At 32.2% G+C, this 63,020-nt stretch overlaps 1 protein-coding gene across 1 annotated transcript; it reads left to right on the top strand.

The window, feature by feature from the left end:
* The first annotated feature begins 27,421 nt into the window (after window positions 1-27,421).
* On the top strand, window positions 27,422-55,105 carry LOC120349700. The gene is made up of 11 exons (XM_039420223.1): window positions 27,422-27,434; window positions 27,973-28,161; window positions 28,496-28,510; window positions 28,943-29,084; window positions 29,563-29,773; window positions 32,268-32,700; window positions 32,901-33,399; window positions 34,217-34,479; window positions 53,601-53,666; window positions 54,189-54,605; window positions 55,028-55,105. The coding sequence occupies exons 1-11, from the start codon at window positions 27,432-27,434 to the stop codon at window positions 55,103-55,105; spliced, it is 2,316 nt and encodes a 771-aa protein (XP_039276157.1). The 5' UTR covers window positions 27,422-27,431.
* Window positions 55,106-63,020: the final 7,915 nt, after the last annotated feature.

Raw genomic sequence — 63,020 nt, 5'->3', positions numbered from 1 at the left:
CTACTTACGTTTTGCTAGAAACCTTGACGTTTGCTAGAAACCAAACTACTTCGAGACTCAACTTGGGTAAAGAGTCGTCATGGAAGAGGTAAAGAGTCGTGAACTGTGAAGGGGTACACGCAAAATAATATTGTTTTAATTGTATGAAAAATATAATTTAAATCTATATACAGAGTGTCCCACCAATGCTGTAAACACCCGGAGAGCATATTATATTTTACATGAAATTTGTAACAAAATAGTACAGTAAAACTTTCTTATATCGACCCTAGTTTTCGAGATATATCGATTTTTCGATATATTTGAAAAACGTCAATAACTGGAAAATTATCAGTCAAAATCAATAAATTCTAAGTATATGGTTGGAAATGGGAAGAAATTCCTAATAAGATTCATATATGTTTCATTTGTTTCTTCGTTTGATGTTTTCTAACTTTTCATGAACTGGTGGAAATTTGGCTTTGAAACCGACGATGCAATTTTTTCAACTTCGAGTGCTCATAGAAAGTTCATAAACGACAAAGGAACAAATTATATTAATTTTATTGGAAATTTCTTCCTCTTTCCAACCAGATCCTTAGAATTAAATTTTACTCAGATTACGTTTCAAGTAATACAAGTTTTTCAAAAATATCCAAATATCGATATATCTCGTAAACTAAGGTCGATATCAGAAAATCTTACTGAACATTTTTTGTGTGCAAATTCCATGCAACATTCTGCATAGCATAACAAGCCATAACATTAAAACTGCTTTCCATTAAAACCACCATTAGCAACGTCCTGTCATTGACACCAACAAACCCATCTTATTTAGAATCATTTTCTGTCTTACTATCGTCTGTGAGACGATTCATCGTGTCTAAATTGCCTTCTGCGTATTCCATTTTCCGTCAGTTGACCAATATCTTATAATTATTAATATTATTAAAAATCTGGTGTGGTATACTCACACAACTTTCCTTGCTCATTGATCTATAAGACTCATTCTTAAACGAGAATAATTTAGGGGAATAACATAAACATACTGCCGATAAATATTTAAAACTACGATTATACTATTGTATAATATATTGTTTTTAGAGTACATTTTGTGTAAATTATTATGAAATTTGATGATTTTTTCAAAATTTGTCAAAACAGCTGTTCTACAAATAAATTATCGGCTATGTGTTCTTTTGAATAAACCTACCTACCTCACGCACGAGAAGGAGGTTACAAAGTCGATTTCTCAAGGATGGGGTGGACGCGTGGACCCCCAGTAAGTTTCTCAGGAAAGAGACTCATGCCAGTTAATAGAGCTGGTGAATAAACTATACAGGGTATGAATTTGAAAAAAATCGTTCAAGTCATTTTTGAGAAAATCGTGATAGAAATTTAACGAATTCATTCTTCTCGAGAATATTCTCGAGAGAGCTCCTGCAATTTTCCCAGAAATGAGACTCATGTCAGTTGATAGGGCTTGTAAATAGCTATTTAGGGTATAAATTTGAAGAGAATCGTTAGAGCCGTTTTCGAGAAAACAGTGAAAAACATGATTTTTTAGCCATTATCCGCCATTTGAATTGAATTTTATTGAATTTCTTATAGTCAGATCCTCATGGTATAAGGACATTAAGTTTAAAATTTCAAGTCAATCAGTTAATTAGGAATGGAGTTAACGTGTTCACAGACACACACCCACACAGACCAACACCCAAAAATCATGTTTTTGAACTCAGGGGACCTTGAAACGTATAGAAAAGATGAAATTAGGGTCCTTAATTTTTTTGGAAAGCAATACTTTCCTTGCCTATGGTAATAGGGCAAGGAAAGTGAAAAAGGTTAATATTGTAAATATGGGAACGATGTGAAGGTACTTCCTCGAAAGACATTCATAAGTCTTCACAATATACTGTACTTTCATAATGGCCCTTCTCATCAATTATAAAGTTGTATTCATGAGCGAGGTCTACTGTTCGCAGAACTACTAGTTATATATTTTTTAATGAATCAACTAGGCTAGCGCTCTTTTATTAGTATTTTCATAAACACATTCTAGTTTATTCATTCCAAAAATATTGAGTAGCCCTACAAGATGCGTACTACATTATGATATAAATATTATTAATATCATAAAGATGAATATAACGTTATATAAATCGGAGTACCAATCAAATAAAGGATAAAGGACAAAGTGTTCATTATTACAAGACCAGCTCAATAGAGACTTTATTGGAAAAGCAGTTAGCAGCCTTTATTGAGATTCAAGTGTACATTGAAAGTCACAGGGTTTTCCCGTAGTTCATACACCATTGTAGCCACTGATGAAATTTGATAACAATAATTGATATTTTATTAATTGATTTAATTAATCGATGATGAAGAAATTTAATAACGTTTGTTTGCATAACAAGTTGAGACTTGGCCCTCCATCCGAGGTTAGAAGCCTTGACAAATTACATCTAATAGAACTTCATCCCTCCCCCATTCATGTAAAAACATGGAATTTTCAACATGCAAGAGACTTTTTTGTTTCAAAAGATAACTGATGGTGAAAGCGAGAAAGTTTTCAAAAATAAATGAAATGATATTTCCAATTGTAAAAAGTATTCTGAAGATCGGATTTTGGTCTCTAATAAATTTTAAATCAAGGAGAGTTGACAATGTGATGAGTAACCGTTTCCTATTTGTGATTCTCACAACCACTTATTTATTGAAAATTGTGTACCTACCTAATTACTTTCGGTTGCTACACCATTATAAATATCTAGTAAATCACTCAAAAACGGTTCCTTGTATGTTGCATAAATCATGTATCATACAGTATGATACACATTAAACCTCCAATGGCAATGCAAAAATTGTACCGTAACATAATTTGCCAAAATAATTGTCTTATATATCGTACGGTGTATTATCTTTCTCAGCCCCGAGAGTATAATACATCTACAACCACGGGTGTTTGGGAGAGATTGATAATAGTGTATCAGCTAAGACCAACTTAGATTCTAGATATTTCAATGAATAAGTCATTGTGACACTGTTATTCCATTTATATCGATATCTACCAATCTATATACTATACCATCACTACGATGCTGTATTTGGAAAATACACAATAGCTATTTTTCTACTATGACATAATGTGCATCTAAAATGGAAACAATAGATCTAATAATAAATTATTCATCGGTAATGTCCATTATTGTCATCTAAGATCTACTGCATCGAGGTGAGGAAAATCATAGCACGATCGGCATTTTTAGAAATACAGCAGTACCTTGAACCTTGTCTGTATACCTGTAGCCATTCATAGCACGGCTGTCATCACTTTCAGATGAGTATTTTGAGAAAAGAGTGTACATCAATGAGCAATACGTATTTGAACAATAAAACCAGAAGAATATTTGTAACATGTATGAATGAATTAAAGTTGTATTTCAGCCTCATGAGTGGAGAGAGGACGGTATATTTATCGTTAAAAACTAGATGAGCGAGAGAGAAGTGAGCAAGTAGTGAGAATAACAAACTAACCAGTCAACAACACCTTCTCAGCTCAGGTGCGAGATGGACAAAGGAATGCCTTCGAGTCCCAGTGACCGAAAGAAAACAACAAAACTTCACTACCAAGCCTCCATTGTTTATGATGCTCTACTGATCTACAAATGATCACTGTTGGATGAAGATGTATCTTCTATTCTCTGTTGTAGTAGTCTGGTTTTTAGAAAAGCATGTGAAAAAATGTTAAGTTGGAGTAAGCAACTTACCTCTTCGGCGAATTCGAAGTCTCCTTCGAACTTGTGCTTCCTCTTAGCCTCGCTGAATACAACCAGCAAGGCCACGGACAAAATAATCCAGGCAAACTTCATCGGAATAGTCCTAGGACTCACTGATTAGTTGATGAAATAAAATGTTCAATACAAGTAAACAGAATCCAAGAGCTCAGGCCAACTTGATTCGCACAGTCCCGGGTCAACACTGTACACTGACAAGTCTGCTTCTTTTGCACCCGCAGTGCTGCCACTCCAGCCACCCCAACTATCGTACGCCGCTCAAACCTTTACAACCTGCACTTCCCTCTGCATGGGGACTGACAGACTGGAGCGCCCTTATCACGCGTTTATCTGTTGCCATAATCACCGCTCCGCTTTCCGTACTCTCTATTATGTATAGAGAGTATAATTATTCTCCTTTAATTTGTACCTACTCACATCCATAAGCTTGATCATTGGTCATTAGTAATACGGTATCTATGAATAATTATGACCATGGATGTATGCGAAGGGTGTTAATATCTGAAGTCAATGAGCAAGATAAAAACATAGATACCATTAGGATGATTGTAAATTCTAGTACTTTTTTTTGTTGATAATCAAACAAAGTTATTAGCCATTTCATAATAGTATATTTCGCACCTAGAGCAGAAAATGAGTTTTTTTCCGGCTCGAAATCGGTTTTCAAGTCCGAGGCCGTAGGCCGAGGACTAGAAAAGATTGTGAGCCGGAAAACATCGTTTGCCCGTGGTGCGAACGCTATTTTTCGCTACACACACAAAAATAACAATATATATATATGAGAATAGTTGTTTACTAAGCACTTCCGAAAGCAGAAGTGGAAGGTGATAGCTCTAGCAAATCTGAGGTAATCTGAATATCAGGAAATTGTCCAAGTATTTTTATTTTTTATTCTGATTTGTCTAAATAACCTAAAAGATGTTCAATTATGTGGGAGGTTGAGTTTATACTTTTTTATTCTTTCAAATGACAATAAGATGATATATTATAAATGTTTTAATTATTGAATAATGAACATAAATAATGAACGTTTTTTGATCACCTTTCTTAGTTCCATGTTAGCGGCTGGAAAGGGTACTCTTTCCGGCCAAGGCCGGAAAGAAACCTGTTCTGACGTCAGACGAGAGTCTCTGCAAACAATGTCTTTCAGATCTATGTAGGGACTGGAAAACAGCTGCTTTCTATGCAGTGTGGTAAAAAAACACTTTACTTATATAGGCTACTTTTGTTTGAATTAATAAAAACAATATAAAAACGTGGTAGTACCCTTTATAATTGAAAACTTTAAAATATTTCAATGACTAGTTTCATTTTCAAGTAGTCATTTACTACCTATTTTATCAGATTACCTCAGATTTGCTAGAGCTATCACCTTCCACTTCTGCTTTCGGAAGTGCTTAGTAAACAACTATTCTCATATATATATATATAGAAATATATATATAACTAGATATATATATCTATATATATATATATATATATATATATATATATATATATATATATTATATATATATATATATATATATATATTACAACTATATTATATATATATATATATTATTGTTTATTTTTGTGTGTAGCGAATGACCTATGGTCGAAACTAGTCGTTAAAATATTTTAAAGTTTTTAATTATAAAGCTTACTACAAGTTTTTATATTGTTTTATTAATTCAAACAAAGTTGTATTTCGTATAACCATAGAGATAGAGAAACAGAATACTATCAATTGCATATTCTATTATCTCGAGCTATCTAAAACCGTATTCCCCTAGTCACTACACAAAACATAATTGTGATTGAGAAATAACTATAACTATAAAGAAATAGCTATAAAGAAAATGAAAGAATGAGATAGCCAAAAACCATACCTACAAGAAGTGTATTAATTTCTAGCTTTAATTAGATTGATTGATGGTAGAGAATAATTTGGCTCTCAGTTCTATCATGGAAAAATAGAAAATAATACCATGGGCCAAGCTATATGGCGTTTTACAGGCGAGTCCGCAGAGCAAATAGCTCTCTGATTAGCTGATTACCAGTTGATTACCGAACGCTGACCCAATTAGCCAATCAGTAAGTTTCCTGCTCTGCCGACTCGTCTGAAAAACGCCTCATGTGACTTGGCCCTAAGAATATCATATCAGAGAAAAGAATACTATTAGAAATTGTATTGAATTCGTTTGTCTCTGGTTCTATGGTCATGACTCAGGAGAAAGCCTGAAAGTAAAATCTAACTTGAAAAGGAACTTAAATTTATTAACTTTGTTGTAGTTCGTACACTGTGTTACTTGTAAATATTTGAAAAAACACTTACTTTTGTTGGAGTATTGAGGAATGTATTTCACTCCTGAAGAGGAGCTTCATCAGCCTGACACCAGGGGGCGCTTGCTCTTATGGGTTGGATGGACTGTACGGCCAAAATGTGGGAAAATATTACATTTGATTTTAAGTTTATTCGATTATTTATTAAAAATTGGATTTGTCATTATTGAGGTGTTTAAAAATTTCGTATTGTTCTAGTGTGTTGAGTCTCTGGCTTTTTTGAAGAATGTATAGGATTTCAATATCTTCAAAAAAGATCCTTGTTGGATCTTTGTTGGGATGTCACAACAAAAGTAAGTGTTTTTTTCAAATATTTACAATTAACACAGTGTCTGAACTACAAAAAAGTTATTATAGTGTTTCGTCATGGAAAGCAACTTCAATTAAATTTATTCTCTCGTATCGTTTATTCCTTGAGGTTTTGACAGTATTACATATTTTTATAGAGGAAACATAGCAAATGAGAAACATAATTCTAACAAGTACAATGTTTTACTCTCATAATAACAACAACAAGAATGTAATAATATATAATCACAAATATCAAAAAGCCTTCATAATTGACCAGTCTTATATTTGTACATAGTACAATACTTATATACATAAACAAAATTTATGGACATATTACAAATGTGTATGGACGCATTTTATTTGTTAATATAGTTTTTATAAAATATAATTATAGTACCCTTTAGAATTAATAAAATATTAAAAAACAAGAATACAAATTGTATTAGTTTTGTAAAAGTTACGTTACAATTTGTATTCTTGTTTTTTAATATTTTATTAATTCTAAAGGGTACTATAATTATATTTCATAAATACAAGAAAGTAGCCCTGAATTCATACATTTTAAAGAATTTGTTGATATAGTTTTACATGCAGCATCAATCTGGTAGTAACAATTAAAATATTACAATTCTGTATAATTATAACAAATAACAATTAATTAGACAATCTGTACAATATTTGAACAAAAGATATGATTCGAATCGTCCAGAGGACGAATAAAAATCATAATATGAAAAAATAAAAGTAAAAAATTCAACAGAAATCGAATTAGATAATAATAAGAATGATCCTTATTTTAGGATCAGTGTTTACAAGTTTGTTTCTTCAATGGTTCCAAATTTTCTCAAATAACTCAATATTATTTGTTACAAGTGGTAATTGAGTGGAATATTTCTAATCAATTTATTAATTCAAGCCTTTTAAATTCAAAATTTATAGTTTTCATGTTCATTTTGGACTAGAATTTTGTGAAAATTGACACGTGAAATTCTAACCTCATCTTGGACTGTGTCACCTACAAATTTGGAAGGAAAATAGCACAAGGACTACCTTATTATTTTATCTACCAATGTTATTACATTAGTCTTATTTGTAATAAATGAAATCCTTTCCAAAGCTTCGAAGTAAAATGCTAATTCACACCACATCATAAAAACAATTGAAAAGGCGTCTGGAAGAGGGCATATTTATGTTACATTTTCCAAAAATCTGGATTCCAGTGGAAAAATGTCATTTGTGACTCCATACACCATCTGTACTGGTTTTAGTATCTCAAACAACCACCAGATATCAGATAAAGCACATTTATCTTGACGGAGTTGAGCAGATGTGTGGAAGAAGGGCATATGTGAACTAGCTATTCTAGGAAATCGCATTGCCAGACCTACCACACACAGCTCTACAACTCATTGCTTGCAATTTCTAAAGAAAAAAACAGATTTGATGCACATGACTCGTTTCTTGGCTGAAGAGGAGCATCAAGAGTTCTATCAAAGTTTACCTTCAAACTGAAGGTTTGTATTACAATCATTGAGTAATTAATAAATAGAATAATTGAATAATTTTAAACCAGTCTTTAAATTAGAAGCCTACTTTTCACTGTATGAAATTCACAGCATTGGAAAGTTTACATACGATGACTGTATAATTCTCTATAATTTGTTTTTATTGAATGGTGGCGAGTGGCATTGGTGGCGGTGTCGCATAGTCTAGCACGATAGTCAGAGCCCTTATATCTGTCTACATCTACTGCTCCATAGAATTCTAAAGAAGCTTTAAAAACAAGAGTGGTTCAATAAATGACAGAATTATAAAATCATAGTAAGCTGAAATCGTCACCAGTAATGGTATTTGTGGAGAGTTGTTAGTGGAATAAAGGCATAATATGTGACTTTCAAACCTGTTGCACCGGCTGAGAAAACTGCCCTACCTTTTTTCATTCTACTGCAAAATATTGAAAATGTAACATATGCCCTTCTTCCAGACGCCTATTCAATTATAGATGGTCAGTTACTGAATTTGGAAGTTACAAAGATTCGAAATGCAATAAAACATTACTTCATACATGAAGTAGATAAGACACAAATACAAAAACCAGAATTATTGAAAAAGAAAAGAACTCATGAGTAATATCACCTCCAATTAATAAGAGAACAAGCTACGATAACGAAAACAATAGTTTATCAGTGCTATCAACTTTATAATTAATCTTGGAATAATTTTACACATAATTATAGTAATTATAAAAACACAGTCTTTTCAGAATGTGGAACAATTTCAAAACTTGAATAAATATAAAATAAGAATGATAACCCCTCTATGGATTAATTGAATACATTATATAATTATATTATATAATATAAATAATTATTAGCCTGTATGAATATTCAGAAAACAACTCTAATGTCACAAAATAGGTCCTTTAACCTGTACAAAAATTGTAAATTAAATCAAATCAATATACAAATTCAATTTGATATCATACAGTTTCAAATTCTCACCAATTAATTGAAAAAAAAACAAAGATATAACAATACCAGACAATGCAGTTTTCTATCTTCTGATGTCATCAATATTACTAGTGGGCTATTCCAAAAGAAGAAGCTATAAACATTTCAAATGAAAATGTAAGTAATACTAATATGAATACAAATAATGAAATTTGAGATTGAGTATTACTCAACTCCACCAAAGAATACAAAAACCAAAATTATTCTACATTTGATGGAAAATGTTTTCTACAATAAGAAGGTTTGGTTCCCCTTTATCAGGATATTCAGCAAACATATTAAAATTTATGAATAACTTGAAAACATCCATGATAAATAATATACACAATCCAACTTTCCCCCTCTTTTTTCAGCAAACCACATCATTTTAGTAATAAAATTATTTTATCTCATTTTTGTGTTAGGCTATCTATTGTTAATCAAATCAAATTTATTCACCAATTAACAACAGTGTTACAAGAAAATAAATAATTTTTTATTAAATAATTGACGTGGCTAGAAAAAGAAATCTTGTGCTCTACCCACGAGTTCAACATTCCTTACTATATTTAACATGATTTTAGAATTAATACAGCTAGCTCTTTATAATATAATCAAGACCAGTGCAATATAGATAGATAAATCAAATAAACAATCATATAATGTAATTGTAATATTGTTCTATTGTATATTGTTTTTCTCATTGTACTTTTGTGTGTTGTGAATAAAATTGAATTGAACATTATTTTATAATATACATTTGTATAAATATGTTGATGATATCTATCTTCTATCTTCTATCTCTATATCTATAAAAGGCTAGGCCCCGACAGACTGAAATCACACCACAGCCCAAACTACTGAGCCTAAAAACTTGAAATTTTGCACGATTGTTTATGGTAGTCTCGAAACATCCACTAAGAAAGGATTTTCAGAAATTTGCCCCCCTGAGGGAGCTGGGGCCCCCAAAAATGTTGTACTTTTTAACTGCTCATTGCACAGCAAAGTCATGAGGAACTTTTTTTCAGCTACGAAAAAAAAATTATATCCATGCAGAAAAATTCCGATCAGGAGCACAGGGGGTTAAGGAGAGGACATTTTTCGAAAATTTTGATGTAAAATCACACCACAGCTCAAACTAATTGGCCTACAGACTTGAAACTTTGCACAAATATTCTTCAAACATGCTAGACGCGCACAAAGAATGGATTTTGAGATATTTTGCCTCTAAGGGTTTCAAAGGATCCTATTAAGTAAGGTTATGAACATGGTAAGGTGAACGCCATATGGAACAGAGATAATTGACACATGATATTTTTTAACATATGTTGTAATCATTGGAAAGCTTAAAATAATCTTATCAATCAGCTGATTGAATTAATTTTGCATTTATCGAGAGCGCGAGCTTACCACGTGTTTGTTCCATTGTTGTATGCTTGGCCAGTTCGGTTTGCGCCTTCTATAAGCTGTATATATTATGGAGTCTCATACATTCCGATTAGAACAGAGCACAGAGATTTTCTTTGGTTAGGAGTTTGTTGATAATTCTTTTTTCAAATTCAAATTTTATTGCCTTATAAAATCACATTGAAAACTTTCTTAATAGACAACAAGATTACAAAAACAAAATGTCAAACATATACCTACATTTATTTGTAGCACGGCCATAAAAAGACAAACTTGAGTACTAGCCGTGAATCCATTCAATATAACTTATTTTATATTTTTTGTTAATATTTTGTGAATAAAAAGTACGAGTTGATGAGACATGTGAGTAGTTCCTTATATTTGAACCAAATGGTTATTCATATTGTAGTAGTCGGGTCACTGCAATCAGAAGTTTTTTATTCTGTAGCTAATAAATTTCATACGTATTTATTGTTCATAATGTATCCAGTGTCCATAATGAAAGTGATTGAACTACTCAAATATAATGGCTTACTGGTCCCTCAGAATTTAAAGTATTTCTGGTGATTGAGCCTGTCTTTTTTCATTGTTGACTATTAATAATAAAGCTTCATTTAAAACTAGCTAACCCGGCGAACTTCGTATCACCAAAAAGTTAATGTATCTCATGTTACACTTGACTTTATTTGGTGAATCATGAAATTTATCTGACAATCAATATTTTCATTTACATTTCAATATGGTCTTCCTATGTGCTTAGTCATGCAGCATTCATTATTCCGAAAACATATTCTTCTCAATCAATTGGTAGTAATATCTATCAGTATAGTGTTGAATTGAAAAAAAAATAGGTTAAATCAGTGTTTAAACGATTAATTCAATGTTTTCATAGTTGTAGACTGTCAATAGATGGTCCAGGAAATATGCGATGTACGATGAATCACACAGAATTCCATATTCTTTTTATCTTCCATTTTAGGATGAATTAGCTAAGCTAAAATTAAAAAAATTGTAAATTATTCTGTCATTCTTCAGTAATTAATAAATGCAATATGAACAACTCTCTTTCATGAGGTGGATTATGAACAACTCTCTTTCACAGGCGAATAATTTTTTTTCAACATTTTCCAGTTTTTCATGATAGGGGAGTGATAATTATCTGTATAGGTCGTCTAAGGAACCATTATCTACAGCTGGTATCAATCAATTACACTTCAACTCCAAACTACCGTTTTAATACCAGTATACAATTTATCACAGGGTGACGTGTTCATTACAGCTGGTAACTCTTAGATGCTAAATCATATTATCACAATATGATCTTGAATCATGATCATCTTTCCGTTCTTCGGTAGCCGCTCGGCCGACAATTTTGAAAACCTGGGTCTTTGAACTTTTTTCAACTTGTATCTCAATAACAATTGCAGATACGAACTCCTCACCAGTTTCATTGAATTTCTCAGCCAAATTTCCTATAGAAAAAGTATTTTTACGCCCTCAATCACTCGATACAAAGCTATCAAATTATAGACAATTATTCACACTCAAACAAGATAAGTCTCGTTTTTAATTAAAAAATCGAATTTAAACTGAAATTCTGATTCGAGGATTTGAGCTAGACACCTGTATTTGGTCTCATTCGAAAGATAATCAAAAAAGGAAGTTTTTGCGCTATAATAGTATATTTCGCACCTAGGGCCGAAAATGAGACTTTTCTGGCTCGAAATCGGTTTTCAATTCGGCCTACGGCCTCGGACTAGAAAAGATTGAGAGCCGGAAAAACATTTTTGCCCATGGTGAGAACGTTATTTTTCGCCACACAGAAAAATAAACAATATATATATGAAAATAATTTATTGTCTATTATAAGCACTTCCAAAAGCAAAAGTGGAAGGTCATAGCTCTAGCAATTCTGAGGTAATCTGAATATCAGGAAATTGTCCAAGTATTTTTATTTTTTATTCTGATTTGTCTAAATAACCTAAAAGATTATGTTCAATTATGTAAGAGGTTGAGTTTAAACTTTTTATTCTTCCAAATGACAATAAGATGATATTATTATAAATGTTTTAATTATTGAATGATAAACACAAATAATGAAAAGTTTTTGATCAGCTGTTTTAGCACACTTGAAATTTGGCCAATCTCAATGTCAATGGAAATTTAGGTTAGAAGTTCTATCCTACTCTGAAAATCGAATTATTTGAATAGTTTATAATAATATATATCTTATCTGTATTTTATTCATCCAAATAGAATGATAGTATATTATGCAGAATACTTTATTGAATTCTAGAAGCATAAAATGATTCTGTTTATCCACTATGTTCCGTGATAAACGCAGTACTAGGAGGTTTGAGGTTAGATTCTATTATACTCTGAAAATTGAATTTGAATAGTTTATAATATCTCATTTGTATTTCATTCATCCAAATAAAATGATAGTATCTTATTGCAAAATACTTTATTCAATTCTAGAAGCATAAACTTATTCCGTTTCATAAACTATTTTGTAAATACGTTCACATCAAATCAGAATCAGCTGACTTCAAGGTTATTTTACAGCCCTAGGGCCGTAAAAATTTTACCGGCCTGGCCAGAAAACAATCACTTTCGGCCTCCATATGACGCACGTAAACCAGCTCATTACATCCAAGTGGGGCGAAAAAATTATTTCATACCCTGGAAAAAAAATCGAGAAAAATGTGTCTGAAGTTTTCAAAAAAACTTCAAATCACTCTTTTTCAACTTTGACCGCTAAAAAATACTACTCAATAATCGACTTTGGCATGTTTTATACCTCAAATCAATGTGAAATTTTGTCCTCTTTTCAACGATGTCCTTAAAATTCAATTAAGACCAATGGTTCTTGAGATATTGACGATTTAATGACTGGAAGTATGCCTACTTGAAAAATATCGAAAAATCGATATATCTCGAAAACGAAGGTCGATAGGAGAAATTTTACTGAAAATTTTTTGTTGCAAATTGCATGTAGAATCTATAGGTGCGTACAGACTTTCGTTCCGCTCCAAGACCGAACGTCACTCCAGCAGAGCGATTGATGATCGACCGGCGAGCAACAATGGTTCGACGGGGAACGCGAGAAGATTCTACCATCTTCCGTAACGTTCATGATCGGTGCGAGTAGAGAGCGGAGGCGGAGCGATTGCTGTGCGATGGTGGTACGTGGGCGGTACGAGGGAGGAGCGTGCTCGGTGCGGGTGGAAGCACGAGTATGTGTACGCAGCTTAAGTCTCATGGAGTAAAATCTACTAGTGAGTGCTGTGAAAAAAATTTTTTCAATTGAATAATTTTTTAAGGATAATTTTTATGATTGAGTGTCCTTCTACTTGCTTTGCCACCCAGGAACACTAAGGACTATGATTCGAATAATTTTTGTAAGTTTTATTGATTATTTCTTGGAATATTTGCAAAATATTGACATTTTTTTCAATTAGCCTAGATCACCATAGCAACCTATACTAATAATAAACTTATAAGATTTTTGTTTCTATTTTATTTTGTTTTTTTTCTCAATATTAATTATTATTTCACTGTTTTCTGTTAATCCTCTTATCCTTCATCCTTTTTTTGATAATTTTAAGGATTTGGAGTGGAATTATTGACAAAACTGTTGAAAAAAAAAATTTTTTTTATTTACCCAGTCTACCATAGTAACCTGGGTAAATGAAGTTTTGAGATTTTTTTTTTTCTGATACTATTGTTTTTTCTTTTAAATTTTTACATCATTAATCATTATTCCGGTCCTTTTCATGTAATCCCTCCAGTTTCTAATCTTATAGATAATTTATTGGATTTATAAGCTATTTATTGTCAATTCTGTACAATAATATCTGAGAAATCTCGAGATTGTCTTTTTTTACCCATCAATTGTTTTACCAGCATTAAATAATTCTTAGAACTATTTCTTAATTACTTTTGTACAATATTATCTGCATTTAAAGATCTCTTTCAATTACATTGAGAATTATTATTTTATTGTTTATTTTATGGAATTACTCAGTATTGTTCATATCTTGTTCTTTTCTAATTTTCTTTTATGTTTAAACAGTTTGATTTTACTCTGTGTTCTATTTCACTCTAACCCTGATTGGGTGGGCAAAGCAAGACCTTTTGACGCTTTAGGGGAAAAAGGAGAGGAAGAAGGTTTCGGTAACATAAATTATCATTTGCTTATCTCAGTTGCAACTTTTATTGTTCTTTTATTGTTTCAAGTTTTTTTTTTCACAATGTCTGATGTTGAAATGGCAGATACATCTAATAGTATTGACAATATTGCCTACCTCTCAACAATTGCTAAGGAGGAATTGAAAGCATTAACATCTAATGACCTTGAAAAGAGTGTGACTTTAAATACCGACACTATCGAGAGAATATTCAATTGGTGGTCGAGAATGCTCTATTGCACTTGACTAAAGGCACAAAAACTCTGTCAAACAGTCAAGGTCTGACATTGATGAATCACTCAGAATATTGAAGAATACAACGAATGTACTATGTTCTACAATAAAGAGGCAAAATTCACTTTTGATTGGTAAAGAGAACAATGGGGATGTTAATAAAACGATGCTTAAACTTGCAACAGAAATGCATGATTTCAAACAATGTTGTCTGCAGCAAATGCAATCACAGTTAGTTGAATATACAGATAAGTTAGTGAGGAATAAAAGAATTCTCTGTAGCAGTTCGTGGTGATATCATAAATATCAAAGAATCGAGTAAAATGGAGTTAAAAAATTACTATGAAAATCTGATGAGCAATTCTGGTGGAGTATTTGTACCCTGATGAGCGATCTTGTGGTTGGTGTAAGAGAAAATGTACGTGAAATTGTCAAAAGTGAGCTGAATACTAAAATGGATAATAATTTGGAAAAAGAAACAAGAAAAATTAAAGACTTCATTGCATCCAAAAATAAGATTTGCAAGAAAAATGAATGAGAAAATAAGTAATCATTTGGAATCTGAAATCTTGAAATTGGACGACAAAATATGCAAAAAAGCGGGTTCTGTTGAATCAAATATAGTGAAGAATATCTCTGCTTTGGTTAACAATGAGAAGTCATCCCAACAAAAAGTTATTCGACTGTGGTTCGTCAAGTCAATGGGAAGAAGTTGAGGGAATTGAAGTCAACACTGACGATCTGTCTAAAGTAGTCCTAGTACACCAAATATTTCTATTGAGAATGACTGGTCTAGTGTTCAGACAGAAGACACTTTACAAAAATGATTAAACCATCCGATGATGGTTTCCAAAATTCGTAAAAAAAGATTGGTTTCAAAGAAGGGACTTGCATTGACCTTTCATTCCAAAGAACAGGCGGAGAAATTCTTTCGGACAAGCGTTTAGAGGAGGTTGCCTTCAGGCCAGTAGGCCTGTTGGTCTCCAACCTCGTATAAAAATTTTGATGTCCCACTTGAGGTTAAAGAGGATAATTTGGCCAATTTAATCTTCAGCCAAAATTTCGACGATACGGAAAAAGAACAATTTCAAGGACCATCCTCGCTGAAAGTTATCAGAAAATTTGAAAATTTTAGTAAAAATGGATTCCACTATAAATCGAATGTAACGGCAAAATAGAGATAATATTATAAATAAAGGCCGTCTGTTCTTGGAATGGAAGGCATGCAAGGTCTCCGACTGGCTTGAACCAGCTCGCTGTCTAAAGTGTTTGGCATTTGGCCATACTATCAAATCTTGTAGATTAACAAAATCTGTCTGCAAAAAGTGTGGAAAGGAAGGTCATATTGCTAAGGATTGCTCCTCTTCTACAATCTCTTGCGCGAATTGTATTAGCGGGAAGGTCATCGTCCCATCATGTAATGTCTAGGGAATGTCCGAGTTTTAAATTCGCAGTACAGTCCCTAGCTTCAAGGACTAAATATTAATTTAGTATTTTGTTGTTCTATTTCATTCCTTTTTATTATGGCCCTTACAAAATCGGTCTCATATTCGATCCCTCTGATCGAAAATGTTTGTAGTCTTTGTAATAATTTTTTCCAAAAAGCTAATGCACTTTTTCTTCACCATAAAATATGCACTCTGATATTGATGTTTATTTTGAGTGTAATAAATGCAATAAAAATTTCCTAAGCCACATGCGGCCTTTTGTCATATACCCAAGTGCAATCCTTCCACTCCAAATGTTTTATTAAATTTCAATTGTACTATTTGTAACAATTCTTTTGCAACGAAAATGGTTTATCCCAACACAAGCGGCAAACATCCCAGTGAACGAATTTTAGAACGTACAAGTTTAGCTGCCACTAATAACCCTTCCAACCGGGGTGCTAAATTATCTGTTTGGTCTGCTTCAGAAATTAAAGTCTTAATAAATTTTTTTCAAACAAGAACAACTATGATGGATTATGTAAACGATCTTTCGCCACTCCTCCCGACGAAATCAAAAATTCAATTGCGTGAAAAAGTGAGACAACTAAAAAATCAGAATAAACTGATTCTTGCAAACTCTACACCGTCTATTCATGAAATTTCTGATGATGAACCTATTTCCCCTACTTCTGAACAAGCTACTATTAATGTTTTAACTCAACCTCAGATCTCTTGGTGTGATTCAGTTAGGGGCAGCTGGCTTGACATTGAACATAAATCTGACATTTGCAAATGGTTATTTAGCAAGTGGAATAATAATGATTTTTATCTGAGGAAACAATTTCTGAATTAGTCAACAAAGTAACTGATGAAATTTTAAATAGTACTAATGAAACTTCAAAGAAAAAATCACAAAATTTTTATAGTAAAAATTCCTTTCGTCATAATAAAAGCTCCAAAAGAAAACGGTATGCCAATACCCAGGAAATGTTTCGGAAATGTCCTAACCGTCTTGCTGACCTGTGTAGGAAAAACCAAATGGAAAATCTTCTTAATATCCCCAATGAGCTACCGCCGCGTCTTGAAATTTGTAAAATTTATAATGATCTGTGGAATAAAGAAAGTAAATCGTCCTTTGATTTCCAAATTGGTCCTAGTCCACCAATTAGTATTAATTTCATTTCAAATAGGGAAATTAGAAATTTCTAAAGCGAATGAAACCAAATGGTGCTGCTGGCCCTGATGGTATTAAGCGGGAATAATCCTCAAAAATCCCACTAATTATGAAAATATTTCGGCCCTTTTTAATGTTCTTGTTTTTCACCAGTTTTATCCTGATCAATGGTCCCTCACTATACAACCTTTATCCCTAAAGAGGGTAAAGATTTAACTAAAGGAACAAATTGGAGACCTATCACTGTTGGCAACCTTCTGAGTAGGCTTTACAGTGGTTGTTTGGATCGCCGGTTACACAAAATGGTAAATTTAGATAAAGCCCAGAAAGTTTTCATGAAAGGGAATGGCCGTTTTGAAAACATTGCCGCTTTCAATAGCATAATCAAATTAGGGAAAAAGACAAATTTGAATTTTGGAATAGTAGATATTTCGAAAGCCTTTGATAGCGTCTCACACGACGCCATCATAGCTGTGCTGTCTTTCACGCTTAGGGATAGATAACAAACTAGGTCAATAATTAAAGTATGTATCAAAATTCAAAAACTGTCCTTAAAAACTGTGGGAATGAAACCGTTCCGATTAAGAGGGGGGTGAAACAGGGTGATCCTCTTTCCCCCTTCTTATTCAATTGTATATTAGACCATTGATCGAAATTTTAAATAAGTCTGATATAGGTTTTTCAACAACTAATGGTAACAAAATTCCAGTGCTTGCCTTTGCAGATGATCTCATCCTGCTAGGCAATGACAATAACGAATTGCAAAAACTTTTCGATCTCAGTATTAATTATTTGGAAAAAGTAGGCCTTCCCTATCCCTAATAAATGTGGTTCTCTTGGCTTTAAAGCCTGGAGGGATACGTGGATCCAAAGTGACTCGAAAATCAAAGTTTATGATACACTCATCAAGGAATATAAAATTGATGAACCCTTTCGGTACTTAGGAGCCTATTTTACAGGCAACCTCGGATTGAATAACGAGAATAATTATAATGAAATTTTGAGTTCAGTAGATAGAGCTTCCAAACTCTGCTTGAAGCCTATGCAGAAGGTTGCCCTCATTTCAAAGTTTATACTTCCCGGATATTACCACCTTATGATTGATGACCTTCCCAGCGGGAATATTTTCTCTCGACTCGATTGTGAATTGAGGGGCAAAATTAAAAAAATTTTACATTGCCATCTAATACATCGGATGGTTTAATTTACTCTAGGAAAAGAGATGGGGGTCTGGGATTCCTAGATTGGAAAGAATAGCTATTCCAGCCCATTAAAGCTATGAGCAGTTTAATTTTCTAATTTCAGCTGTAAATAACAAATAGTGAGTAGGTTTTTGATTCTGTATTCAAATTTTTTAAATAAGTGCAATATTTCTTAAGTTTTAATTATTGTGAAACATTCTGTGGATTTAGAGTATAAAATCAATTCAAAATCAAAATTTTAAATCATCATCCTGGACCGGAAATCAAGTGACAAAGCAGTGTGAGATTACATAACCTTATCTTTGGACAACATCTTTTATCAAATTTTTGGAGAGAAATAGTACAGGCTCAGCCTAGTTTTCCTCCAATGTCATAATTTTATTATTATTAAGTATTTATACAAAATGAATAAATAAAATAAATGAACTGACCAACGTTGGGAAAATTTGATTGAAGAAAAGATTCGAATAAAATGCAGAAACATGGCCAACAATTTAAATATTGATTGGCCTGTTTCTTTAGATAAATAAACTTGGCGAAAGAAAATTAAAAAAATAAAGAGCATTCTTCTTGGGAATCCCAGACTACCCAGGGTAAGGGTGTTAAATGTTTTAAAAATAATAAACTTAGCATTGTTGGCTGTTGGATAATATTTTGTATCCGGGAGAAGAAATAGACCTGTTAAAAATGAGGTCAAATGTATTTCGCTTAATGAATGTATGTCCAGAGTTGATGCTACAGTTGATCCTTTATGCAGACATTGTCACCATAAAATTGAATCACTCGGTCATGTTTTAGGAGAGTGCCCCTTTGGAAAAGGAGCCAGGTTATCAAGGCACAACTTCATAGTTGATGAAGTTGAAGAATTAATGTTAAACTCTGGATTTGTAGTGGCAAAAGAAGAACTGTTCAAGTCTGATAGTGGCCTCTTGAGACCTGACCTGGTCATCAAAACACCAGGCAAGAGCCTCATTATAGATGTCACAGTCAGATTTGAACAAGATAACTCCCTAATAGAGGCCTTTCAAGAAAAAAAAGGAAAATATCTACAAATTTCTGAATCTGTTAAATCAAAATTTGAAGTGAAAGTGTGGAAGTTTTACCTCTTGTTTTTGGCGCTAGAGGAGGTCTTCCAAATAAGACTGTAAAAATCTATCATTATTAGGGATCACCGATATAAACATTATTAAAAATAGGATTATTCAAATTTTGCATAGGTCTATTTCTATCTGCCGGATGCATCTTGATGGAGGATAGTCCTCATTATTTCAAGTTATTACATCGTTTTATATTAATAATATTGTTGTTTTATATCTCATTTTAGATTATTCAAATAATGTTCAATGTTTTTTTTTCTCATATTTTTATTTTATTTTTTTATGATTGTCTTCTTTTAATTTCAGAGACCCCTTTCTTCATTTTGATTCAAAATTATCAAGTTATCACTTAACTTAATCTTTCTCTGATTCATAATTCAATTTTCAAAATTACTATTGGAATTGACAAAGTCTTGGCTTTATTTTGATTCAAATTATTAATTACTTAACTTAACTTTTATTCTGATCCGTAATTCTACTTCCAATTTCTATTGGAATTGGCAATGTTTTGACTATTAAATTAACCCCAAGCCTATTTTCAGGCAACAGGGCAGGAACCCGGCCGACCTAGCCGTGACAATAACTAGGTACCACGGGTGTTGGGAAGCCCACCACTGGTTATGCCCTATCCAGTGGTCCCAACATGAAAGAGGTTGGCTCGTGGTGGCAGTGGTTGCCCTTCTTTTTTTATTATTTTTTTATATATATTTTTTTTTATGTTGAAAAAAGGCGCAGATAGTAGATTGGTTTTCATTGAGAGTCTCGTTATCCAAAATTATATTACTAATTTATCTATTAATGCTTATTAGATTAATTAGCTGTATTATCACTGTATTTTCATCCTTAATTCAAAATTTTCTGTTAAACTCATTATGGTCTTTTATAGCGCGTCACTAATTGGATGATGGGATAGAAATAAAAAAAAAAAAAAAATAAAAAAAATAATAATAAAATTAAAAAAAATAATAAATAAAAAAAATTAAATAAATAATTTTACCATTCTAAGGGCCACTCCTTTAAGGAGGAATAATGCCCAATAATACAATAACAAAAACTCAACCATTCAGGGGCATTGCGGCTCGCTTAAAAAAATAGCCGGGGGTTACACCTGGGACACCCTGTATATTCCTATATTTAATTTTTCTTCTGATGCAACTTACAGCTTCAACCAGATGTCATTTGACCAGCACCTTTTGAACAGCTGTGGCAACTTTCCATTGATATTAGTCACTGACATATTTTTTGTGAATTTTAGATGCTGGAAACAATGCAGTTTTTGCAAGGCTAGGAAGCCAGCCGTTTATGCCAGCATTGATTCAGGCATGTCCAATTGAAGGTATGAGCAGAGACAATGTAAGTAGCTTCCAGAAGGCTGAATTGATCATATCCTCGACATTATTAGAATTACAGACATTTTTGGAAATTCACATATTTTTTCCGCCATCTTTTTTCCTATGATGACAAACATTTTTGAGATTGCCATCATGGATAATCTCTTTCCACACATCATTACAAAGATATCGATATCATTCCAAGTCTGAAACTTCGAGGAGTCATGAGTTACACGGTTATCTAATTGTTGGGATTGGCATTGGTAGAAAAGCGTGTTTTCTGATGCAAACAGTACTTTTCTCTCTTTTTCCGATGACTTTCCAGCCGTGGAATATGGACTTACAGCCTCCTACCAGATGTCATTTGACCAGTTATCTAATTGACACGGTATCTAATTGTTGGGATTGGCATTTGGTAGAAAAGCGTGTTTTCTGATGCAAACAGTACTTTTCTCTCTTTTCCGATGACTTTCCAGCCGTAGAATATGGACTTACAGCCTCCACACACAATGTCATTTGACCAGCACCCTTTGAACAGCTGTGGCAACTTAGGTCTGTTGTTATTCGATTCCATTTGTTTATCTAGTTATTTCGACAACTGTTATTATATTTAATTTATGTTATTTTAAAATTAAATTGTGATAGTAGGTTTACAAAATGCCCCGAGTGTATAAAACCTGTTCTTGGAACAAAACTGTGTAAAAAATATGATGGAAATGTGATGTTAGCTGCAATAAAGACATCGACATCCTACAAACAGAAACTCATTATTATTATTATAAAAGTAGGCGAAAGCTACAGAGAAGGAGGGAAGAAATTTAATCTGGATCATACGTGGTTTATAAATATAATAAAAAAAATTAAAATAAAGAAACAATTAAACAAAAAGGAGAACAAACATGCTGACTGCTGCAGAAGAAGAGACAATTATTGACATCTTATCTCAAATTAATTTTTTTCATGTTTAGTATTATTATGAATGAACATTTTACATTCAATCAAATCTTTAATTGATGTTTTGAATCTTGAAATAGAATCTTTAACATTCTACACCTTTATTCTATTTGAATTTAATTCGAACTAGTTTTAATAAATCCAAATTGAATCAATATTATCAGATTAATCAAAATAATTGATGATAAATATTTCTATAAAGCGAAATATTCTTTCTATTCACCCAGAAATGGTTTTAAAGCAACAGAATCTATATTATCAAGGTAAGACATATATGGTGTTGCTACTATTCACACCAACTGGCAGGTGAACAGCAACAGGCATGTTTTCATGATTTTTTAATAATGGTATTTATTATCAATTATTAATGCTGATATTGAATCTACAGCTAAAGTATAAATATTTGGGCGTTATAGTTGACGATAAATTAAAATAGTCAGAACACATAAACCACTTGAAAAACAAAATCCGGAGATCTATTTACATATTCCTAAACCTACGCCAATTTCTAACAATAGATGATTTGAGAAAAGTTTATTTTGCTTACGTCCAATCTGTGATAACTGCCGGAATTTTAGCCTATGGAGGGGCGTACAAATCCATACTCAATCCTCTACTCATTACACAGAAACGAATTATTAAAACAGCTCTGAATAAAACCATTCGAACGCCAACAAATGAAATATAATTATGATGAGTTCAATGTTCTAGATATTCGACGATTGTATGTCAAGTGTTTACTTCTTTACATTCGCTTAAATAGTAACAATATGTTCAAAAAAATAACTCTTAATCGCAAACACGCTCAGCATACTCATTAGGCATTGAAATTCCGAGACTTATAGAAATCATTCAACAACAAAACCCATTACATTGCACATATTTTATACAGAAACATGCCAACCATCCTCCGTAATGTTCATAACTGTACACCCTATATGTACAAAAATACATTAAAATATGGTTGAGGGAGATAGGAAGGGAAAAATAGAGCTCATGATCCATTCCAGCTATCAACAATAATTATATAAACTCGTGATCAGCTGTATGTTCTAGTTATTCATATCAAACATTTTCAATAATTTCAATGGTTGTTCAATGTTTTAACTGACTATATATATGAACTGATTTTCTACTTCAACTATTATCATATTATTCTCCTTGAATATCATATTTCATCTAGAATGATTGGGGCACTTTTTCAAGCTATTCTTCATTAGTATATTTTCTAAATTTATCTAAACATAAATTTATACTACTCTAGTTTATTTACTGCATGTATGTACCAATTTGTTATTAAATTGAATTATTTGTTTTTTTTAAAGCAATTATTCATCTACTTATATTATTTTTTTCTCTAAAAATAGACTCCTAGCTTAACTATCTAGTACAATACCGCAGGTAACTAACAGATATTACAATATTATTCATCTATAAAAAATATCCTTACCTTATGCCACAATTATTATACTTTTTTTAAAAACCAGACTCTTTCCACACAAGGCTACAGCCTTCGTGGAGGAGAAGCATGATATTTCTTTTTTCTTCACAATTTTTGTATGACTGTATTTTAATTTTGTGAATATTGCTAATATCTACTCTAGTTGTTAGTGTCTAAGATTAGTAAGTAGGTATATAATAAAATCATTACAAATGTGATGTGTACACCATTGTTTGTAATTTTTCAAAGCAATAAAAATAATTGATTGATTTGAGATTAAACTTTAATCATGATAGAAACATTTTCAATTGTGCTGAATAGTGAGCAGTTGTGTTTTTCTGGCTCTAATTTTGTAAAATTACTCAAAAAATTTCCAATTAATGGTGATTTGAGTCTGATATTTTTGTTTTTTATTCTGTTTTCATCAGTCAAAATTTGAAAATCTTAGTTTTCGTTGTTTTTTGAGTGAAAATGAACTAAATTTTAGTAAAGTGAAATCATAACCCTATTTTGGACTTTTAAAATGTTATCTAAATTTAGGAGAGAAATGGTACAAGGAGTATCCTTATTTTCTCCCCCAATCAGTGCTCTTTGTGAAAAATATAAATAGATATAAATTATCAGTATTCTTCAGTTATTAACATGAAAACGTAAAAAACTGTTGCTATTCACACCCCATTTTACGCTACCTAGTCTAATTTTTTGCACTAATTGACTCTTCTTTAACAATCATGCTCCATTTTGCAGTTGGAGGAGGATGTCAGTGAACATCTGGTGCATTGATAATGATAACTTCTCAACAACAAACCAATGAAGAGCATCTGTGTGATAGTTACAATGAATAAATCGGCTGCAAGAAATTATGGCTCTATTCGAAGAATATATGCCATTGGATTTGGTGGTAGTGGATCTGATTGTCAGCATCCTCGCCGCTGACGATGTCTGAGAGATTTTCGTGATATAAAATAGAAACAATCTGGTGTGGCGCACTCACACAACTTCCCTTCCGTTATGAGAAATTAACACCTGACGCCAGTGTGCACGCGCATCTCAAGTCTACTTATAAACAAAGATCTGAGCAGTGGTGACAGGACCATAAACGCTGGAGACATACGAGGTCTGCGATCTCTTCATAGTGAATTCATTTAATAGAATCAACAGTTGCCAACAGTTTGCAATTGAAATAATAACATTTTATCGAATTTCGAGCTTATTTTCAATTTTAGGTGAAAATATTACTGAACATTAATTGTAGAGATTTTCATGCTTAATCTTTTCCACTCAATTTTTTTTGTTTAAATTTTATCTGAAGCCTGATAATTGGGAATCTAAATCGAACTTTGCATAGATGGGGCGGAGCTCTAAATTTTTTACAGATACCGGTATGAGACTTGTGGCAGTTGATAGAGCTTATCAATTACTATTTTTGGTATAAATTAAATCGAAATCGTTGGAGCCGTTTTTGAGAAAATCGCGAAAACCCCTGTTTTTGACAACATTTTTGCCATTCAGCCGCCATCTTGAATTGCATTTGATCGAAATTGTTCGTGTCGGATCCTTATATTTAAGGACCTAAGTTCCAAATTTCAAGTCATTCCGTTAATTGGGAGATGAGAATCGTGTACACAGACGCACATACAATCACTATATACACACACACACACACACCAACAGACCAATACCCAAAAACAACTTTTTTGGACTCAGGGGACCTTGAAACGTATAGAAATTTGGAAATTGGTGTACCTTAATTTTTTTCGGAAAGCAATACTTTCCTTATCTATGGTAATAGGGCAAGGAAGGTAAAATTAATTACGAAAAGCACTCGAATGGTGAGCATAAAACAATGTTATACATCAAATACTGAATACTGAATACTGACACTGATACTGAAGCAGGTGAGGAGACCTGCTGCCCACCCATCACAGGGCTAGCACCGCCAATGATAGGTGGAGTATGTGGTCGGATATATATATTTTTATATATGTATATATATATATTTTGGACGAAAATTGAACTTGAACGTTTTACAGTAGAAACATTACGTATTTTTTGGACATTTTATTAATTTATCAAAATTTGGGAATATGATAGGTTTGGGCCAAGCCTGTTGTTCCTTCCTAATCATATTTATATGATTCTTGATTCTGTCCACGAATCAATAAATAAATAAATGATACAATAAGCTGGACTAATTTACAAAATTAAGATTGACCACTTATTTTCTACATCAACTGTTTGATTTAACTTAAAAAAAGCAGATGATAAATAAAAAAAGTTTCTTGTTTGAAAAAATTAGAAAAAGGTTTTCAATTTGGACTTTGATGAAAACGAAGTGAGATCTGAATATTGAACAATCAAATTACAATTTAAAAAAAAGGTATTCACAGTTGTTTGAGTTGTGATGTATTGAAGAGGTATAAACTCAGAGATTCGGGATGATGGAAGGTTCGTTAATTTTATTGTGAATCATTGTAGCTTTGTTTCATTTTATTAGAATTTTAAAAGGAGCCGATGCCTGTCCAAGACACAGAAAAACATATTCGTTGATGGCCACATTTTTTTTTAATGTAGGCTAAATCCAAAATGTAGGCACAATCCAAAATGAAGAAGGCATCTGTGATTGGAAAGGGGACAAAATGAACAGGCCTATGAGGATTCTTCCAAGTCTTGGTAGTATGCATCAGAGTTAAACACTGATAAAAATTGATCAAATAATGTACCTCAGCTGTGATGCTTGGAGAGTATATGGGGAGAGTAAATATGTATCGATCTGAGTGTTTAAAAACACAATCGATGATGGTAAGACTGAATTATTCCTTCATTTCTCTACATCATGTCCGAATTATCATCACCTGAAAACTGATTTGCCGCTTAAAGGTGACCGGAACAGCAGCAACATGTCTGGATTCCTGTCCAGAATTATTTGAACCAGCAGTTGGCAGGCATTGCTGAAGTTGAGCGGATCCTGAGGGAACGATTTGGCTGGACTCAAGAGAGCAATATCTCCTAGAATTGATGACAACAACTCAGAGACCAGATGAGACAGTAAGAGCCTTTGCAGATAGGTGCAGAATCCTGGGACAACGAGCCATGCCAACACAAACTGCTCCTGGTCAACGGGATTGGGAACGAGCATAAATAATCCTGACATCTTTCATTTGAGGATTGAAGAGCCAAGCTGCGACAATGCTCAAGTTGTATCCACCAGCCAACCTGGAGGCAGCTATTAAGATCGGAGAGTGGATGGAGGGGATTGCTTGCAGACCCTCTCAATCAAATAATGCCAACATCTTTGTAGTGACGGATCTATGAAAATGTGTATTGTGTGTTTTCTAATATTGCAATTAAAGTTTTTAAAAAATTGAATTTACCCATTAAAAACCTTTTTGTAATACAAAAATTCATCATAAAGACAATTTTAAAGAAACCTAGAACTTATGATAGTAAGATTTTGTTCAGTGAATTTGATGTTAAAACTATACGACAGTTATATCTTAGTTGCATAACAAATTCCAGTTTTAAAAACGAGCATAATTTCCCTCTAGCCGATGACATACATTATAATCTTAGACCTAATACAATAAGAAAATATGAAATATATAACACCAACTCAGCTCTTCTTAGAAGGCAACTTTACTACATTAGCAGTAAATTCATAAATAAAATAAATTTTATTTTTCATGAACATCACACTCTTTCTGGTTTAAAACAATAATTTATTCGAGTGATCATAGTAACCAGCTTAGCAACATAGTTAAACGTTTTTGGGTGTAAATTTCAAATTTCATATTTGGATTGTTTTTATGCGATAAATAACAATTTGAAGCAATTTTGGACATTGTATTGATGAAGATGACTTTGAAAATGTTTTTTTTTTTTCTGTGAAAATTGAGTTTCCTCAGAATTGTTCCAGCAATCAGATTTTCTACTTAATTGTGAGTGTAACGCTAGTTCGCCTCTATGGTGCACATTGGGTAACGCTAAATAGACTAGCAAATAATGGTGGTCAGACAACTTATGTTCTCCTGACCGAAAACTACACAACTTCTCAAAGAATTTGGAAATATACTTCATGAAGAATTCAACAATGGTAAGTCGTTCTTCTTTTCTAAATACTCAGTCCTTGGTTTGCAAAATAATAATCATTATTGTTTGATCAAAGTTTGAACTCGATCAATTTATTTGTAGAAATTCAAGATTCATGCATTCATTCAAATCAATGGTTGCATTAATGATGTACAGCTTTTTTAGTACTTATTGTTGCAGTACATAGGTTGTTATTTAAATTGTTGAATGTCAGTATCATTGCATTAATGTTGTACAGCTTTTTTAGTACTTATTGTTGCAGTACATCGGTTGTTATTTAAATTGTTGAATGTCAGTACTGTATGGACATGCTTTTTTATAGGCTGAAAATTAATCTGGTTTGGAAAATCAAGTCTCATGTTTTTGTAAATATTATTAGTGGCAATTTCACTGTCAGTAGACTACTAACATTTTGATAATACAGATTAGACACCGTATAATGTAGGCTACACATTGAGAAATCATGGTTCCTATACACATGAATACTAATTGGCCTACAGTAGACATTTAAAGCAAAGTTTTTTCTTCTTTTCTTATTCCAGGATGATTCAAACATTTGTAATCCAGTGGATTTACCAGAAGGAATGTTTATTATTAATCCTGGAAGTGAACTTGTACTCTTAAACAATGATAATGATGATACTGCAAACATAGATCCAAATTCTGTCCTTCTTCATACCAGTGAATCAAGTAATTGTGAAATAGAAGGAAACAACGTTGAACATGGAGTGAACAACATAGTTGCAGTGATAGTAGTTTTAATTTTTCTGCTCAAAATTTTCAAGTTTATTTCAATATTATTGAAACTTTCGGATTGTTTTGTGTTATTTCCGGCTCTTATCAACCCTTCGAAATTCAAAATTCATCAGTCATATCTCGAATACGTATTCTCTGAGTGTTAATCTTTGGTGAAAACAGAAATTTTAAACTTAACCTCACTTTGGACTATTTATGTGCCAAAATCAAGGAATTGAAGAAGTTTTGGGCAATTGCCTGTTTCTCTTTCCAAATATCGTGTTTGTGACTGTTCTAATAAATAAATAAATATGGGAGTCAGATTGAAATAACAATTCAACAATGGTAAGTTGCTCTTCTTTTCTAAATACTCAGTGAATGGTTTGCAAAATAAAAATCATTATTGTTTGATCAAAGATTGAACTTGATAAATTACAAAAATTTCAGTTTCAGTACATTAATTCCAAATTATTGCATTAATTTTTCACTTTTTGAGTAGTGAAGGTGATATTGTGGTAATTATTCATATTGAATAATACGACTAGAAATTATCAGAACCACAGATTTATTAATTAAAGAGCTACTGGAGTTTCGGTTGTTACACCATTGTCAATCTATGAAAGTTCACCAGAGATTTAAAATGGTATAACAACTGAAATTGCAGTATCTCTTTATTTAATAAATCTGTGGTTTTGATAATTTCTAGTCTTATTATTCAATTTCGCATTAATGTTGTAGAGATTAGTTTTTACAGAAGTGTTTTACTTATTGTTGCAGGAAATAGATTTTTCTACAACAGATCCTGATTGGGCTCCACCTGAAAGTAGTGATTCAGATGACAAATCTACTGATAATGGAGATAATATTAAAACCGAGATCCAAAGAGAAGAAGAAAGACAAGTCGAAAATGAGATCGAAGGTAATCAATCGTAAAAAAATACTTATTACAGTACTACTACAAAACTGTAGCCTACTTCATTCATATCAAGCGACCCATGTACTATAATACTTTTATGCAATATTAGAGCACGTGAAACAGTTGGGCGTTTTTCACAAATGACACTGCATTATTATCAAAGCTATGTAAAGAAATAAAGAGATAGTTTTAAAAAAATACCCACCTATTATTTTGAACAGGGTTTAAATGTGAGCCAAAATGTTTGTTTGAAGCATGACAAGGTATGATTGCAAAGTTATGTTGCCCTCAAAAACGTATGCTTATCATAAATCTCAAGTAAAGTAAAGTATCTTATTGTATCAGTTTGCCATATGAATACTGAAACATTCACTCTATATTATTTTTACATTCATTATACTAATTACAATCCACTCATCAAATTAATTACATTTTTTAACTACTCTGTATCACTGGAATTTGTTTCAATATTTTGTTTCAGATCCAGCAGATGATGACATTCCCATAAAGAAACGATGCAGATGGCAAAAGGCAGATCCTTCAACCTGGGCCCGAAATAAAACCAAAGACAGAAGGAACCTGGGTGACAGTTACAAAGTTAAAGGGAAATTGTTTCCAGAAAAAAGACCTGTACAAATTGATTGTTCCCAATGCATGTATAAATGTACAGTAAACTTCACTGAAGATGACAGGTTAGCAATCTGTTCATCTTATTGGAAATTGGAAGAATACAATAGAAAGAAAGATTTCATTTTGTCTAATGTCACAGCAAATAACATTCAACGTCGAAAAGTGAATGATAACAATAATATTAAAAAACAACGAAGTAATGCAAAAGTGTATTCCTTCAAAATAAAAGACAAACAAATCAGAGTATGTAAGAACTTTTTCATGAAGACACTCAATAAAAACAATGGTCCAATAAACACAGCATTTAAGAACATGTCAGAAGTAGCAACATTATTTGCAGGAAGTGATAACAGAGGAAGACACACTCCTTCAAATAAAATTTCTGAAGAGGAAATAAAAAAAATTAAAGAGCATATTGAGAAATTTCCTGTAACAGAATCACATTATGTTCGAAAAAGTTCTAAGAGAAAATATCTTGACAGCAAGCTATCAATTTCTATAATGTACTCATTGTACAAAGATGAATGCTTGAATGCACAACAAACGCCGCCAGTTAGCCTGACATCATACAAGCGTGTATTCTGCTTGAATTATAATTATTCTTTTTTCAGGCCAAAAAAGGATTTATGTCAAATTTGTGTAAAATATGACCAAATAAAAAATGACGAAGAGAGTGAAAATAAACAAACTTTTATAGCTTTGTATGAGGAACACAAATCGAGAGAGCAAGAATGCAATGAAGCTAAGGCTGTTTATAAAATAAGAGCCACAAATGAAGACAAATTTGTAACAGCTACTTTTGACTTACAAAGTGTGTTACAAATCCCAAGCAGCGATGTCTCTCCTATGTATTACACACGAAAAATTTGTTGTTACAATTTAACAATTTATGAGGGAGCACCGCCAAATAATGCTCACTGTTTCACATGGTCAGAGATAGAAGGCAAAAGAGGGAGCATTGAAATAGGAACGTGCCTATATTCTTACTTGAAAAGTCTACCGCCACATGTAACTGAGGTTTCCTTGTTCTCAGACACATATGGGGGTCAAAATCGAAACCAAAACGTGGTGGCATTGTTGTGGTAAGTAGCTCAAACTACTCAAATAGAAAAAATTGAGCACACATTCCTAGAGTCAGGGCATTCAATGATGGAGTGCGACAGCATGCATAGTGCAATTGAAAAACAAAAGAAATTTTTATCTGTATACACTATGCATGACTGGCTAAATATATTTAGAGCTGCCAGGTCTAATCGACAAAGTAAAAACGTGAAGCCGTACAATGTCACTGAGCTGAAGCACACCGATTTTTATGATTTGAAAAAATTATCCAGCACGATCTTAAGAAATAGAACTCGGGACAGTGAAGGCAATAAAATAAATTGGATGAAAATCAAATGTTTCAAATTCGAGAAAACAGACCCTGAATGCATTTTTTTCAGATATGGGCACTCAGGAGACTTCAAGTCAATCAACATTAGCAGGTTGAGAAGGTCAGGAGCTAATATTGACATGTTTCCAACACTTCATAAATCTTATGGGAGTTATTTTCCTTTATCTAATCAGAAATACAATGATCTTCAGAGACTCTGCAGAACAGGGGTTATTCCAAGTGAGTTTCATGCTTGGTTCAGTTCACTCCCTCACTGTGAATTGATAGACCGAAATCCAGAACCCAGTGCAGCAAGTGATTTTGAAGAAGAAGATGATTAAAAATTCCTATTTGACCTCAGTACAATACCATCCCACTTTTCCAATAAAATTACAATAACCAATTCTTCACTTTATTATTATTGTATAGCTGAGTACTAATGAAAATTTTTGTTCAAAATATTAAAAAAATGCTTCACCAATCTAATAAAATCATCTTAAAGTGGGTGTTTTATAATTCCAATAAAAAATCATAAACTGCCAAAATCAGTCTTTTATTTATTTTTATACTCTGAATAATTTTGTTGTAATGAATATAACATTTTTCCAGTTATTATTTTTGAAAGAATATCAAACACAAAATGTTATTCATTATGAAATTTCATCATTACATGTAGTGAGTGTTGAAACCTAAACACTATTGCTCTATAATGAGATTATAGTTTTTAATACTCAGCAACTGTCATAAATTATCAGTAGACAGTAATGAAATTATTATGGTGATTATGGTTATAATGGACATGGTGAGTAATATTTGCTGTTTGTTGTGAGGCAAAACTCACCAAGTATGACACTCCGATTTTTAATTACATTTTTCATTGAAATGACATTTTTCCAGTTATTATTTTTGAAAGAATATCAAACACAAAATGTTATTCATTATGAAATTTCATCATCACATGTAGTGAGTGTTGAAACCTAAACACTATTGCTCTATTTTGCATGGTATTACTGTCATGAAATCCTATTTATGCGTATAACTCAAAACTGTAGTTTTGGACTTGGTGAGTTTTGCAAGAACGGGGACACCTATAGACATGTATTATAGTAAACATTTTGTTGAAACACTAAGCCAGAAGAAAGCAATCTTATTAGGCATAGCCTAAAAGGTGCTTTCTGTTTTAGGTACAAAGCAACCAGTCTGCCAGACTACCCAGTATGCAATCATAAAGAAGGTGCCTTTCAATGCAGAAAACTTTCCATGAGAGACATCCAACACTTCCATCATAGGTTTTATCAGAAGGCAGACAGGCAATACCAAAATGATTTTCTATTGAAATACGTTGATATAAGAAACATAAAAAGGAGAAGACGATTCCAAAAGAAGAAACAAGATGAAGTGAAAAGCTACAAGACACAAATGAGAACTACCAAGTACTATGTTGCAAATATGAATAGGGAAAAAGTGCCTGTGTGCTTACAGACTTTATGTGGGATCCTGGGCATTTCAAGATTTCGTATCAACAACATCACCAAGCAGTACCATGAAGAAGGAATTTTACAGGAAAAAAGAGGTGGATTCAAGAGAGCTGCTGAATTTGCTCCTAGAAAAAACTGTGTAATGACTTTTATTGAAAAATTAAAATGTGTTGAAAGTCACTACTGCCGACGCAGAACAGCTAATAGAAAGTACCTCCCCTCAGAACTTAGCATAAGAAAATTATTTAAACTCTACTCGTCTTAAGAAGGTTCAGTGCCTGTAAAAGAATCTTGTTTCAGAAAAATTTTCAACTGTAATTACAATCTTGGATTTGGAAGTCCTCGGACAGACGTATGCTCAACTTGAGTTTAACAGAAAAAATTAAAAATGAAAAAGACCAGGAAAAGAAAAGCGGTTTAATGATCGAAATGCGAGTATACAAGCTTAGAGCTAAAGCATTCTACCAAAAATTACAGGACACGACTCAAGACTTATTAATTTTATCATTTGACTGCCAAAAGAATTTACCTATTCCGAAGCTACCTGATCAGTCTACTTTCTACAGTCGCCAAATTTATGTGCAGAACTTCACCTTAGTAAAAGGCAATAGTAAATCAACTCTAGACCATAACAGTGTAAGTGCCTACGTTTGGACTGAAAATCAATATGACCGAGATTCGAACATGATTGCATCTTGTGTTTATGTCACTCTAAAGAATACTAACATGACACCATACAAAAACGTTCGTTTAATATCAGACGGTTGTGGCGGCCAAAATAAAAATTCAATCTTCGTAGGGATGTGTTCGTTTTGGCTGGCCGATGAAGCACCTGAACATATTGACACAGAGGAAAGAAACACTACCAGAGATCTGACGGGTCGAGATAGTTCTAGACGAGTATCAGAGATAGCGCCAGCATCGGAACCTTAGTTCTAGACGGTGCAATCAGTAGCGCTAGTGAGGGAAACTTAGTTACTGATGAAAGCGCCTGGAGCGCTATAGTGATGTCCACGTTATAACGGCAATGTTTCATTATCAATAGTATTGTTATCGTTGTCTATCATTCAACAAAGCAGATAGCTTTTTCCCGCTTTGTTCTGTTGCCAGATCGTCTTAAAACAATGTATAATTAATAGTAAACAATATATTTCATCTTAATAATTAAGATTATAATAAGGTTTTCATTAAGATTGGATTATTGTTGAGATAAAATATTATTTAGATAATATATTAAATTATTGTAATAAGTGTGAATGATAGATAAGAAGTAACTCAATTTGTATATTGAATCAACATCAATATTATGTTACTAGGTAATCAGGGATACTACAATAAGATGATAATAAATCTCAATAATTTAGTTAATTGATGCAATATTAACTCTTTTTTGTAGTTTAAAATAAACAATTGTATTTTATCAAGCCAGAAATTATATTTCTCAATAATTTTATAATGATATCCATAATTATTATGAAAATAATATAATTTATTATCATTAAAATATAACTTATATATATTTATATAGGGTATATATATATATTATTATTATTATTATATTTTATTAAGCAAGAAATTATATTTTTCAGTTATTTCATAATGAATTTCCATAATTATTATTAAAATTCATCATATAATTTTATGCTTATTCCGTGATATTGAGGAACTAGAAATAGTATACCCAGTGACGGGTCACAGCTTTTTGCCAAGTGATAGGGTATTTGGCCTCATAGAAAAAAAACTGAAGAAAAGAGAAGTAATAGCAACTCGAGAGGAAATTAACGAATTGATTTCTGAACATGCTACAGTAAAAAAAGTTGGGGTAGACTGTGAAGTATCTGATTTCCGTACAACAGCCAGAAATAACATGAAGGGAACAAAACATTTCCATTTCAAAATATCAAAATGCAAACAGATAGTAATGAAACGTTCAAAAAAGTTTGTAAACAGGATATTAGTGAGAAGTGAAGTTACATACAACAGTGACCAGCAGTCAACAAATTACAGAAGTTTAATGAAAACTGGAAAAACTACATTAGATCTACATCCAGACATAATAGAAGAAAAGAATGTTGTCAGCCAAGAGAGAAAAAAGGATGTCGATCAGTTGCTAAAAAAAACATTATGGTGACGACTGGAGGAGCATTGAGGAGCTTACATTTTTTAAAATGGTTGTAGATGATAATGCTGTAATGAGACCTCAAGAACTTCAGCAGGTTGAGCCAGTTGTGGATGTTTGTGAATGCATTTGTGAAGATGATGAGAGTGACCAGAAGATGATTTAGGAAAGGCCACCAGGCTTCCATTGTGGGACACTCAATAATGATTATTTTGTAGACTAACCAGAATCATTTTCTTTTTTGTAATATTTTCAGAATAAACCCTACTCATATATATAATTATCATTAAAGGTCTAATGGCCAATTGAGACAATTCTATAAATGGAACAATAAAAACACAAGTTTTATTTAATAATTCATTTTCATTTATACCTAATATCTGCAATAAGGGTGTAAATATGTATTTCTTCTGGCTTAGTAGTAAGATTTTAAAATAACCACCATGCCAAGCAAGATGTTGTTGTCAAAAATAACAATATCCAAAGCCAGTTTTTGGAATCAAAACTATACAATATCAATTATAAATTTTATAACCTGATGATGGTGTGATCACCGAAACTAGTAGTTATACTTTGTATTATTGTTTTTTAATATTTCAATAATTTTAAAGGGTACTATAATTCTTTTTCATTTTTTAAATATTAAATTTATATTATTCACTGATTTCTCTTGTGAAAATAGAACAGAAATATTATTTGCATAAGTATTGTTCTCACCTTTTAATATGGAAATATGACTAACAATTGCCATTGATTCTTTTAATTTTATTGGATAAGGAAAGAGGATTTTGGAACACTAAAATTCAATTTTATTTATGATAAGAATGAATTTCTGAAATATGATAAGATGTTATCCTTTTTCCTAGCTAGCTTGTTATTGAAACAGCAAGAGATAATAAGATAACCTCCAAACAATGGAGATATACTAATAATATTAAGCGAGCAATTTCTGTATATATTAATATATTTATTTGGGTATATGATTATATGGGTATATGGTTATTTATGTCCAACGGATATCGAAAACGGCTCTAATGATTTAGATGAAATTTGCAATATAGAAGGTTCTTGATATAAAAATTCGATTGCACATGGTCTCATTACTGGGAAAACTCACTGAAGGACATGAAAAGGATAATAATTATTCACCTTGGAGAAACAGATGATAATTTCGTCATCTGTCGATAACGGAAGATGCGAGTGAGACAGAGTTATGTTCAGCTGTTGAACTATTTGCAATCAATCAACTTATCTCACGAGTAATATTATCTAGAAATTTTAATCGACTTGATCAAAATATCTGATTAGTTGACATGACCAAAGATATGCTTTTTTCAAGATCCATTACTTTTATATTTACGTATATTAACAAATATTGTAGCAAACATAGTATAACATTCTAAATTAAAGTATATCAAAATTTTCAAAGTTAATCATTTTCAAAAAAGGCATATCAACCAAACATAATCCATAAATGGAAATATACCAAATTGAAAATAAGAAAGGTGATAGAAGATATATAATTTAATAAAGCTTGTTTGAGAAATAATGTTATTCCAAATTATGTTCATATTTATACAAAGTCTAAATCAAGAGCAGCTACAAAAACTATGAAAAGTGCAAAACAAATTTGGATTGAAGAGGAGATAAATTATTTATATTCAAAATTAAAAAGGTTAAACAGAAAGAATCAGATAATACAAGAACAAATTGAGAATCATTTCCATAGTAAATCAATAGAAGAATTCAAGATCTATATTGAAACATGGATTAAGCCTATAATTGAAAAGAAAAAACTCACAGAAATAAAAAAAAAAAGATATATGTTGATTCAAAAGAAAAATACTAATATAAACTACTACAATGATATTGAACAGGATAAATCATATGATAAAGTAAAGAACCTGACAAATTATTATGTTTACTGGAAAAGAGAATGATTTACTATCCAAAGCATTGAAATATGATATAAATTTAGATAACAAACTGTATGTCATGATTATTTATTATTATTTCAAAGAAATATATATAAATAAAATCAAGTGACGAAGCAGTGTGTGACTATATAACCTTATCTTTTGGACAACATTAACATTTTATCAAAATTTTTGGAGAGAAATAGTACAGGCTTAGCCTAGTTCTTCCTCCAATGTCATAATTGTATTACGATTATAGTATTTTATACAATAAATAAATAAATAAATAAATAAATAAATAAATCACTTAAAAATGGCATTAATAGCCGAAACATGTTGTGACAGAATAATTCAAAAGGGTACTCAGATTTATACTTTTATTTATATTAAAATAGTAGCCCTAAAGAAAAAAGACAACCAATCATTATTTTACAGTTTTAAGTGATATTTTGTTATTCAATTTGGTTTTGTGAACAATCTAAATTTGAACTTTTCTGTTTTCAAATGTTTGGATTGAAAATTGGACATGAATTCAAGTGTATGGAACATAACCTACTTTTTTTGACTATAGTGTATAAATCAAAGTTCGGGGAAGAAACAGTTTTTGGGCTGTGCCTGTTAGTCCTTCCCCAATCATTTTAAAGAAGTGTGTTCTGTTTATCAATAAATGAATATAAACTATGCTTTTATGCTGCTATGCATGCTTTTGTACTCCAGAGAGAAGCTCGGTGCCCTGATATTCCTTGATTAATTTTTTTCTTAATTAAGATATGTAAGAACATAAGAACACTTCTTTGAGTTGATTTTGTAAGTTTTATTTGATATTATCTATATGAATAAAAATCGAGCCTAAAATTTTGACATTCAATAACTTTTTTATGTATGCACCGAATTTGATGATTTTTTTAGTTGAGTTCGTTATGTTCAGGACCAGGTTTATGGCCTAACAAATTTATAATCCGACTTCAGGACTCTTTCCTACGGTCCTTTAAAGTTTACTTGTAATCCTTATGGGAGAAGATTAATTGTGAGCTGGCCACACAGAGAAATAAAAATCAGCTGTTATAATCATTTGCGTCATCCAACAGCCGTCGATAGATCTGTTTTCCAATTTACTTTCTACTGATTCTCAAAATTTTATTTCTTAATAATGCTGCGGTACGAACGACGTCCTAACTTGGGTCGGAGAAATGCTGTAAATTTAGAAAATCAGCAGCAAGGAGATATACCATTCGATTTCCAACAAGCTGCATTCAAGTATAACTAAAAATATACATTGCTACACAACTAACTAAGCACATAGGAAGTCCATATTGAGATATAAATGTGAATACTGACTGTTGGATAATTTTCATAGAATATAGTGCATCAGATTAAGCTAAGGCTAAGCACACCTGAGGAGGCTTGGTGATACAAAGTGTTGATCTTATGGAGTTTGCCTTATCACTCCATTCCGTTCCACACCATGCCCTATTCAGTGTATGTGAGTCCTTCCATTCAAACCAATAAGCAAGAAGCACCTGGATGTAGAATGACGCATCGCGCCTCCTCAGGTGTGTATCCAGCAAAAGTTTGTCATGAGATGTATTAACTATTTGGCGAAGTTCGCCGGGCCAGCTAGTTTATTGACATTTCTCATGATTTTCACTTTGAACTTGACCTAGTTACCATAACAATCTAGGTAAATAATCTTAATAGTTTCTTTAAAATTATTTTTCTGTTATTTTGTTGAAATATTTGTTCTTTTGTTCTCTTTTGCGTTGTTTTATTCATTTTTCATCCCATAATCTTTGTTTTGTTTCGAATCTTATTAATTCACATGTCAATTTTTGGTTGTCAAGGCAACGTTCAATATTTCCTGAGATTCTCTTTTTGTTTTTGGATTTAATTTTCATTTCATAATTTCTTTATTCATAGATTTGTACAGTGTATACAATGAATAGTGTCAATAATATTCTTTGACAAGATACCATTTAAAATAAAGTACAAAACAAATAAAACATCTACAGAATACTACAATACAAACATACAATACAATTCAACTCATAGGAGCTGATCTCATTCATTCAGATATTCTTCGATATTATAAAGAGATCTTTCAGTTAAATATCTCTTTAATTCCAATTTGAATTCATTGGGATTCGGCTCTTGTTGGATTCGCGTCGGTAGCTTGTTATAGAACTTGGCTCCTATGTATGTGGGCTTCTTCTTGTAGAACTCAAGTCTATGGCTTTGCACCGGTCAGTTTAAACCTACATAATTGTATTTTCAGGATTTGAATCTTGTAGGGAAAGCTGGTGTTTTTGATTCAATCAACTGGCAGAGTTTTTTTTATAATTTTTTTTAAATTTAAAGTCGGGAGTGGTTTAACCGGACCTTGAGGAGCAGGCCAAGGGACTCTTTTTAAGGTAAAGTAAAATAATAGTTAATTGTACATTTTTTATTTTTCAGATCCATAATTCTAAATATTAATTTTTGTTTTTATTATAAAAAAAAACTGAACGACCACAGATCAGCTAAGCGAGTAGCCCTTAAATTATTATCTGATTATTATTATCAGAAATTTTGATTGTTGATTATAGTTGTAATTTTTCTTTTATCTCAATTGCATAATTGTTTTTTGTTTCGCACCGTTTCATATTGGAATATTCGTATTAAATAAATAATTTTTGATGTTAAATAAAAACCGAAAGCTATAGTTTTTTCTTATTCCCACCATACGATTACATATTTGGCATATTTGAAGGCATTAGCTTACATAGTTATTGAGGAAGTGCCACCGTCTCATCTTTACAACTTTCTTTAAAAAAAATACAACAAATTGACAAGTAGTAGAAATCAAATTTGTCTCAAGATTGAAGTTTGAGAGCAATGCGATCAAGACTCTCCAAGCATGAAGTGATGCTGTTAAATTGATATTGGATGTAGGTGTGGCGATATCAGAAACAACATTGATTTCCAATCACTTGAAAATGGCATTAGTAGCCGAAACATGTCGTGACAAAATAATTGAAAAAGGGTACTCAGATTTATATTCAAAAGTAGCCCAAAAGAAAAAAAGACAGAAACAACAGTCATTGGTATTGTGGATGAAGATGTAGAACATAATGCCATCTCGATAGCTAAAACTGATGTTAGAAGGGAAATCAAGCCAGGACGTGGAAAAATAAGGGATAAGGGATTGTGCTCACGTTGGGACACTTCAAGTTGTGGGAAATTAGTGAGTGTTAGGTTGGCAACGACTGCGATGTTTTATCAGCTGTTTATAGCCTTAATTACAGACATAATAATTTCAGAAGTAGCACCAGTCATTATTAAGAAAAAATTGAAAACATGTTTTTGTAACCTCAAAGTTTTTTTTTAGAAGAGGAATTTTAATTTTTACTTTAAACATTTACCATTTAAGGTAAGTCTCACAGCTAATATGCATTCTGTATTATTTTATGAATACTTCGACATACAGAACATTATTGTACTCTTATTTTTAATCCAGTTATTCTGTCTAAAACAAAGCCATGACCATCTGCCCACCTTGGGACAGCCCACACTGGGACACTGCAATCATGATATGCTCATAATTATTATAACGATGAGCATTGCTTCTGAATCTTATTTTACTCAATGTAGGCTACATATCAATGAAATAAATTATAAATAAATATGATATATGATTAAAGCCTGTAATGTAGCTTCAGAGGTAGCCATTTCAAACATATTTTGTGCAAATGACTTTTGGTTATAGTTTTTACTAAAAGAAATTTCAAATGATGTATTTATACTATCAATAATTATGATAAAATGTTATAAATTAACAAAAATAATGAATTGCTTATTTTTAATTCAATATCCCAACCTGGGAAAGGGATGTCCCATCGTGGGCCGATCTTAAGTCCACGTTGGGACACTCCCCAAAAAATTGTTTTTGCAATAAAAAAATCAATTGACGATCAATGCAGTTGCCATCCCCAAGGATGAAAGTGTAAGCAAATACAATATAAAATTAAAAAATGTAGATTTTTTTGGCCAAGTTATAGCTGTTTGAATTTTGGTGTCCCAACGTGGGCTGGTTTACCCTACTCTATTCTCATCCCAAGAGCTCCAGCAACAAGACTGATATGATGACTAAAACAGCTGACTTTCAATATGCAGCTGTTACCAGTTTGTTATTCAATGTTATCTCAGTCCACAAGGACTGACGATTTTCACTGATGACATCTTCAGCTCCACTAAACTGGACAATAAAAAAGAAACAATAAAATAACAACAGAGACCGAACAATGAGTAAATCTCAGGTAAATCAGGAGTAAGTTTGAATTTCTTTTCAAGTTTTAAAATTTTCAATATTATTAATACAGTATTTTTTCAATTATCAGTGATGATTTAGTGAAGTATTCTTATTTAATTTGGTTTTCAACTTTTCTAAATTCTAAATTTCTAGTTTATAAATATTTTGGACTTAAAATTGGACAAAAATCATGAAGTGTAAACATAACCTATTTTTGGGCAATTTCTATCTAAATTTGGGAAAGGACCAGTTTTGGGCTTTAAGCCTGTTGTTCCTTTCCCAATCATTCATAGTTGAAAATTATATTGTAACCTATGTATCAATGTATAAATAAATAAATAAAATCTCAACAACTCATTAAAGTTATAACCTGACGATGGTGTGATCACCGAAACTAGTTAAAAAAAAATAAAGGGTGCTTCAAGATGTTAATATTGTTTTACTCATTAAAGTTATACAACATTAATTTGATGAGTGAATCTGAATCACTTATTGAACTTCAATAATTGAAGCTATACATCTTGCAATCTTTTGCCATTGTACAGTGGCAAGAACACCAGAAAATTTGTTGAACAAGTTATGTCAGCACAAAAATTACCAGCAAGACATGAAGAAGAATGTGAAGCCTTACAAACCTCAATAAGTCTTAGGAAAGAAAAAGGAGCAACAGGTTTTCAATGAGGCATCTAATCCAACAGGTCTTGCCTATTCCTGGAATTCCAGAGTTCTGGAATCGATCCACTGCCATTTCAAATGATGATTTCACTGAGATGGGGGATGTCTACAAAAGTGTAGTAAAATATGTTGAAATCTCCTACACTATCATCATCATGTACATTCAAAAAAAAAATAATAATAAAGAAAATTGGGTTGCCAAATTGTGTAAAACTGCAACATTCACTAATTTCTGATTTAACCTCAGCATTGGATGTAAAATATCATCCCCATATCCCAGTAGTGCTGAAACAGTTGCAGAGTTTAAGGAGTAAATGGATTTTTTTTTAAATGAGTCATTTATTTGATGTCATAAGGGTTATTGGATTCCCTATAGTCGAATGGAATTAAATCATGGCTATAATTTATTAAGGATATGAATCCCGGCCCGGGCAACATATTTTTCAAAAATTTGAATTTCAAAAAATTAGTTTTTGATTAAAATTCAGTTTCTAACAATAAATATATTACTATCGTATTTAATAAAACTTTCAAGTGATGATAGTGTCAAAAAATGTGAGTGTTTTTTCACTAGAAAGTTTTATTAAATACGATAGTAATAATAATAGTGAAAACAAGATGGATAACCAACAACGAATAAATATATGTCTAACTGTAGCTGGAATTTGAACTCGTCAGTATTTACTTGTACTATTGTTCTAGACTTAACATTAATTATTTCGGACTATGTGTAACCTTATCTAAATTTGGGAGAGGAATAGCACAAGGTGACCTTATTTTTTCCCTCCCTATAATTGGTGTACTTATTGTATGAATCAATAAATAATAAACAATAAAGATATGTACAAGCTGCAAATATCTAATGGAGCTCATCCATGAGTTGTTATATTTATGGGTACCTAGTTAATTTCGTTTCATTCATAAGATAATAGTCTTAAGTTGAAGATATTCGTAAATGAATATTCAAATTGTTGAACTGAGTGAACCTTTTTGATAAACTGTACACAGATGGTACCATTTCAATCATGAGTGTATCAATTTCATTATCTATAATGGCAACAAGAAACCATCAATAATTATTCAGTTTTTGTTTTTGATTTTTGAATTCAAACATTAACATAAACATCACTCATCAATGTACTTATCAGACATTAACTTATTCTTTGTAAAAACAATTTATGCGTTTAATAGAAACTTACTATTTGTGAGTCATCATTTGAAAAAAAAAAACAGAAGAGGATATCTGGGAAGAGGCAAGGCAGTATAATTCCAATTTTCTTGCAAGGAGGGAGATTCCAGTTGCTGAGAATGAGAGGTGTGCGATTGGACAGGGAAGAAGAGCAGTAGAATGTGTGAATTTCAGAAGGCTGTGAATTTCAGAAGGCTGTGAATTTCAGAAGGCTGTGAATTTTAGAAGGCTGTGAATTTCAGAAGGCTGTGAATTTTAGAAGGCTGTGAATTTCAGAAGGCTGGTACCTCGACAAATGTGTTGACACCACAAGGTGCAGAAAGTGATGTTCAGTGTGGGAGCATTTCACAAAATGATGACAGGTTTAGTAGCTGTGGAGCTGTGGAGTGCAATATGTGAGCATTTCAGCTACAGCTTGTATATTAAACTTGAAAATTTCCAAAGTAGGCCGAAACTAGTTGTTGAAATATTTTAAATAAAAAGAGTACTCCTAAAACACTTATTGACATGGGCTGCTTTTGAATTAATTTATTTTTTGATTTATTTTAGAACCTGAAGATGGTGTAAACCGAAACTAGTTGTTCAACTATTTTAACGTTTTTTAAAGAATAAAGGGTGCTATAAGATTTATTTTGTTTTATTAAAGAGTACTTCGTATTTTTATTCATTTTAATAAAGTAGCCCATACAAGTGGAATGATTTTAGCTTGTATATTATATGCAGCAGCATTCTAATGAGAACATCCCCTATACTCAGGATTGATTTTGAGGGGATTTCACTATAACAAATCAAGGGATCAACCCACCAAGCAAAGTATATTGCTGGCAGAGGATGAATTGGCTCCACTACTTCTTCTAAATTGGAAAGTCGCACATAACCTTTATTTGGACAATTTATTTTATGAAATTGGGATGAAAAGAAGTTTTGGACTGTAGTCTGTTTCTTTGTCCTTAAGTTGATTGTAAATGATAAATAAATGGGGCAGCATGATATAGATATTGCATTCATGAAGCAGGGATTCTATCTATGTGAAGAAGGTATCATAATCAACGTGAGGACTTGATTAATGATTTATCAGAAAACCTCGAAACAATATTTATATTATAAAATTTTTTTATAAATATTTTGGACTCAAAATTGGACAAAAAACGTGTAGTGTAAACATAACCTATTTTTGGACAATTTCTATCTAAATTTGGGAAAGGAACAGTTTTGGGCTTTAAGCCTGTTGTTCCTCTCCCAATCATTCATAGTTGAGAATGATTGTATCTATTAATGTATAAATAAATAAATAAATAAATATTTGATGAAAACTCTGATAATGGATGATGATGATGATGATGATCATCATCCCTTCAATTTTATAGATTATGTCAATTTTAGTCATATTTCCAAAGTGCAATTGTTCAAAAACTCAATTCGAGTCTACGTTTTTGAAGTGAAAATTGTTAGTGTAGAAAAGGTGGTCTTAAACTTGTTTTTGACTATGTATCGAATAGTAAAAAAGTAAAAGTAACAAAATCAAGGGATGTATTTTTATAGGACATTCCATTGTCATCTTACTATGGAAAAGGGAATCAAGCTTTTACAAGTTTGATTCTCATCAACTGGTGAAGATGGCAAAATAGATCACACCTGTGGTGTAGCCTATATTTTTAAATTTCGAAATTCAAAATTTGTAACAGCATTCTTAATAAACAGACCAGCTTCCACCCCCAATTTATTGTGAATTCTACGAGATTGACATAGTCAATGCTGTAAGAGTGCAGAAGGCAGAATGTCCTATCCCCACACAGAAAAATTCATCCTCTGATGATGACAATATTGCATTGTTGAAACTGAAGGAAACATTATTACCACAAAATAATATGACTCCAGTAACAATAATGGAGTAATCAGATGATGAATTACCATTAGAAAAGTTGAAGGGTATCAGAAATAAACCTTTGCCTCCTTCAACCACTGATATGCCAGTAGTTGGGAGTTCATCTTCAGATAATGATCTACAGGTGCGTACAGATATACGCGCCGCGAACATGAGCAATTCACTTTTAATCAGCTGATTATATCTGTATTTTTACAGAAACGGTAAAATACAGATATAAAAAGCTTGGCATCAGCAGATTAAAAGTGATTGCTCATGTTCGCGGCGCGTATATCTGTACGTACCTTACCACTGGCAATGTTGTGGGACAAGTTAAAGAGAAGAACAGTATAAGTTCTGAGTTACTGATTAATAGAAGTTATGCATATGTATGCTGAAACATAATGTTTAAAAAATATAAAATAACAGATTCAATTTCCTTTCAGTTGTATTCTGTATATATTTTTGTGCAATAAACGATTTGATTTGATTTGTATTTCATCCAGTGCTAAATAAAGAAACTTCTAGTTTCCATTCATTGAATCATCATTATTATTAAATCATGATTTAATAATATGACATTGATTTATAAATGTTCGTTTTGTGAAAAATTAAACCTCGCTGTCAGAGTGCTCTCAATGCAAGGGCGATTGTCGTTGTTCTTTGGTATGTATTAAACTTGGCAATTTATTGCAATTTTTGAAATATTTTGGAAAATTCTCAAATTAGGTACCGTAATATGGTGCAACTTTGTCCACCATGGGCAACTTTGGCCCACTACAGAAATAAGATTTAACATTTTGTAGCAAAGGCGGGAATAACATGGCAGTCTAATAACTGGTGCTCTATATTACTATGGGCTCAAGCCAGCTGACTGAATGCTTAGTGATACAAAAAGACCGTCGATCGTGCAGGCAGTGGCTTTTTGAATTGTTGTTGTTTACAAATTGAAAAATTAATCACAATAAATGAGAGTGAGGCAGAACCGAAATTGCTTTTCAACCTTGTGTGAGTGTGGAGGAAGGGCCCCTTTTTGTCATGATTGGGTGAAGGGGGAGGGTTCAAATCCGCAGTACTAGTAGTTCTGTGAACAGTAGACCTCGCGCTCAGTAAGTTACATTGACCTGTTATGTTTTCTCAGAAATTAATAAATAATTTATCAATCTAAAATGTCTAGAAAAAATCCTAAATAAACAGAGCTTTCTCTCCTATTGTACCGTGACGTGTCGTCCCGGAATGTGAGTGTGAGCGCTGTTATCAGGTCTGGATGCAACCAGGACCTCCTAAATATCTAGCATTCAAGAGGTCCTGCTGCAACTGTCTACAACGTTGATGGAAAGATACATTTTCAATATGTTCGATGTTTTTGAACGGGTAGTATTATAGTCCACTAGACAGCTGATTTATGATGAATAATTCTATAGTCTGATTTTTACTCTAATATTGGCGTATGAAGGAGGCTCCTTTTTCCTTTTATATTATCCTTGAAATACAAAATTTTCAAAAACCTTGTATATACGTCGACGCGCAATTTAAAAAGGAACATACCTGTCAAATTTCATGAAAATCTATTACCGCGTTTCGCCGTAAATGCGCAACATATAAACATTCAAACATTTAAACATTAGGAGAAATGCCAAACCGTCGACTTGAATCTTAGACTTCACTTCGCTCGGTCAATCATTTGCCCTTGACCTGGTCCTAACTTCAACGGATGGAACTTCAATGGGTGTGTAACGTCAAATTCTTCAACATTAAACATACATACATAATACTAGCAGGTAACCCGTGTGATTTGCACCGGGGGGAAAATTTGGTGATGTAAAATGCAGTTTTCACTTGAAAATGGCATCAATGTAGAAACATGTTGTGATAAAATAATTCAAAAAGGGTACTGAGATTTTTATTTTTCTTTCTATTTTTGATCACAATAACTTTGATGACTCAACAATAGTTGTTTCTCATAGAAAATAAGGTAAGAAGCTTTCTTTATTGCTTTATATGTTGTCAATTATGTTCTAAAGTTTCATTTTTATAAGTATTGATCAGTAATTTTTCTGTTTGATTTTCATGAACATAACCTGAAACTTGACAATCTGGGACAACTTTGGCCCGGGCCAAAGTTGTACTGCCCAGGCCAAAGTTGTCTCAAGTTTAATTTCAGATTTTTTTAAACAATCTATTAATGTTTTTTGTTCTGTTTTTCTGTTTTAGAGAATACCGAAATTAGTGAGAAGAGTTGCTGGTTCAAGAGCTTACAAAAACTGGACCAATGAGCAGTTTGAGAAATATCTAGCTGACATCAAAGATGGAATTCTCTCACAGAGGCAGGCAGCAGCGGTTTATAAAATTCCAAAAAGCACTTTAAAAACAAAATGAAAGGTTTGTTTGAGAAGAAACCAGGTAGACAAACTGAACTTTCAACTAATGAAGAAGAATCAATAGTGGAGCACATCAAAGTTTTGAGTGAATTCGGCTTTCCTGTCACAGAAATCGATCTGGGGTATGCTGTTAAATTCTATCTGGATAGAAGGGGTAGATCTACTGTTTTCAAAGACAATTTACCAGGCTATGACTGGGTGAAATTATTCTTAGGACGTCATAAAGATATTTCAACTCTCATGTGCATCAACTTAAAGATGATTCGGGCTGCAGTGAATGAGGAAGTGATATCTGCCTACTTTCAAAATCTGGAAAAAATTTTTTAGAAGGAGTTTCAGCATCCAACTGCTGGAACTACGATGAAACTAACTTAACTGAAGATCCTGGCAAATCAGAAGTTATTTGTCGGTCGACGATGGAGCAAATATGTAGAAAATATGATGAATGCTACAAAAACTTCGACCTCCTTGATGCTGTGTGGGAATGCGGAAGGGGAAATGCTTCCCCCTTACGTGCTATATAAAGCTGAGATGTGGGATCTTTGGACTGAAGGGGGCTCAAAAGATTGTCGGTACAACCGGTCAAAGAGTGGTTGGTTCGACTCCATTATATTTGAGGATTGGTTTTTCTCACTGCTTTTTCCAAATTAAAAAAATCGGGTGGACCAAAAATTATTATAGGTGATAACCTATCTGCTAAAAATGATGCAATTTCTAGTTAATCCAGAACATAAACTTTTCTATAAAAATTTGCCTACCGTGTGATTAAAAAAGACAGAATCATAATGATCACTCTGATTTGATTATTATTCTTACTCTTATTGATTATTATTGATGATTACTTGTTCATTGCTTTTTATTGAAACTGAACTTTTATTGAACCGATGATCACTTGTTCATTGCTTTTATTGAAACTGAAAAATAAAATTATTACATACCCTATATCTTATGATTTTATTCTAAAAATGGAGAGTTTTTTTTCTAATATCATAACGGCACATTATTGGCTTCAAGTGTTATTCTAATGTGACGCTAAATCACTCTGAATGAATAAAAACCCTTTTATGTAGAATAATAATATTATTAATAATGTTTGATAATATAATATATTACACTATTATATCACATAATAGGGGTCTGTGTTGTTAAATATTCGTTGCTGAAGAGGATTCTTGTGAAGTGGAAAAAGGACCTATGTTGAAAAATCACTGTTTTCCAATGCTAAAACTTAAAAACGCTCTTCTGTAAAATTCAGAAAACCTAACATAGGCCCTTCTTCCAGACACCTATTCATTTATTGAATAATTTATATATAGCCTAACCTACTTCATGACCTAATTTTTATAGACATCTACTCGTTTACTGTTTATGATTTTATGTGATCAACATTCAAATAATTGCAAGAATTTTTATTTTTTCAATTGTTATTTTATATTATTTATAAGATATATATTGAATATAATATCTTTTGTTACCAAAATATAATGTATTGATTTCTCATTTTTCAAATGGAATTTTTTCCATGGTTTTTTGTTATCAAAATAATGTATTAATTTCTCTTTTTTATACAATATTTTTTCCTTGGTTTTTTATTCTGTATCTAAAATTATAATTATACTATTGAAATATATAAAAATTATTCTGTATCTAAATTAAAAAATTATAAATTAATATACTATTCAAATACATTCAGGGCTCCTGCATCTGAACTTAAGATTTCAAAAATACCTTCGTGAGAACTTCATGCGAAATCTTTCATGTTATATCATTTATTCTATTTCATTTTTTGTTTATACCAAAGACATTGAACGTCAAATATCAAACCTATCAATTATGTGGCATTATTGGTTATCAATGTGGGACTAGTGTAACATCAGTAGGACACTTCGTAGCATTTTACAGGCGCCACAATAATCAGTCTAATATGATGATTTGAAAGAGAAATGTCAGCCATGTGGAGCCAACAGACAAGTAACTTGTTCTGCACTGATATAATTCAACTTATTCAATCCACAGATTTAAATAATAACTATTCAATATTTGACAATCAATCATTGCATGGGAACAGTTGTAATGAATGGATTTCTGTTGAAGCTAATCAGGCACAAACTCTACTATTTGATTCTATCAAGTTTTAACATTATTTAAAATATCTAGGCACAAACTCTGCTAGTGTGCTTTAACGACCATGTGTGCAATACTGCCCATTCGCCCATACTGCCATTTTATTTTGACCCTTAAAAAAACTTATTCATCAATTATTCAATATTAGCCAATCATTGAATAGAAACATTTTTAATGAATGAATTTCTGTTGAGCCTATTCAGGTACAAAGTCTACTATTCAATTCTATTGAGTTTTGAAAGTTTGTTCAAGAATTTGCAGGCTCAAAAGTTTTCAAGATTGTTCAATAATAAAGCATGATTCAAGTGTTTTCGAAGTGTTCATAATTCAAACTGGTCGAAGGCTTCAAAAAAGATTCCAAGAACATATTCAAGCCATAAAATCAAGAAATATAACTCAAAAATCAGCTTTTGCTGAACATTTAATAGAAGCAAATCATAAATATGTTGATATAAATTCTAATATGAAGATATTAAACTTTGGAAACAAAAACAGTAAATGTAAAAGGAGAATTTCATATCTACACAACAGCAAAATTAAACAGAAATAAAGTAATAAATATAATTCAATTTGATTTGTACAATCCTATTTTTGATAAAATTATACAACCCCAAAAATAAATCATATGGAAGATGATCACAAAAACATAGATTATTCAATATTGGTTTTGTTTATATATTCATTTGAACTTGAAAATGGCAAAAGGTCGAAACTAGTTATTATTTGGAAATATTTAAAATATATTTTAAATAAAAGGTACTTCATGTTCTTATTTATTATGTTTTTTAATAATTTTGTGTTTTATTTGTTTCATTCATACCCTTTTCAAATTCAAAATGATAAAGCCAGTTTTCACCATATTTTCAAAAGTGCAAATTTTAAAAACTCAACTTCAGCCTTCATTGTTGAAGTTAAAATTGGTGGTGTAAAAACGTGTTGGTCATAAGGCTCATAACCTTGACAATGCACCGAACTAAACCCAATAGCTATGGACTTTGCATGTTTACCCTTTCCATCTTCTAGTTTCTGATTGAATAAAAAGAATCACCAATGCGCTCTTTACTTCTTTTACTACTTTGAATATAACAAAAAGATTTTCAAACAACTTGAGGGTTTGGCAAAGGGATCACCACTTTCAAGATATTTAGTATAATATGAGTCCTGTTGAGGTATTTGAATCTCTATTTGATGATAATGTTTATGATCATATTGTAAAACAAAGTGTTCTCTTTGCTTCCCAAAACAATAGACACAATTTTATATTGTCAACTAACTGTATGAAAAAGTTTGTTGGATTCTTCTATTTACCGGTTATCATTCTGTTCCTCAAGAACAGTTGTACTGGAGTGAGGATGAGGACCTCTCAGTTGATTGTGTACGAAAATGTTTCTCAAGAAACAGATACTTAGAAATAAAACGTAATTTACATTTCAATGATAATTTACAAATACCAAAAGAAAACCCCCCAAAATCATACAAAATCCAGCCACTCTTTGAAATGTTGAATGAAAACTATGTGAAATTCGGTGTGTTTTCAAAAAATCTTAGCATTTATGAACAAATGGTTCGGTATTATGGTCATCACTACTTGAAACAATTTATCAGAGGAAAGCCTATTCGTTTCGGTTTCAAACAGTGGTTACTGTGCTGTGGTCAAACAGGGTATTGTTTCAATGCTGATTTGTATGAGGGTAGAAAGGACCCCACTAATGAGATTTCAAATGTAGGCTCATCTGTTGTTTTGCAAAAAATTTCAGTAACTGAAACTCCAAAAAATCATGTATTTTATTTTGATAATTTTTTACAAGCTATGAGTTGATTTCGAAATTAGCAATAAGAAATATTCCTGCAACTGGAACGGTAAGAATCAACCGAATGAACAACTGTCCTATCAAAACTGACAAAGAGATGAAGAAAGAGGAGCGAGGAGCCTATGACTATCGTTTTGATGAGAAAACAAGCATGTTTGCTGTAACATGGAAGGATAATAATATAGTGAAAGTAACCATGAGGCTCTAGAACCTAAACAAAGTGTAAGCCGGTGGTCTAAAGTTGCAAAGGAGAAGATAAAGGTTCATCAGCCCTTTTGTATTGCAAGCTACAACAAGTGGATGGGAGGGGTCGACCGTATGGACTGGTCCATCAACAAATATAGGATAAAGATTAGAGGGAAGAAATGGTATTTTCCAATTTTCACAAATATGATTGACATGACTCTTGTCAACGCTCATATTTTGTACACAATAGCAGGTAACAAGATCCCCCTGCTGGACTTCAGAAGGAGCATTGCAAGAAGTTACTTATCACTGACGTCTCTCTCCGACCCAAAGAAAGCAGGAAGGCCTGCCCTGACTAAATTGACCTCGAAGCGAGTTCTAGAAACTGTTCGTTTTGACCCAGTCGGACACTTTATAGAACGAACAGCCGGTGGAAAGCAGCGGAAATGTGCTATTTGTAAATCCAATGCCCGAAAACAGTGCTCAAAATGCAATGTTGGAATACACGTTGAGTGCTTTTTGAATTGGCATAAGAAAACTTAGACCTATTGGACACTAAAATTTTTTCAAACAAGATAATAATTGATTAAAACTAAATTTATTGAATATTCTTTCAAACAAATGCACTTTTTATTATAATATTCTGATGAGTTTCATGTTGACTGTAAATAAAAAAATGAAAGTTCACTATTGTGATTTTTCAACACCTGACATGCCATGATCCCCATTTGGGACTTTTTATGAAAAAGTGGATAAAAAATGCAAAACATGATAGTAATTTTTTTTTACATAATTCCCTTATATTTGTGCATTGTTAAAAGCACAAATAGATGAAAAAATATCAATTTGGAAATTTGGCAATAATGGGTTAAAGGTTTTACTCCTGATGAGTTTCTTTGTACCACAGATTTATTGTGATCAAGTTTGTTGGAGCCTCTTTCCTAAAGAGTACATCCAATTTGGTTTATCTTGATTCACCTCTCCTTCGATTCTGATACAGGTTATTATTAAGTATTTTTGGTTGAGATGAATTTATCAATAGCTCATCACTGAATCGAGTAGGCCTATGTCTATCAAGCTGAAAGTATGGATAACCGATAAATTATTGCATTTGTGGAATAAAGTGTTTTTATTTCAATAAAATTTACATTTAATAAAATACAAATGTCTTCAATGTGGAATTTAGATAGTATTCCATCCAATAAAAAATCGATACAGTAACAAAAGTTAGAGAGCATACATTGATAAGCTAGTATAAACTACTATGATCTAGGAAGAGTCAATCTACATGTTATGACGTCATTAATTAGTTGTAGGGCCTGAAGTAATAGTAGGTATTGGTTGAACGCACCTAATTATCTACTAACAAGATTAAGGCCCAATTTCACCAAAGTTCTGAAACCCCCGGTTTCGTAACTGTGGTTCCTGGCTGAACAGAAGTTTTGAATGCTGACGGATTTCACCAGCACAATTGACTGAAGATTGAAGATTCCGAAACCGTCGTTTTGAGGTATCGTGAAGGCAGTGAATTCGCTTGACGTCATTTTTATAATCTAAAAACTTCGTCGTTTGTTGTCTTGTAGTTTGTTGTTGCCACATGGTTGCCTTTTTCTTTAATATTTTTCAAAGTTTTGTTAATTAGTTCTAGATATTATTTGTAATTCAAAATTTATTTGTTTTCTTCGGTTTTAGTTTTAATTAGGTAATAGGTAGGCTAGCAATAATATCAAGTAATATTATGGAGAAGTTGAGTGCAAAAACGTTTTGAGAGCCTGTTTTTATAAACAGTGAGAAAATGCTTCTTATTGATTTGATAGAAAAACATTTCAATATTATTGAATGTAAGAAAACGGATGGCATTTCAAATAAAATGAAACAATTGGAGTGGATAAAAATAGGAAATGAATTCAACAGCTTCAACACCCACATGGAACGAGATTCCACCTCATTGAAAACACTGTGGGAGAATTAAAAAAAGCAAAAGCCGTTATAACTTCAATGAATATCAATAAATATGCAACAGGTAAGTGTAAAACCTTGTATATTTTTTCATTTACTTATCTTAATTCGTAGTTTATATATATTTCGGACTCCAAATTGGACAAAACTTTTGAATTTATATAACCTTTTTCTGGACAACTTCTGATAGAAGTCTCTGGACAGATTTCCTCATAGCAATGTTGGCAATTTCATCTCAAACTTTTCAATAATCTGATGAAACAATCAATTAAATTGTTGAAATGAGCATAACAGATCACTTTGCAAATCACTCTATAAATGAGTGCATTTTTCTGCACCTCGTTCACCGGCGCAAAGCTGAAAGGTTTTGTTTCTTGTGTATTTTTGAACAGTACCAGTATAATTGGAACTTATTCAAAGAATAAGACAATAACATGTTTTCACAGAATCAGCTACAAGTTCGAGTTCGGGAAACAGCAGTAGTACCGGTATCGCAGAACTGACGACTGACTGTGAATTGACTTTGGAAGTGGACTGTGGCGACTGGCGACGAACAAAACTACACTGTTCAGGACTCCTCCCCAATACCCAGAATGGTATGTATAAAAATGTTGTCAGTTATTAATTATTTTTATCAGAATTCCTTGCTATTAAGCTGCTGTTACACTGAGATACTCCTAAGGGCCGTTTCCGAGCTTGGGATTTAGCTAAGTCCTAGACTTTAAACAGCTGGAGTCAGAAAATTGGCTTCTTTAATTGGAAACGTTTTCCTTGACGAAATTAAACATTCCTAAATAATTCAAAATAGCTGATTCATGGTGATTCATGGTCCACTTTATTGATTAGAAAATATTTGATTGATTTTTTTTTCAATTTCAACAACTTGACTATATATGTATATTAAACTTGACTAAATACTTAACAATGGCTCTAACTGAAAATCGTTCAAAATAATTATTCTTAATTTATTTTCAAATTATTAAAAATTCTTGATGTTACATGTGCTTCTTGAGTCTAGAAAATTATGAAATTAGTAGTTCTAGCAGAATACTCTTCAATAAACCATCATCAATATTTCATATAATATGTGATTAGTACTGAGATTTTTTTCTCAACAGATGCTTGTGAATGGTGATTGGGAGTCATACTCTCCAGGCCTTCTCAGAACCCCTCGAGCCAAGGTTCTTGTGGATGAGGCTTCTCATTCACCAATAGCCTCAACATCGGCTCTTCCGAAACCAACTATTACACCAGAGGAAGAGAAGGGGGTGATACAGAGGTCAACGCCCATTTCAAAAAATAGATCAACCAGATACCTTCACAATAGAAGAAGGCCTGTTTCAAAAGAGAGCGAAGATGTAGCTCTAGTTTCATGTAAAATTAAAAACCTACAGGCTGCAGAGGAGCAGGCAAGAAAAGAGCACGAAGTAACTATGGAATGTCTGCTAATGCAGAAAGAGCAGGAGAGAGAGAAGCTGGTTCAGAAGCAGGAGAAAACAAAACTGGAACGGGAGAAAACTGAAGAAGAAGTGATCGTATCTATCTCTTTCCTAGTTTTACAATTTTACAGTTTTGAAATTTATTAAAGCATAATAAAAGAAAAAATAATACTGATAAATATGTACAATTTGGTCACAACCAATGATCGACTACATATTTTGACTAGAAACCAACACTAGAATAAATTGCAACTAAAAAAATCGGGCAGAGATACGCAGATGTTCCCTGGCTCCAAAGTTTTTCCAAGTGACGGGGAACGCCTTAGCAAAATGGAGGGTCTGATGCCAGAGTGAACCAACTCCAAAATTTGAATTTTTGTAATACTCTGATCTATACTTAGTCAATCAGGAGATCTTTCTTTTGCCACAATGAACCAAGTCCCACAGCTGTTATAGAGGGAAATTTTTCAGCTTTTTATTCTGCAAAAAGGGAAATTTAGTATTAATTCTCTTGGCAGACTGAACCAACTACCATTCAAAATGGCTTCTACCCAGATTCTGGTTCAGGCAGCTTCGAATGTAGACAAATCAAATGACATGGACGATAGTTCAGAAAGTGATTTTGATGCTGCAGATCATTCCAGTGATGATTATATTCCAAGTTCCTCAACTTCTGAAAGTGAAGGAAAGAATAGTTCACTCCATCAAACATTTTCATCTCGTGTTCATTATTTTGAGGTTATGTGAAATGCATTCTATTTTTCATTTTGCCAATGTTGAATTTCACATCCAATTCAATGATTGAAATCATTAGTTCCTTCTTCACCGCCTGGAGCGCTCATTTCTTCTGCTCACATTTTGTCTTCTCTCCAGCAGCTGCTGCGCTCTGGTGACTGCCTTTCAAAACTGGACACAGCCTATGCAGTTATGACTTGCATTTTTTTGATGGCTGCTTCTTCTCGTTATGTCGAAGGCGTGTTTCGTTTGATCTTTTCAAGTTTTTCTGGTGAAAACTTTGCTCAGTGCAATGGGATAATTCCATTCCTATTTCTTCATTTTTTGTGAGTTGGTGGCGCGTGCGCGTAACAAATTGATTCAATATCAATTTTATTTTCCTTTGGGTGAACCCGTAACCATCTACCTTTGACTGTAACTTGGCGTGCCTTGTTAATATTTTGTGAATCTACTTCAACACTATCATCTACTTTCAACTTGGATTGACGTGCCTTGTTGCTATTAATGAATCTGTTTCAATATCATATTGAATCTTCTTTTAAACTTGATTTCGAACTGTAACTTACTAATGTTTGGTAATGCCCTGCCTTTACTTGACTGTTGTGTTTAAACTGGTAGCCACACACTTGCTTAGGCTTACCTCAGTTTCCATATGAACTGGACAATTCAACTAAAGTTAGCTCTTCAAATATTGAACAGTGATTAATATTTTCTTGGAAGATCTTTCAATGTTTCCAAACGAACTGGGAGTTATCAATGTGCTGTAACCAATCATCCTATCCATACAAGTGTTGGAAATCTGCATCAATTCACCACGGACAGTATACCCATACTTCAGCAAGCCTACCTTGACTATTTCCTGGAGCAACTTGAACACCACTATCATGTTGAAACCCTAGGTAACTGCATATTTTTACCATCTTTGTATTTGCTAATTACTTTTATCTTCCTATCCCTTAAATGAGGTTAGGGTTGAGTTTATTTATTATTTGGATCTAATTACTTAGGCTATTTTTGATTTTTTGTTGCTTCATCATAGGTCAGATTTTTTTTTTATGAAACAAGAATAACTATGACAACCTATTGTAATGTTTTCAATCATTCAGTTCAGTATTTGAATTTTCAATCATGAATGTTGTCAGAACATAATCTTTTCTTGTTCATGATGCAACTTACTATTGCAGAATCACTTAACATATAAAATATTGGTTACTTGGTAAAATATTGTACATCACTTGCTTAGGCTAGTTTTTTGATCATCACAATTTATTATGACTTAGGATTTTAAAACAACCAAGCAATTTTAGGCTAGCTATTTGATCATCACAATTATTGACTTAGGATTTTAAAACAAACAAGCAATTTTTATTGCATCAACTATATTTTGTTCAATTACAATATTTTGTAATCTACAAATTCTATAAATATTAAATTCATCACATTTTAAATTCAATTCAGTATTTTTCAAGCTCATTATTGTATTGTAATCTTATGATTAGTATTCAAGTTATTTGTAAGTGTGAATTACCATAGATGCAGTGCATCTTAACTGAATTGTCTCTACTAAACTTCGATGTTTATCAATTATAAATTTTCCATATTAAACCTCAATGAGTATTGATTTTGAACTGCCTCTAATGATTCTTGATGTTTATCAGTTATCTTGATTGTCTGTTTCTCCATTTAAATTTTTATGTTTACTGAACTTGACAATTTGTTATCAACTTTAATTCTGTATGATTATTGAGCTACTTGTATTCACTATCAAAAATTATTGTTCTGCCATTTCTATTTCAATACATTATATATTGCTCAATTGGTATTTTTTCTCCAAGAACCTATTCATGTAAGTAATAATTTTCGTCTTTTATGAAGCAAGACGGTGGTCCTCTTATTAAAATTATATGTATCTGGGTCAATGACCAATAAGCAAAATATTTACATCACATTGACCAGCCGCTCTATACTGATCCACTAGCTACCAGAATTCGGACTCAGAAACAATAGCCAAAGTGAACCAACTACAAATGATTTTATTGTGGCGCTACCTGTAGAATTACATGTCAACTATTATAAAAGCATGTTAGTAAACAAAGTACTACATCTTTCCCACATGCCAGTTTTGGCAACATTGTTTATTATGAGATTGACATGGAAAAATGTACTTGGTTCACTCTGGCAAAAGAAGTTTTTTGAAATATTACAGCTAGATAATACAACCTATTTCTACATGAATCTATTAATTATTACACATCTTGATTCTGATTGAAAACTTAGAATGATTGATCTTTGAATATGATTCTCTATGATGAATCACATGAAAAATGTTAATTGGAACATTCAACTACAAATTGAACTACTAATTTCCGAATCATTCTTGAATTTCTTAATTTCATTATTTTTTTTGTACTTTGCTTTTTTCAAGATTTTGACTTTCTATTAAATTATTCATCTTTGAATAACGTTTCCATCCTGTAGCCTACATTTTATTGGTTATGACTTTGGCTGGAAATTGTAATATTAATTTTGAAATATTTTTATTCTAATATGAATGGTACTAGTATGAATATTTTCAATACCGTACTTCTCTTCATGCTATATCTTACTGTATTATTTGAAATATATAAGTTAGATCGACAGTTTGTGTTATTTTAGTATAGATCCTTTCACCAAAAATCAAAATCTCACTATGCCAAAATGAACTAAGTTGAATGTTGGTGCCAAAGTGAACCAAGTTAGGATTTCTAAACATATTTTTTTCTTCACTAGTAACATGCAAAGTCCCTGAATTAAAATTTCTTGCTCATTCTTGGAAGAAATATGTATAAATTGCTTATAAATTTTCAAAATAAACATACCATGAATATTGAATTTATAAAATGGATTTCACTTACAACAATCAATACTGAAAAAACAGAAAAAATGACTTGGTTCACTTTGGCATCAGACCCTCCATATATTCTTGGACAGAACTTTGAACTTTAAATTTCCTCAGAACATAACCAATTTTTTCGGACATTTCATTATTTATCAAAATTTGGGAACAGAATAGTTTTGGGCTATGCCTGTTGTTCTATCCCGATCATATTCATATGATTTGTAATTATATCAACGAATAAATAAATAAATAAATACCACCAAATTACGACAAGAAAAGCACTATATAGCATTTGAGGCATGCGGTCAACTCTACTAGTTTTAGCTTATTCCGTTTGGGGGCACTAATGGGATGGCAGTGCTCCAACGTTTAATTGACCAAGTACTATAAAGAAAAAGAAAATGCTGAAGATATTACTGTAATATCAAGATTACCTGTGTGATAATATCTGATATGATATCAAATAGACCCTTCATATCATACCATATAATTTGTTTGTGAATGCACCAGAAGGAAAAACTAGAAATATTGTTTATCCACAAGCACTCAAATGAATAGTAGAATAATAAAACAATGCATTAAATTTAATCTTAATTACACTGATTAAAATATAATTTTTCAAAAAGAGTTTTCTTAATATTATCCATCTCAAATGCGCAGCAACGCGCGACGGGTCAGATAGTAGTTCATAAATAGTGAGTGAAGATGATGGTTCAAAATTTTCCAGTTCTATTCGAAATTTAGAAATTTTGGATAATTGTTTCTAATTCTGTCAGATTTCGTTATTCATGATAACTATTTTTTGATTGAAGATTTGTTAGTTTTTTGAAGTGTAAATTATTATTTTTAAGTGATAGTAACTTAACCTACAATTTAATTTGGACTGTAGTAAAAATTTGAGAAGGGACAGTTTTGGGCATAAGCCTGTTATGCCTTCTCACATAAGAGTAAGGGAAACGTATGATGGTAATAATGTAATAAAAACATGTAATAATGGTACATGACTGGATAAATAAATAAATCATAAAATACACATTGGCCCATATTGAACTCAAACTAAAGAGACTGGAAGAACATATTATCCTATTATATTAAGCGAGCAATTTCTGTACATTTATATCTGGTTATTTATGTTCAACGGATCTCGAAAACGGATCTAACGATTTTTACGAAATTTGGAACATAGTAGGTTTATGAAATAAAAAATCGATTACACTAGGTCTCGTCCTTGGGAAAACTCGGTGAACGACATTAAAATGATAATTCATCCTTGGCTGAAACAGCTGTGGATAGTAAAGTGAGTGAGCGAGTGAGTATGTGAAAATCAAAATATAGCATCCCCGAAATTCATAAGATGACGTATAGCCTGCTGTGAAATATAAACACGATCATTTTAGAGAATTGTGTTCTGTTTATCAATAAATAGAAATGACGAGCGAAGCTCGGTGCCCCGATATTGGATTATTATAGGAACACGTATATCCCTTCACCTGGGAAAGTAGACCTAATTACAATCTTTTATATTTATCATTCTAATTGTTCTGTGAGCTGCAATTGTAACAGCCTGGATTGTAACACGAAAAATCTTTAAAAAGAAGAACAAAAGTTCTAAGATACCTTGATGAACAAATCAATTAGGATGCCCACTTTAATAGTGTTTTCACGAAATTTGGAACATAGTAGGTTTATGATATAAAAATTCGATTGCACTAGGTCTCATCCCTGGGAAAAATCGCTGAAGGACATGAAAAGGATTAATGGTACAACAGATGATAAAATTGCAGTATTGTATATATGCTGTTCCTGGAAGAATAGATAACTGGTTGAAGGCATAAGGCAACCTCTTGCTTTATTTTCAAAAAATTATCTTTGAAAAAAGGCGGTTGGTCTGCATACTATCGTGAGGTACTTGCGGTTATGCAGCGGTGCAGCATTTTCGCTACCTCTTGGAAGGACACGCTTTCACTATCTACACAGACCACAAGCCTTCAATCGATGCTTTTCAACAGAACCGTGAAAAATTCCACCGATTCAACTAAATCAACTATCATTCATCTCTGAGTTTTCAACAGATATAAAATATGTAAAGGCATCCACAAACATTGCTGCTGATACACTTTCACGTATTGAAGCTATTAATACAACTCTTGATTTTGAGTTATGGGTCAAATCTCAAGAAATTGATGAAGAACTTAGAATAAGAATTAAATCCTATAAAGTTATTAAAAACCTTTTTAAGGTACTGAATATTTATGTTTTATTCACTCTTATTCTCATTACAATTTTAATAACTTAATAAACAGTTATTTCTTGTAATATCAAACTTGAAAAAAAATATTCAACAGTTTCCATAATAATTCTCACCGTCCCTGTATAATTACAAGTTTCGGAATTCAGAGATCAATACAACAGTTCATGAGCGAGTTCTTCAACCCAGAGGGTCACTAGTGAAATGGCTACTTTTGTGAAGTTTATTGAATAATCTTATACTGGGGAATAGGGCAAAACTTCATTATTATCATGGTTTTAAGTGACATTTGTAATATTTTTCCAATTTTTCTTGTTTGTATTAGTAGTTAGGAATTAATTGATCTGATGAATTCATAATTTTAGTAGGCCCTAGATTTTTTGAACTCAAAATTGAGTGTGAATCAAGTTATTATTTTTACATTTCTATGTATTCTAAATTAAATTTTAAATGTTGGGCGAACGCCTCTTGTTTTTACCTAAATTGTATATGTAGCCTATATGAATGAATAAATAAATATAAATATTAAGTCCACAGTGGACTCACGTTGTATTGAGCCTACCGGCCGCGTGAATCCAAGGTGGACTCACAGGCACTTCTTTCAGAAAAGACCGTGTGATGTCGCAGTGGCTTCACATTTCCTATGCATTTCAATAGTATTCGAAAGTGCATGGCCAGTAGGTACTAAAACTGCCATGGCCTGGTCATATGAGTGTTTGTTCTATTTTTATTTTGCATAAAAGTAAAAATCCATCACAATTCCTTTTAAATCTTTGAAATAATATTTTTCCTCCACCTACTGTCTAAAGTACTTACTTTACTCCCTGAAACATAATACCAAAGTGTCACTTTTTCGCTCTCGGTAGTAAAAAACAGAAAAACTCCCTAGGGAGGAAAAGTGACCCCATTTAAATAACATGGGAAGCATCACTATTTTGAAACTTACATTGTAATAGGGTAGAAGGTCTAATCTCAGATGAGAAAGCATAATAGAGGTATCTGTCATTGAGTCAACTGAATTCAATACCACAACCAGAAATTTGATCAACTCATGAAATATATGTTTGTATGACATTATATTTTTAATATTAATAGACGATAAAAATTTATACAATTTTAAAAATATTATATTCTATTCAAAATACCAGCCAACAAAATATTTTTGATCTGCAATTCAAATCTGAACCGCGTGATCTGGAGTCAGCCATTTTTGGTTGACGCCCAGCTGATATAATTGTTACAACTTTTGCCGATAGATAGTGCAATCGGCAGTGCCAATCATATGACCGGTTTTTGGGTTTCAGATTTTAGGTTATGTTGTTAGGAAACATTGTCACCAATACGTAAGTTATTGAAATGATATTATTTGCAGTTTCTATAAAAAAATGTAGATGGAGGAAAAATGTTGTACACATCACGAGCGAAAAATACATTTTCTCCCTCAGGAAAATTGTTGCCCTCGGCTTCGCCTCGGGCTTCAAACTTTTTCCCACAGGGAGAAAAAGTCGTACTTTTCACTCTAGATATACAAATAACTATTTCCATTTATTTCATTTCTAATTCAAACATTTCTAATTCCACATAAAATCAGCTGTTTCTTTTTAGCTTCAAAAACATATTTTTGTTTCACAAACAGTTGGTAACATTGCTATCAAGAAGCTTCCTCCTGTATTGATAACCTATTTTCAATAATTATTGAAACGTGTTTCTATGAAGTTTGTTAGTGGTGATTGTGATGGTGAAAAGTTTCTGAAATGGCAAGTGACTATCAATCCGAGCAATTTCGTATAAATAATAAACTTTTACAGGACTTATTATCTGATGAAGAGTCAGATTACATTAAAGAGTTAGATGATTCTTATTTGTCTGATGAATACAAACCTAGTGAAAATAGTGATGACTCCAGTGAAGAGCAACCTCAACAAAAAAAAAACAAAAAACTGTCAGAAATTCTAATGTAGGCGAACCAGTTGCTTCTACAAGTGCACATCCACCAATAGATTCTTCAATAACTAATACAATTGAAAGAGTGATAAGTGAATTCCTGATTTCCGATATTGATTGTGATAGTGATGATGAAAACGACATAGGTCCAAATGATGATAATATTGACTGGAATCCAGTGACAGGTATATTTATGAAGCATATGCAGTTTACTGAACATCCAGGAATATGTGATAATTTGGAAGATAATTTCAAGGACAAATCCCCAAATGAAATTTATTCCTACTTCCTGAATGATGATCTACTGAAGAATATTTCTGAAGAAACTAACAGGTATGCTCAACAACAAATTCAAAAGGGAATTTCTAGGAAAGCCAGACTCAACGATTGGAAAAATACAAATCCAGATGAGATGAAAACATTTTTTGGAATCATAATTTGGATGGGATTGACTATTTACCCAAGCATCGAATCATACTGGTCAACAAAGAAAATATACAAGAATAATATTCCTCAAATAATGTCTAGAAACAGGCTCCAGCTATTACTCAAGACATTACATTTCAGTGACAATGAAATTCCATCTACTGATAGACTCTGCAAAATTTCACCACTTCTAAACAAATTGCAAGAACTGTTCAAATCATGTGTAGTACCTGGTGAAGTGGAGTGCATTGATGAAACGCTTGTTCCTTTTCGAGGCCGT

This window comes from Nilaparvata lugens, chromosome 2, assembly GCF_014356525.2.
Source record: "Nilaparvata lugens isolate BPH chromosome 2, ASM1435652v1, whole genome shotgun sequence".
In the NCBI taxonomy this organism is placed as follows: Eukaryota; Metazoa; Arthropoda; class Insecta; order Hemiptera; family Delphacidae; genus Nilaparvata; species Nilaparvata lugens.
The sequence above is the reverse complement of the archived record's forward strand: the minus strand, read 5'-3'. Positions and strand labels throughout refer to the sequence as shown.

Bases quoted from the DNA above. Each gene is read 5' to 3' on its own strand.
- LOC120349700 (XM_039420223.1), top strand. The intron at 29,085-29,562 runs GTAATCAATCGT...ATTTTGTTTCAG, and splicing joins AGTCGAAAATGAGATCGAAG to ATCCAGCAGATGATGACATT. The intron at 29,774-32,267 runs GTTAGCAATCTG...TTTCTGTTTTAG, and splicing joins AACTTCACTGAAGATGACAG to GTACAAAGCAACCAGTCTGC.